Source organism: Lytechinus pictus, chromosome 14 (assembly GCF_037042905.1).
Source record: "Lytechinus pictus isolate F3 Inbred chromosome 14, Lp3.0, whole genome shotgun sequence".
In the NCBI taxonomy this organism is placed as follows: domain Eukaryota; kingdom Metazoa; phylum Echinodermata; class Echinoidea; order Temnopleuroida; family Toxopneustidae; genus Lytechinus; species Lytechinus pictus.
In genome coordinates this window covers 22,775,018-22,847,106 of record NC_087258.1, presented here as the reverse complement: position 1 = coordinate 22,847,106, position 72,089 = coordinate 22,775,018, and the positions used below count along the sequence as shown (strand labels likewise).

Genomic DNA, 72,089 nt, shown 5'->3' with positions numbered 1-72,089 from the left:
TGATCTGTGTAAGCTATAATATAAGAAATTAATACATTTATAATCGTGATGGTACAATAAATGTTAACCAGTAAACATTGATTTTAAAGCCTTCGACTTTAACATGTTTAATTTATTGTCCATTTAGCTTAACACTTTTATAGATCAATATGGTGATCGATGCGTAAACTAATGTATTATAAGCAGTTTCATATATAATCTATTTTCAACAACGATGGGGGAAAATGGTAAATTGCCAGTTTGTCTACTGCCAACTCATCCACTCACCACATGGTCTACATTCATTTAGTCTAATGCATTCCGCACATCAAAATTTCGTCTAACAACCATTTGGTCATATAACCACTTGGTCCAATCACCAGTTCGTCTCATTACCAGTTGGTCTAATATCCGTTTTATTTTCATTCATTTTGCCCAATTAGACCGAATGGTATATTGGACCAACTGTTTTTTAGACGACATGGCAATTAGACGATGTGGGAATTTGACGAACTGATGGTAGACCAAATGATAGTAGACGAGTTGGCAACTGGACGAATTGGCATTAGACCAAATAAAAATAAACCAAAAAATTATAGTATATGAAATCCTGCTTGTGGGTAATAATTGCATTCTTGCAATATACACATTGAGGAATAATGTATTCAGAGTTCTTATATTGAAATGAAATGAATATAAATATCTTAAATGTGCCATGTATAAAGGATGCAATCAGACTCATTGATCATTTTGTCGTATATATACGGGTAAATGTTTAGAACAATGCTACAATTTGGTGTATACACAGCAAAAACTATGGTGTTAACCGGTGTACATAGAGGACCACACCAGTTATTTTACACCGGTGTTAAATTGACAGTGTTAATTTAGCACCTATAGGTGTTATTACAACACCTTTGGTTGTTACATTTACACTCTTTGGTGTAATGTTCAATCCCTAGGGTGTAATTTAGGGTGGACCTCTATTTATATCAACTGGTGTCAGTTTTAACACCAGAGTATTTACAGTGTATTACCAGTGGCGTAATAAGCGCAAATTTTGGGGAAGCCAGATATGGCGTAACGGGCAAAATTTAGAAACAGTTGCGAGCAAAGCGAGCAAGCAAAACTTTCGATTTTTGTCATTACAAATCCAATTTTGTGATAGATTTTGACATAATATTCAGAAAATAGTACATGTATTTTTCACCCTTTTCTTTTTCTTTTTTTCTTGGTCGTTAGTTTTTTTTTTTTTTTTTTTTTTTTTTTTTTTTGGGGGGGGGGGGTCAAGCGCCCCCAAGCTCCCCATCTGTACGCCACCGCATATAGTAAGTGCATTAGCTTGATTGCATCTCGACAGGGGTATGATAATGGCGAAATCAATTGAAAGGGCTGAGACGAGTCGGTATTGCTGCCCCATCTGATGGTCCAGTGTAATGATGATAATTATTTTTATGTCCATTTATATAGCGCAGTTTATATGTACAAATACGCAACCGCGCTTTACCCCGACCGTAGCTGAGCAGCCATGTCGGCGCTAAAGCGTCAAAGAATAAATCCTGCCGGTCACCTCACCTGGGTCGAGTGCAGTACAATGTGGGTAAATGTCTTGCTCAAGGAAAACACGCCATGGCTGGGATTCGTACCCACGTCCCCCTGATTGAAAAACGAGAGTTGCAACCACTAGACCACGACGCCCCCATCAAAGTCAAAGTGTATTCATTGACGGGCACCTGTATTTAATTAGCAATAGGCCTTTAGCATTAACGTACACGCTGCTTCTATTTTGATCAACATAAATTAAGTTTAGATGTGTAAATAGTCAATATCCTCTCTCTTCCTTCACCATCTATATTTAAAATCAAAGCAGATTGTTAAAGGACAAGTCCACCCCATCAAAAAGTTGTTTTGAATAAAAAGAGAAAATCAAAGAAGCATAGCACTGAATATTTTTGTTTCAAAATCGGATATAGAATAAGAAAGTTGTGACATTTTAAAGTTTCGCTTAATTTTACAAAATAGTTATATTCACATCTAGATCGGTATGCAAATGAGGAGACTGATGCATGACATCATCCACTCACTACTTCTTTTGTATTTCATATATATGAAATATTCAAATTTCCTCTCATTGTCATGTGAAACAAACATGTGTATACATCATTGTTTTAACATTCTGTGGTTAAAAAAAAGAGGGTGCTTATTTTCAAATCTGTAAAAATTGAAATATTGTATAATTAAAACCATTTAAAAAAAAAGAAATAGTAAGTGAGGGAACGACCATCGACTCTCTCATTTGTATATCACGGAGTTGTGCATAATAACTGTTGTTGAAAAATAAGCGAAACTTTAAAATGTCATAACTTTCTTATTTTAAATCCGATTTTGATGAAATTTTCAATGTCATGTTTGTTTAGTTTTTCTCTTTTTATTTACTTTTTCTAAGGTAAACTTGACCGTAAGTATAATGTCCAGAGAGCAATGAATACATCCCATGCATCGAATGGCGCCTGGCTATATAAATTCTCGCTACATCACGAGTTTAAATGTGTACACAGTTTGGTATCATTTGGTATCTATTTTCCCCGCACAGAGTATATATAGGCTTATTTAACTCCTTTCGAGTATTTTCTCTTCTTGACTTTAATGATTTTAGCATTCGGATCTTTTTTATTCATCAAATCGGCACCCGATCAAAATAAATATCCATGTTAAATTGCAAGATTTATCTCATAAAACATATTTTATTTCTGCATCGTAACGCATTATAACTGAGTTATGAACGTAGTGCAGTGATGACTTGGAATGATGAATTGCACGTTTGGCATGTTTGAGGAGAATTGCCAAAACTTGGATTTATTGGGTGAGATGAAATAATACTGCCTACTTTAAAAAGTGAGGTGAAATAAAACGGAATTTATTTAGATTTGATCGTATATAGATATGTAGCTTTCACTGATAAGTATTTAATAAACAATTAGTGTATGCCAACATGAATAAAACAAGATTATAAGTGAACAAGTTCCGGAACATCGGTTGTTTACGCAAGTTGTCATTCAATACCAAATTGAATCAAATGTCATCCATGTTATGTCTAAGTCCACGGGCTTATGTTACACTCCAATAAAAACTATACTAGTTCTGTAGACATTTACGATGACACTCGTTCAGTAGTGAGATGATAGATTTTAATGAATATTTGAATCAAGTGTGCTCGCTCTTGCTGTTTATTAGACAAAGTCTAAAATGATTTCGGCGAAAAGAAGAGAGTTCACATTTTTTCTTCGTTCATATTTATCACATACAGATATAACGCATATGTCAGTGCCATTGCATGATGAGCCTAAAATTTGAGAGGCACAACAAAGCATAAAATTCATGAAAAGCCAAGAGTGAGAGAAAAATTATTATGAAAATATAATTAATTGATAGCTTGTGGCATCATTATATTTATTCATTCATATATTCATTTAATATGTTTTGGGCCTATACACTATTCGTTACCACTTTCACAACCTGTAATAGAGCAAAAATCGATTGGGGTCACTATTTCCCCGTACAATGGAAAGAGAATTCATTCGATATTAGATATCTGTTTCGGTGCTAAAATAAACAATATATGCGGTGGAAATTTTCCCCACCCTCAGAATTTGACTTCGCATTCTCGTTAATACCTCAGTCACATTTTCCCTATGGTGGTCATTCGGTGAGTCAAAAACAGTCGTTTTATTCATTTTATTCAAACCACTATTATGTAGCTGGTAGAAAAAATATGTTAAAACGGCTGTTTTCGACTCGCCGTGCGGCGCCGAAGGGGAATTGTGACTGAGGTATAATGAATAATTTATGTAGAATACATGAGCGATATAATAAATTATTGTTGCCACTGCTCGCTTGATTGTCCTTGAAAAGCCAAAAGGAGTGGTGGTATCGCTCATGAATAATTTCATATATCCCTACCAATTAAAAAAAACCAAGGCATTCCATATTGCGAATGAATGTAAAACTTCGAATTATTTAGAATATTTTTCCGAGGGAGATGCAATTTGATACACCTGTCCATTGGAGATCTTTTGTCATACAAAGTGATGATTGATTTTTATTGCAAAATTGGTCGTTTATTAACAAGTAGCCAATATCAAATTGCCAATCGTGGTCAAGTGGTACTACTCGTCTTTCAATCAGAGGGTCGTGGATTCGAATCCCAGCCATGGCGTGTGTTCCTTCAGCAAGAAATGTACCCACATTGTGCTGCAATCAAGCCAGGTGAGGTGAATGGGTACCCAGCAGGATTAATTCATTGACTAGCTGCACAATGAGTGCTAGAAATGGCAGCTCGAGCTAGAGCCGGAGTAATAGTAGTAAAAATAAGGCGTCTCGGAATTGGATGACGCTGTATAAATGCCTAGCCTATGTAAAACATATTCATGACACTCATGACCCAGTGATACATCAATATGACTTTTGGCGACACATACTATTTCTTTAGTCCGATATGAAGGTTAGATGTGTGGTTTATGAGATTATCCGATTATTTAGAAAATCTAGAATTGATCGGAATTGTCCACAGTGATCTCTTCATCTGAAAGTCATTTAAAAAAAATCATAACATGTTTATGGTAACACAGAATTCTACCTTGCACAAAATGACATTTTATATTTGGGACTTTCAAAATACCCTTAATACTAAAAGATTATTAATCAACTCTGCAGAACGCCCAACGAGGCGCAATAAAAAAAGAGAGAGAGGGGGGGGGGGGTATACATATGGAATGAGAAAGAAAATTAAGGAATGTCTATTAAGAGTAGTAAACATTGAATAGAACTGTTTAAAGGGGAAGGGGAATGATTAATAAATATGTATCGGAGTGTAGGTTTCCTTCTATATTTTTTGAACAGAGGCATATTTATTTTCTTTTACTTTTTCCATATTTTCTTTCTTTATATGGTCATTATCTTCTGTTCTTATTTTTGCATTTTTTTATTTATTTTTATTTTTATTTTTTTATTTATTTATTATTATCAGTATTATATATTTTTTTTGGGGGGGTGTATTTCTTTTTCTGATTTTGTTTTTCCTTGTGAAAGTTTTCCAATCGGGGTCTGATTTTCCTTTAACTGAATAGTAGTAAAATATCCCAGTGTCTACAATGAATGACAGGCATGAATGCTTTTTATCCCTGCATATTTTAATGTCTCGACACGGATTAAGAAATCAAATAACATGCCACAATGACAGTAGAAGAATCTTTGCTCACGAAAGGAATTTTCAAGAAATAAGCACATTTACTTTCTATAGCGTGAAATAAAAGGGTTTAGCCCATGTGTTGCTAGGGCCTCATTTCATAAAGAGTGGCTATGATAGCGACTCTTGTTGGAATGTCAACTTTCATTGGAAGAGCCAATCAAACAGCACAACTTCCCCTGTTGTCATGGTAGTTGACATTCCAGCAAGACTTGATATCATAACATTTACTTATGAAAAGGGGCCCTGATAAATGCTGCCGTACTTTGGCAAAAGGAAGCAAGTTACAAAATTATCATTTGTTGTAAATGAGCAATGTGTGTTCGTCAATTACATACATGTAGGCGTCAATGCAATTTAAGAGCATATTTTCTTCCATATCTTTCCATTGAACGATAATTTCTTCCCCAAATTTTGCCTGAACGTGCAAAATACAAAGGGTGTTTAAGAAACAATAACTCAAATTTGACAGATGTGTCACTTGCTTCCTTTTGCCAAAGTTGGGCAGAATAGGCCAATTGCTTGTATATAAAGTGAATGTAAACCTAGAAACTAATCACTTCACAACTAGCACAGAAAACGGAAGCAAAACACAAATAATAAGCAACAAAATTCCTTTGTTTTATTAAATGTTTCTTTGAGTCATAAATAACATAGCTACTGGTATACATAGATAATTAAACAATGTCACATACTTCTTGTTTACACTTGTATGATTAACGTCGTGATACTGCATGAACATGGAATGATGATGAATGCTCAGTTATGCGATGCAAAAACAGTTGCTCTTCCCATGTATTAACAGCACAATATTACCTCTTGGTAATTAATACCTTTTTGCCCTCAGCTCTCAGTGATGAAATAATCACCATAAAACATCTATAGAGACAGAAGGCAATATTAACCTATTAAATGGCTTTCAGAATCTGGATTTCCATTAGTCTCTGATGCTATAGAAGAATTAAATGGCAAATTTTAATAGAGCTACAGACTTTGATATCCAATTTGATCAATTTTAAATTCAATGAAATTTAATTTCATTTTATCATAACTGGGAAAAACATCCAGTAGATTTCTGACTATAAGCACAGGTGATTACACAAGGTATTCAAGCTTAAATTTATAAAAACCTTTACATAATCATTAATTCATTTTTGTTTCCAGAACAAAAGGGATGTAGAAAATATTGAAACAATAACGGAATTTGAATTTGAGTTCAAAATGGGAAAAAACACCATATATTAAACACAGTATAAGTGAATTACAGTGAAGAGTAGTGTCTGCAATATACTACAATTCACCACCACTCACCAATATATAATCATGTGTAAACAATGGCAGAAGGAATTGAAATAACACCATGAGTTTGACTCTCAAAAGACAAACATAAAAATGTGAATATTCATGTGTACTTATTTATTCAGATGTCAATTCATCAAAGAGCATTTTAGCATTTTTATGTTTATATTTGTATTTTTGTTTACATTGGAGTAGAAATAAATGATAGATGATTTGATAGAGCATTTTGAGGGCTGAAGATGATAATTTGGGGGAATCACCAGGGTTATATTAGAATAACGTTATCTTACAAATACCAACACTATGAGGGACATACCGGTACAACATTTTGACAAAACCTGAAGTATTAAGGTATTTTGGCACACAAACGTCATTGAATACAGAACAGGAAACTGTTGGCATCTCGGCTGCTAATGTTGTTATCAGGTTTCTGAGGATATCTTTTAACCCATTCACTGCCAGGTCCCACTAATTAAAATAAAGGGCAAACAGTTGACATTGCCAATGGGTTAACAAGAAATCGTCTTAAGTATGAAATTCCCCGATTTGGCTTCATAACAGGGCAGTGTATAGCACTGGCAAGGGCAGTTACGCAGTATTCAAGGGTTAAATGCTCGCAGTTAAAGATAAATACCAGTTTTGGTAACGATCTCAAAATGAGTTCAAACAGAATCCAAAAAAACTACCACCCAAGTGTTTGTACATGTATGAATGAAAAAGTATGTGCCAAGTGTCTCTGAAAGAAAATGCATAATTGCTGAGAAATAAGCAAAATAAGCACGGAATTCCATCAAATGTTGTTTGTTTTCTTTGAGCAATATTAATACACTGTCCGACATATGCTTTCCTGTGTTAGTGATGATCAGAATTATCAGTTTTCAGCTGAAATTTCATGATTTCACAAAGATAAGTTTATTTCAATGTACCAGATCTAGATCCACGATAATATTGTGGCAATTTACCTTGATTTTAAAGACTTTCTCATGAAATAATTGTTTTCTGCAACTACTGTCTTTTACCTCAACATTTAGTTTGAGTTCTGGTATAGAAATCAAATTTTGATAGGAAATGATTGGAAGCAATCCTAACATGTTTATCATATGCCAGAATGCTTATTTAGAACAAAGAAGTTTAATTAAATAATTCAGACTTGCTTGAAATTATCTTCATTTCATTACATGCTTTTTCTAGTATAGCTAACACAGAAAACAACATGTGGGATTACACTATAAACGAACGGGCAATTTACAGTATATTTTCTAATCTTCAATTGCTCATTTCTCTGTAATTATACATTTTCTTGAAAACTATAACTATTTCTCAGATAGCATTCATTCAGTTTTTATAATTCTGTGAACATTTCATTTTCTGTTCCTACCAGTTCCAAAGATTATTTTAACATTTCTCTGTTATGAGAAGATAAACAATATTTTACACATGAAACATGAGACAATATGCATAACATACATGTGAACAGCATGATAAAAACAATAAATCATCAATATCAATTATTTTCATCACTTTCTTCTGAAGTATTATTCGGTCAAGTTCAAGTTGTTTTATAATATCATGATACAATTGAATCGGAATATAATCTAGACTTCACATTATTTCAAAGCACCAATGGAAGCAGGGAGATATACATATATATCTATAAGCATTATGTTACACAGAAAACAATAAGTCATTCATTCTTGTATATTACACTTTGTACAATACTAGATATACATCAATATTTAATAAGACAAGGTACCGGTATATATTCTGAACACATACCTCTTAATGTTTCAGGCTGGTTTTCACAAGGACAAAGATAGTTAATAATGCTGTCTGTTGTTGACATCGGTCTTTGTGTTTTCTTTGTGAACACCAGCCTTTTCATAGCAAAAGTAAACTTTACCCATTCAAGCTGGAGAGCAGTAACAGTAAAGGTTTGCACTTTATACAAGGCAAAGCAAGGATCACATTTTCGTCGGCTTCCCGCAAGAAGGGACTTAGCGCGCACGTGCGCAAAACGTACATTTTCGAGACAATGCAAATTCTGTTTTGACCCTATTTTTGTGTTTGTAGCAGCTAGTGTATTATTTTCTGTCGTAATTCTCAAACTTTATGACAAAGTAAGATTTTTTCTTAATTGATATTTTGTGATTTTATTCAAAACATTCTAAACACTTTCTTATCTTAAGAAAGATTACCGTACGCCCTTTTACCAGGAAGAAAAATATGCAATCCACTGATCAAGTTCCCGGAAAAAAGTCGCTAACACAAATGCGCAATCCAGTTCCCAGAAAAAAGTCGCTAACGCAAATGCGCAATCCAGTTCCCGGAATAAGGTCGCTAGCGTGAATCAGTCTATGCACGTAAGCACGTTGACCGAAGAACTGTCTTTTTTCCGGGAATGACATGCGCGATCCAATTACCAGAAAAGGGACCCATATATGTGGGTAAAGCAAGTTGGAACATTTTTGCTTATTACGTCATAATGACGTCACAGTTAGGTTTGAGAATGGTACCAGAAGAAATTTCATGACATGCTTTTTCCATTTCAGCAATACAAATATTTTTTTAAAGAAAATGTTGATAATTCCCTTCTTGCGGGAAGCTGACAATGAATAAGGTTTGTAATCAAACAGAAAGATGGCATTGGCCAATCAAGACCATTGTTGCACGTGCGCACTGTTCAACATACAAACTATCAACCAATCAGATTCTTTGTCTAAAATATGCAATTGGTCAATCATCACAAGCAGAGCTGCTGACCCGTACACACACATTTCAGCATTTTAAAACCTGAAAATCAGTATTTTTTACGTAAGGAAATCAGTATTTTCAAAGAATCAGGGAGCATTCACAAACACTGAGATTGCCTGTAATTACAGAGTGCTATGGAAATGCAAGCCATGCCAGCATTTACTTCAGCCTAATCATATGCACTTCAAATAAGCGTAATTTCCTTGTTTATTTTTCTCTTCAATAAAGAACTTTAACAATATCATTATCTAGATGATCGACCAAGTCTTGAATATCCATTACATGTAGATGAAAGCAATCAATTACATAAATGATCTGCCAAACAGTGAAATTATTTCAGTCTCAAGCGTCCTTTTGCAGTCTCCACTTTGTAGAGTAAAACAATAATCTGATAAAAGATTTAAGCAAGTATGTATTTTTTTGCTGATTGCCATTTATCAAAAAATGAAACCAAATCTCACTCTCTAAATTGAGTGATTTAATTACTGATATCACTATTTTCAAGGCATTTTACCAAGGTGTAACTTCACATGCCCAAATGTAAGTACATGCCCTCTCAATATCATATAGACAATTGATTTTATTAAGTCTTTTAGTTTGAATAACCACAACATTTATAATGCACAAATAAGTTTTTTAAGCACGATGTTTTTCCTCAATGTGCTTATGAGCATACACATATAGACTGACAGCATCATATTAAAAAGATGAACTGTACGTATAGACATATCTTATTTGAACAGTACATAATGTCAAGTGTTTTGAAACCTCCCCAGGGGGCCGTTTCATAAAGCTGTTCGTAAGTTAAGAGCGACTTTAAGAACGACTGGTGATCCTTTATTGTGGTAAATGGTATATTCATTGACGATGGTTACGCGCGTAAGAAAGGTTCACCAGTCGTTCTTAAAGTCGCTCTTAACTTACAAACAGCTTTATGAAACACCCACCAGATGTCTTTCACACCATATAAATAACTTAAAACATACTAAAAGTAAAAGGCCCGTATTCTGAAGTCGGGTCTAATTTAAACTCTGTTTTTAAGTCGTGGTTTAACTATGGAAAGCATGTTGTTACATAAATCTATAACAGTAGAGGTTCAATGTATCAGCTCATTTGACTCCCAATACATTATCAATGGCCTTGGAAGGATAAGTATGACAATTGTCATATTAAAGAATTAGTAAAGAGCACGGTAAACATGAGAAGCAATCACTGTAAACAAAATTTTGAAACGTTTGGCTTTTCATAATTTTAGCACAGAGTTAGACCATGGTCTAAGTTAAACCCGACTTCAGAATACGGGCCATAATAAACTAATTGTCTGGTTTTTAAGCACAGTGCTTTTCCTTAATACATATATGCAGACAGCATCTTAACAAAGATGAACCGTAACATACATGTATAGACATATCATATTTGAACAGTACATAATGTCAAGTGTTTTGAACCCCACCCCCCCCCCCCCCCCCCGGATGTCATTTATACCACAAAAATAACTAAAGAGTGACACTTAATACATTGTTGGTTCTTCATAGAAGAAAAAAATAGAGGTAAGCTTTTCATTTTAGTATGCAGCTGGTCTGGTTTTACGTTGCATTCATACAAACAAAACTGACCCGAAACTCAATGCTGTTTGATTCGGATACACATGACAAGAAAAATAAATACCAGTAATTGTTTTATTCATTAAAACATCAATGAAAATCTTATTTTGTGTGTCAAATGATCACAGCTATAAACTCCCCTATAAGTACAGAGTATCTAGTTGTTGTTTTTTTTCTTCTGCTTTTCAGCTTGATTTTATTTTGTCTTCGGCTTTCTTGATTTATTGCCACTCGATACAATATCCATTCATGGATTTACCAATACTGTAGTCAAGACATGAAAGGAAAAGTCCATGAATAAACTGAGACTGGAATGGAATAGAAATATGCACAGAAAAGATCCTTCAATCCTGATCAAAATTAATACTTTTGGAATCTATCTTACCCCTCTTTCCATTTATTATTTTTTTTACAATGAGACTGCAGTAGAATATTTACTCACTGAAGAGATGAAGCAGTGGTGATGCTATTCTGGACATTCTCAACTGAGTAGCGGCAGAGCTGCCAAGTTGTATTTTGCATTTTCAGTATTCTTATCCCCCAAAATCAGTATTTTGACAAAAAAATCAGTATTTTTACCGTGTGAGATAAATATTTTGTATTTTTCCCCAAAAAAGTGTATTTCATAATATATGCTTGGCGCACTCGCCCATCACGGTGCTCAAGCTGCATGCAAGCTAAAATGCGCACTGCTCTTGCAGATGAAAAAAAAACCCATTGAAACTTGTGTATATCTCACCCTGGTTTTTACAAAATGATTTTAAAAAAACAAATTACCTGAAATTACATTGATCTAATAACCGTATTTGTGTACGTTTTATCAAATAGAGACATATAGAGATGATTTTTCTCAATAAATTACGATTTTGTAAAAAACGTATTTTTTAAAGAAAAAACGTACTGCCATATTTTGGTTGCAAAAACGTACTAAATACGGCTAAAACGTACTGGTTGGCAGGTATGTAGCGGTATGCATTCAGAATCCACCTCCCTTCGACAACAAATATCAGTGATTAGTGCAGCCAAATCCCCCAACTCCCCCCCCCCCACCTCCTTTAGAAATAATCATCTGGTTCTGCCCTTATCATGCAACAGAGGTATTAACCCGTTGCCTACGGGAACAGGGTGGGTCCTGTACGAAGTCTATGGTGATTTTTTAATTTTGTGGTGAACGGGTTAACAGTGCATATCAGAATAGATTATACAGCTAACTATGCTATATAAATACCTAATATTATGACGATTTTCATTATTATAATAAGCCCATGGCAGTACTGTTTTACTGTATGGAGAGTGCTGAAGTGACGGTAGTCTGGACGCTGTCTGCGGGCGAGTTGTTTCTTTGGATTGGAATATCTTCATGCTGTCTGTACTGATTATCTTCAATTGCACGTCGGATCTAACAAGGCAACGACAGAGATACAGATATTATTGTTAATTAGGGCCAGCATAAATAGCACACTAAAAGTCAGCAAAAGCACAATTGCAAATGTATTTAACTTAGATGAAATGATAAGCAAGCTTAAAGAGTTAGATTTACGAATCTGAGACATGTTCCTCAAATTCAAAAGCCAACTTCGTAGGCCTCAAACTGGTGAGCATATACATGTAATAAGGTTAATGTGGAGTCATCTTGCACTGCAAAGACCTACAATATGTCTTTCCAGTACGGTAACTGTATAAATGTGTGATATATTGAGGGGACCGGTACCTACAAATTTTTCTTACAGATGTGTGACACTATTCATCTGCCCTTCATCATTATTATCATTATCATCACCATCATCACCATTATCATCATCACCATCATAATCATCATCATCACCATCATCATCACCATCACCATCATCACCATCATCATTATCATCATCATCATCGTCACCATCACCACCACCACCAGACCACCACCACCACCATCATCACCATCATCATCATCACCATCACCATTATCATCATCACCATCATAATCATCATCATCATCATCACCATCACCATTATCATCATCACCATCATAATCATCATCATCACCATCATCATCACCATCACCATCATCACCATCATCATTATCATCATCATCATCATCACCATCACCACCACCACCAGACCACCACCACCACCATCATCACCATCATCATCATCACCATCATCATTATCATCATTATCATCATCATCACCATCACCACCACCACTACCACCACCACCACCATCATCACCATCATCATCATCACCATCATCACCATCATCATCACCATCATCATCACCATCATCATCATCACCATCATCACCATTATCATCATCACCATCATCACCATCATCATCACCATCATCATCATCACCATCATCACCATTATCATCATCACCATCATCACCATCATCATCACCATCATCATCATCACCATCATCACCATTATCATCATCACCATCATCACCATCATCATCACTATCATCATCACCATCATCATCACCATCATCATCATCACCATCATCACCATTGTCATCATCATCATCACATACTATCATCATTAAATTAAATGCTTGCAAGGAACTACAATGTACATTGGCCCCAAAAGTATGCATATGTGTGGATAAAATAACTATGATAATTTCCATTAACATTAACTAGGAGGAAAGGGTGCTTCTAATTTTGCACAACAACACTTCTTTATAGTGAGATATCATGGTACGACTTGCGATACGATCATAAAGAAAATTAAGAGCAATTCAAATAATTGAATGATTCCTAGACCTAAAAGAAGTATTCTGGACTGTCCTCTTACCTCTTTGAGGGCAACGACACCCATCAGTCTACCGAGGGTGGTGACATAGGCGTGGTTCAAACCAAGTAGGGAGAACAGTGAGTGTACCTGCAGGGTCAATAAACGATAGATGAATATTAAAGAGGTGTGTCTTAAGGCGATCGCATACCTTGCGATTTGTCTGCGACTCAATTTTGGAATAAAACGTAATAGAATTTGATGCTAATATTGAGACTTGGAATATCTTACTGTGTAACGTTCAAAATCATCGTACGAATCCCTATGTTCAAATCTGTGACTATGCTATCATCCTTCATAGATTAAAAGCAAGTTTAATATCTAGTCATAATGACGTAATAGCAGTCGTACGATTGGTTACGATTTGAAACTAATTTGGCCTTTACTCCAAAATAAAGGCTTACAATCTTACAAAATGGTTATATTAGTATTCTTTCATTTAATTTTAACCTCCAATGGAATGACATGTACCATTCACATTTTCAGAAAATGAGCAAAATGCTTCCAAAATCGGATGGCGAACAGTCGTAAGGTGTGCGGTGGCCTTTAGTGCCCATGCCCATCAGCATACTGAGGGTGGTTACACGTGCGTGGTGTAAACAAATTAGAGAGAACAGACAGTGTACCGGCAAGGTCAATAAAAATTAGATTATCATATAAGAACCAATCCGGTCTCCTTACATTACGTGTTATGTCAGGAGCATAAAATTTCTTAAAGAAACTCAAAAGCGAGGGAGCAAGGAGACCGAGCTTGTCATTGGTGAACTTTTCATTTTCTAAAGTGAAAGAATTTTGTGCACACTTTTGGTGAATTTTTAAAGATAATTTTTAGTTTAAAAATGTAAGATTTCAAACCTGCCCCCTCCCTCATTGCGTAAGGCCATGATTGACCCCCATTCCATGGCAAGATCTTAAAATATATAAGACATTTATATCCATACACAAATGGTTGCAGGGAGAAAAATCTATGCAAGGTCTTAAGTGATGACTATACCTTATGAAGTGACGTCCTCTCTACCAGGTGGAACGGAGCAGGGTCGATCTGACAATCTTTGAAGTCTAGTTCATCCCTTAGCTCTTGGTCCTCCCATTCATCTTTCTACATCACCAAAATAAGATTAATTGAATGATTTATTTTCAAAAAATACTGAAATAATAACGTCCACATCACAATATAGAAACATCAAAAAGATATAACAAAGGGACTGGGGAACGATTTTGAGAGGGGGGGTGGGGCTGAAAATGCATAAAATCACAATTTAATGTTCATTTTAACATTTTTAGTAGATGTTTACTGAAAAAAGTGGGAGAGTCAAAGCCCCCATCCCACCCCACCCTGGCTCCGCGGCCCCTGCAACATACATTATTATAACCAATTATTTCAAACTCAGTGCTATAACTTATTCTAAGATGAGTTGAAAATTATTCAAATATAAGGTGAAAGTAAGATTACCATTAAAACAATTATTATTATTTACTTCCATAGCAATGCACCCCAGGAGCTATATGTGAAATACAAGGTCACGCTATTACGGCCTACTTCTATTGATACACATGGTATCTCATGTCACTTATTCAAATAGAACCTGGGGTGCTTCACAAAGATTTTCCGGTAAGTTTGACTTTGAGTCGCGTGTAAATGCCGATGCGTATATGATATGCAAAGCGCAATCTTATTGATCAATACGCAGAAGTGCGCATCCTGTTGGCATGATCTGACCAATGCGGCCATGCCTTTCATACCGCACGCAACTACAGGCATTAAAGTGCGACTGTAAGTCGTGCTTAAATCTTTGTGAAACACCCCTATGGTTTGGGTATTGCATATCACTTACTAAGTACGATCTGGGTTAAGTTCTTAAAACTCTATATCATACATGTATTGTAGCACATATTTGTACAGCAATACAAAAGTGTTTAAAATACTGGATAAAATGAGAGATGTAATAATCCATAGGCAATGATTTTTTTTTAATATCCAATACCTTCTACATACAAGGATCACACAACTTGTCACACCTTCTTTGTTTGGTAATTACTAAATGGCCAACTCAACGAAACCTACTCAAAACCGATTGATGTATGTCAGTGGTAATGACATTATAGCTATGGTTGGTCCAGGGCCTGTCTTACAAAGAGTTGCGATTGATCTGATCAACCTTAACTGTATGGAAATCCATCAATGTCATAACTGTTTCTGGAGAAAATTTTTGCAATTTCTTTTGTAAACAAAGAGAACCACACTGACTTTTCAGGAAAACAATGAATTTACGAATATCTATCATATCTAGGAAATATTCTGAACAAACATGTATTTTAGACATTGGCATTGCTGGCTTTCCATAGTCGTGGTTGATCTGGGCCCTGTCTTACAAAGAGTTATGATTGATCCGATCAACCTCAACTATATGGAAATCCATCAATATCATCAATTTTTTTAAAGGAAATTTGCACAATGCTGAATTGTCAAGAAAATAGTGAATGTATGAATATACATCATATCTAGAATATATTTTGAACAAACATTATTTCAGATGCTGACATTGCTGGCTTTCCATAGTTGTGGTTGATTGGATCAATCATAGCTCTACATGACTTGTATGTAAGACGGGGCCCAGAATTGAGTAATTAATAGGTTAATACATACCTCCTCTTCTGTCATGTCCTCAAACGTCCCAATAGACTGTAGAGAGAGGGGAAAGGAGAGAGAGAGAGGAGGGGGTGAGATGGAGAGGGGGAGGGGGAGAAAATGGGGGAAAGATAGAGAGAGAGGGAGGGAAAGAGAAAGAGATAGAAAGTGTGTAATGATCCATATGGAAAGCAAAAAATGAAAAAACAAAATCAAACAGGAACAAAAGAATAAACAAACAACGCAAATAGAACACAAAAAGAAAAACAAATAAAAGAAAAAACCAAGAGGAAACAAAGAACAATTGAAAATATATCAGGACAAAGAAAATATATTTTTTTTAAAGAGAGGTGAATGGGGGGTAGAGAATGGGAGTGGGGAAATGATGAAGGCAGACAAAGGGTGAAAAAGAAAGCGAGAGAGATAAGGACAAAGGTAGAATCATGAAAGAGACACGTGATTAGACTCAGACAGACACAAGAGACGCGAAGGAAGGGGTGGATAACATGGGGGGCATTAGGATTAAGAGGGGGGCATGACGGGGAAAGGTACGGATAAACAGATAATTGAGAGGTGAGAAATAAAAAAACACAATATAATTAGAAATGTATCTTGAGCAACCTTCCTATGAACTTGACAATATTTCTATTTAGGGTTTGGGGATCACTAAGGGAAGCAAGATGGCTAAACAGGAAGTCCTAATTCTTGTCACTTGGGAACGGAATATTGAAATCAATACTTATAATGCCAACTACGCTACTCTTCATGACTTCAAGGATTGCTAATTTGGAAATAAATGCCTTAAACAATTAACACAGATGACAAAAACATGCAGTTATCTTTACAAGGGGATAACACATTGAATTCAATGCATTTAATGCTAACTATATCCGTTCCTTGTGAATTTTAGGATTGCTAATGTGGAAATAGATGCCTTAAACAATTACACAGACGACAAAACAAGTAGTCATCTTCACTAGGGAAAGGCACATTGAAATCAAAGCATTTGATGAATGTTAGGATTGCTAATGTGGAAATAGATGATTAAAACAATTAACTATGATAATTAAACATCATTTTTCAAAGTGTGCCATCGGGAAGGGGTGGGGGCAGAAAAGTGAGACTGGTAGTTGCCTTTAAAGGAGTATGTGTCTGATGAAAAAAATGTCTATAAGAAGTAGAAAAAAAAACTTGGAATCATTTCAGTGAAATTTTGATGAAAACCAGATGAGAAATCAAAAAGTTTTGAAGATTTCAAACACAACAATCCCTCATCGGAATACAAACAAATCAGCAATAATCTTCTAATGGTAATGAAACACTACAATGTTTAAATTAATTAAATAAAATAAATTTCTCATTGTTATGTTCTAAATTAATAAATAACAATTAATCATCGTTGTGCTTGAAATATACTGTCAAGCTTAAATTCATAAACATTGCCTGTACACAAAAAGTGATAATTAAATAAGTGCTACATCAGGGTGTTTTTTATAGAACGGCAAGTCAAAAGAAACTTGGAAAGTGCACACATTAGCATACAGTACAGTGCCTCAATATCATACATGCTTGGATTATAATACTGCCAATCCTAATTTTATTGTTAACTAATCCCCTTTTTCACTAAACTTTCATCAGTATTTCTAACATGTTTCTGCATTGATCAGTTGAAGTTAAACAAATTTAGGTCATTTTCCTCCTTTAAGGTTCATGGTAATGAGTTGCGTGCAGGGGGTGAATTTTTTTTTGGGGGGGTGCATTTCATGCAACATATACTCAGTGGTTTTCCACTGATTAATGATATAAGCTACTGAAATCCTTGCATCTCATTGGCTGAGAGCAAAAATCATTGACAAAACTTTTCATGAAAGACTCCCTGGGATTTTGACTTTGGTAGGAGATTGACCGAGAAGAGCGACTGTCGCAGGCAAATGTGTCATATACCCTTGAGCTTTAAGAGTTCAAATTGGGGTCAACCCGATGCTACCGTCTAATGACAAAAAGAAGCAACATTGTGTGATGAGCTTCTAACTACTCTAACGTGTGATTGTTTTAATTTAAGAGGAAATCTACCGATTTGCCCTTTTGGGGGATTTTATTTTCTTCCATCTCTCACAAAATGGAATGAGGATATCATGTGAAATGACTAACATGAATATGCAATGTGTACACAGTATAAACATTTGTTTTATAATGCATTTTTAGTATATTGTCTTTTTAATAACAGTAGTTGGTTAGCAAACTTTAATTTTTGAAATCTATTCTTCAATAAATCATAGCATGGTTGTTAAACATGGGGTATTATGTGGAATGACTTACATGAACATGCAATGTGCACAAAGTAAAAACACTTTTAAAAATTGTTACATAAATACAATGCTTTTTAGTACATGAACTTAACAGTAGTTATTTAGCAGAGTTTGATTTTTTATTTCTATTCTTCAATAAATTAAGCATGGTTGTTAAACTGTTAACTACTGTAAATTTCATGTCCTAACAGTGTTGAATAAAAGTTTAAACAGGATTTTTACTGTGTAATGAGGGAAATAACCAAATATGAGTTCATAAAATAAAATGAAGTTATATAAAATCTGTTTAAAACCGAAATAGCATGCATGCATATTGTTCAGTGAAATTAAGGCATACTCAAACATTTATGAAAGTAAATAAAATACAAACACATACAGTAATTAAAACAAAATGAAAGAAAATGAAACCATTTGAAAGAACATTGGCACAGGGTTGGGGGTAAAGAATTGAAGAGATATTAAGCAATATAATTATGCATAACAGAACATTGACTGTTAATTCATTTAATTCTGATGTGCAAAGTAAAAAAAAAACCTTCACTGTAAACCGATTTAGTATTCCAACAAACATACCCACGAGGAAATTACACAGTTGATAGCATTCACACAGAATCAGGAAAGTAGCTTAACTGAATAAATACATTTTGACAAATATGTCACAAAAGTATACCCCCCCTCCCCCGGTTATTATCATGGTTCCCCCTCTTCAAATCACTTTTATCTTCTTCTTCACTCAATTTCCCTGAATATGTTCTCCTCCTTCCTATATATTGTTATACTCAATTTCTCCATCTCTGCCTCTTTCTCTCCCTCTCTTCATCTTTCTCCCTTCCCTCTCTACTCCTACCTCTGTCCTTGGCCCCTTATACCCCCTTCCCATTGCCATTTTTCCTATCTCCTTCCTCCATCCAGTCTCCTTGTCCCTTTCTCTCTCTGTCTCTTTCTTTCTCTGTCTCTCTTTCCTTTTCTCTTGTTCCCACTCTCTATCACACCCTCTCTCTCCTTACAAGGCTTTCTTTAATAGACTATAGAAAATAATAGGACATAGAGAGTAATTAACTATAAGAAGTAAAAGAACAGCTCTTACTCATAATAAATGATAAGTTAAAGATTCCATTTATATTTCCAAAAAATCTCTCAACTGCCTAATTCCTATTACCTGGGTTGGCACATTTCTTGGCTAAATATATAACCCAGTCAGTATGGTTGGATATATCAATCTATCTCACAGACTTTCTACCTGGGGGGGGGGGGGCCACTTCCATTGACGAGTGGATACCATGCGCAACCATGGGGTCTCGAAAAGCACCCTTAACAAGTATTTTCCATATTCTGAAAATGCACCCCTTCACAAGTATTGGCGTGTGAAACCCTACGATACTCGTAGCAAGTATTCCCTGGATTGAACCCCTTAACAAGTACAGCAATATTTTAATTGTTATATGTCACGGACGTCGGTTTTACCTATACCTATAGTACATGTACATCATTGGGTTTAGTACGGCCCCAACTCCCACACCTCGCGCAAATCGGACTCTAAACACGTAGTGTTGACTGTTGAGGCAAAAATACATCGATCCTTTTAAAAAACATTTTAGTCTTTTATATACCCTTGCAAATTTTACCATAAACACGTAGCTTTACTAGCGAGATAGATACCCCTTTTTTCATTATTTTAGTGTTTTTGACACCTTTATTATGTTACGTACGTAACGTGCCCTTTCTTGAAAGAGAGATCCTTATTTTGGTCATGCATGGTATCCACTCATCAATGGAAGTGGCCCCCACCAGGTGTTCTACAATATCTCAAAAACATTTTGAGCAGTATCTTTGCAATGTGAATAAGTGGGGGTATTTACCAACTGTGCCTATGGCACAGAGTTGTGTAGGGTTATTAGTTGTGAAGCCTAAGCACAAGAGCTTGGATACTCGCTAGCAAATGCAATGAATCACAAGCCACCTGTTAGAGCTGTTACAACTGTTATCACATTCTCAATTAAACATGGTGTGATCCCGGTAATCCTAGAAATTAAAAAAAAAGTTGTGAACTTGAACGATGACCCAAATCATATCAATACATATTATTATTGTTTGCCTGCTATTCACAAGAAGAGAAGGATATTAATTTCACATTGTTATTTATCCTTGTCTTTCCTTCCCCTTTTCTCTTTCTGTACTTTTTTTCTTCTGATCATCTCCTCCTCTTCATACCCCTAGCCTTTCTCCCCTCCTCCTCCTCCTCCTCCTCCTCCTCCTCCTCCTCCTCCTCCTCCTCCTCCTCCTCCTCCTCCTCCTCCTCCTCCTCCTCCTCCTCCTCCTCCTCCTCCTCCTCCTCCTCCTCCTCCTCCTCCTCCTCCTCCTCCTCCTCCTCCTCCTCCTCCTCCTCCTCCTCCTCCTCCTCCTCCTCCTCCTCCTCCTCCTCTTCTTCTTCTTCTTCTTCTTCTTCTTCTTCTTCTTCTTCTTCTTCTTCTTCTTCTTCTTCTTCTTCTTCTTCTTCTTCTTCTTCTTCTTCTTCTTCTTCTTCTTCTTCTTCTTCTTCTTCTTCTTCTTCTTCTTCTTCTTCTTCTCCTCCTCCTTCTCCTTCTTTTTATTCTCCTCTTTCTCCTTCTTCTTCTACTTCTTCTCCTCCTTCTTCTTCTCCTCTTTCTTCTCCTCCTCCTCCTTCTTCTTCTTCTTCTTCTCCTTCTTCTTCTCCTCTTTCTTCCCCTCCTTCTCTGTCTCCTTCCCTTTCACTTTCTCCTCCCACTTCTCCTCTTCCGCCTTTATCCGTTTTTTTCTTTTAGTATCAAATAAACTATAATTTCACCTAAAATGTGATGATCAAGATAGCTCTATCTTTGACGTAAACTTACTCTAAGCCAATTTCTACTACTTCATGACATTAATCATGTTCATTTCATTTTCCTACATTCTATTTCATATGAAATGAATGAAAATAAAAAGGCGGAGAAAAAGGAGCAGAGCGTGAGGCACACTAAGATCAGATTCCCTTGTACGTGTTCAAACAGCTGAACTCAAAGAAATCCCTTGGCCTCTTACATATGCAGGGTCAAATTAATTGAAAGCTTGCCAAAATTACATGTACATGTTTTCCTCAAGATTTGAATTTGCCTAACTGTACAAATACTTTGACACACATACAAAACAAGTTTTATCTGTAAAGAACTCTCAATTCATAAAAACAAGTTTTTGCCTAACTTTAGAAATGGTGTGACACTTTTAATTAGTGATCATTTTCAATTCAAGCACAAATTTTAAAACAATTTTGCAGTGCACAAAGAAATTATTTTTTCTGGACACGACTTTTCACTCTTACATGTATGTGACTTCCCTAAACATATGTGCCCCACTGCCCCTATTACATAAACAATGCATTTCATGGAATAATGTAATACAAATTTTCAAATTGAAAACATAAAAATCAAGGATAATAATAATAATAATAGTCAGTTCTTGTATAGCACTTAAAACATGAATAACGTCTCTATGCGCTTCCAAAGGATGAGCATGGACCGATTAAACTAAAGGAGGGAGTTCATGAATTGTTATCAATTTAAATCATGATCAGCTTTGGGAGATAAATAAGGAGACAGATAAAGGTCATTCACAGTGCACAAGCAGATGCAGCAGATTTGTCATTATGACATCATTACACACAAACACAATGATGTATATGCAAGTCATTTTACTTAATGCAATAATGAATGTGTATCGCATGTAAACAGAGAGTAATAGAACACTTTAGTTACATATTCAGTTTTGTTCAGACAAAACATGGGTTGAATATGATGAATGTACCTTACATTTGACAAAGGTATGTCTGACTTTGCACCAAGTAGTTCTTTTGTCAATGGATTCCAAAAATAGCAGTTTAAATAGAATATCTCGTCACAAGTCCAAAGAAAACAAAGCATGAATAAAGTTTCAACGCCAGAGAGTTGTCTGATGTGTTTTATGAAATGTCACCCTCTGCGAGGAATGATGTCATACATGTATCTGCCTTTTCGATGCCCGCGCACTGTAAACTATGAGGTTTGCCCTTAAGTTGGCGCAATAAAGTTGTTATTACTGTAACTGGTTTCCCATCTTCAATATTACTTAATGTTGCAATGCCTGTAGTCCCGGGGGGGGGGGGGGCACTTCCATTGACGAGTGGATACCATGCGTGTCCAAAGAAACGCGTAAAAAGAATCTCTTTTTCATGTTTGGGCATATTACATACGTAACGTAATGAGGGTGTCAAAAACACTAAAATACTGAAAATGGGTATATATTTCGCTAGGAAAGCTACATGTTTACGGTCCAATTTGCGAGGGTATAAAAAGACAACAATGCTTTATAAAGGATGTACTTATTGCCCCAACACTACGTGTTTAGTGTCTGATTTGAGCGAGGAGTGGGAGGTTGGGTGGTACTATATAAACCCAATGTAAGTAAAGGTAAAGCCGACATCTGTGACATAACAATTAAAATATCGCTGTACATGTACATTGTTTAGGGGGTCAAATAAAGGGAATACTTGTAAAGTGCACCGTTTTGTTTCAAATACTTGTTACGGGTAGGGTTTCACACACCAATACTTGTCAAGGGGTGCATTTTCAGAACAAGGCAAATACTTGTTTAGGGTGCTTTTCGAAACCCCATGGACGGGCATGGTATCCATAATCCACTTGTCAATGGAAGTGGCCCCCCTGGGCCTTTTATAGTAAACCAATATTTTACCCAAGGGATATTTCATTCGAAAACAATCTTACATGCTCTTTCAAAAGCCTCTTTACTCACATCTAACATAGAGATAGAGCATAATATCATCCACTGACTGAGCAGCCCCCCTCTCTCTCTCTTTTCTCTCCTGATATTGAATTCATTTCTTTAACTTACATGTATATCCATTTGAAGTAACCAAGTCTAACTCACAGTCACACCCACACAAACACACCCACACCCACGATTCTAAGCATGACAAAAAATAACTTAAAAATATTTTTACAAAAATCATACCATATAAACAATAAGTAATAATTCATTAATAAGTAAACAGGTATTCCTCAAAATACAAATATTCTTCAAAATACAAAAAGGTAGCATTTGAAAAGAGCCCCCAAAATGCAAAAAGTAGCCCCCGAAAGGTAGAAATAGAGCCCCCGAAATTTTACAAAAAATCTAAAATGGAGCCCCCCCCCAAAAAATAATTTTTTCCCTGCCTGTTTTGCAATTTTCTTTATCTTTCTATCCCCCATCATTCATTCATAAATTTCCATCATCACTTCACCGATTACATTTCTTTTACTAGCTAAAGCTCATGCAGATAAACTTTTGAAAATAAATACATTTTGCAAAAGATGCAGAAAATCATAATGAATTCTGAAGCAACAATTTAAACCCAAAGAAATGTCAACACCACATACAGTATAAACCCATGCCAATGCCAATTTCCTTTGCACATAATTTATGGAAATATGTCATTCTTACCTCATACTACAATCAATGTGATTGGATAGGATGCATGATGGGTAGAAAAATGAAAGTGGGTAAAATGATGACGGTGATAACAAATGCAATCATCAATACTGAAAAAAATTCATTCAAATGGGTAAATCGATGACAAAGAGGCAATCATGATATATATTTCAAATGAGGTCATTAAATGAGGCAGCTCAGCTAAAGCCAGGGTAATAATAATAGCAGGGCCCGCTGGTAGAACAGTTTTTGAAACTGAAGTGGCTACCCTGGGTAAATATACCTATATTATTATTATATTATTATTATTAAATATTTTGCCGTTTACATGATATTAAAGGCAAGCTTATCTAGGTTGAATACTTGATACATCAGCATTCACAAAATGCATAGGAACAGGCACAAATCCTATTGGATCTTGATAAGTACATGATTGTATGACATTGTTAATTTGTAATAAGTTCAACATTGGTTAAAAAGATTAAAAATATTTGTCATAGCTGGTACACAATCACGCTGCTATTAATGAACCAATGGTTAATAACAATATTTAGATAAATCATGAAGTTTTTAAATACAAATGTTTCCACATTTAATTGAAGCAAGCACTCCAACAATAACATGCAGTCATGCACACCAAAACATATTATAAACCAATAGTTACATCTGTTAAATTTTGGGGAAACAAAATACAAGCAGAAATGTTTACGCGTTGAGTTAAGAAGTTCACAAACAATGAATGTTTCAATGAGATGGAACAACATTACTGATCATTAAATATTATGTAGGTTAAGAGTGTGTTCAATACACAAAGAGCTACCTTGTAAACAGGAATTCTTCATAAAGGTTCATGTATAAGAAATGGTAAATGGCAAATGAATGTGAATTTCATGAGTAATAAATCCCAGTACATATTTATATACATGTACATAGCCAATAAAATGAAATTCTTCATGGTGTCTATACATATTGGGTATTAATTCATAAAGTTATAATTTCTTGAAAAACAATATACCATACACACGAAAACAGATATATCTATGATGAAAATAAATTTGTTAGAGATCATATACAGAAACATACCTGCCAACCATTCTGAAATCCAAGAATAGGTTCAAAGAATTTATAAAAATTATGAAAATAAAGACCTTTTTAAAGTTCTCAATTTTTGCATAACAAATACCATCCCTATTCTTTCCCAAATATGGTCATCCTAAATAAATAGGTAAAATTAGCAGGTATGTCAAAAAAGCAAACTCAAATTTGACAAAATGCACATTTCATTAGGAAGCATGCAGGGTCAACGACTGAGTTTTTGGTATTTGCAATATTTTGTCAGAAAAAAAAATTGAGCAGCATTTCAATAACTGACTGATAAACACATTTGGTTAATAACCAAGTAGGTAATCAAGCATAGCAATGATATATACGTACACATAAGCAGGCCTGACATAAGGCAAACAGCTATGGAGATGAAATTACAAGGTTTGTGCATTCTAATCATGCACTGGCAATTGACCTTACATACATGTACATCATTCACTTGATCATCACATTGTGACGTCTGTATTTGTGCTTTATACCGATATATTACTATTCCATCATTCAAATTTAGAGGACACCATCAAACATAGGTTTGAGGCTTACTAAGGCAAAAACAGGAAAGTAAGTAAATTAAAAATAAAGATGTTAAGAACAGACATTTGCACATGTATGGCATATAGGTTCAACTTTTAGCACCCATGGTACATGTACTTATAAACAGACAAATTAACAAATATAAATCTTAATAATATTGTCAATGTTTACAGAGCATTTTTCATCCTTTTAACTATCTTCTTCCTTTGTTAAATTTTGCTTTCTGTTCATTCTTGCATTTTTCATGAGAAGAACAAGCTGAAAACTTCAGTTTGTCAATAATTTATAAAACAAAATAAAAAGAAATAATATATGAATGAAAAAAATCAACAAATGAATAGGATAATAAATAAAAGGAAAGAAAATTATAAAAGTAAATAAATCAACAAATGCATTTAAATTAATGACTGAAAGAAAAAATTAGGGAAACAGACAAAAAAATTAAAATAAATAAACAAATGAATAAAGAAATACAGAAAGAAATAACTAAACAAGAGTGACTCGTGATATTTTAGTACATACTGTATAGGGTGGGCAAGGTGAAGATTATTATTTAAAGGAGAATGAAACCCTTGAAACCAGCGGAATCCATATCAAAGAGAAAAATCAAAGAAACATATTGTTGAAAGTTTGAGGAAGATTGAATGAATAATAACAAAGTTATGAGCATTTGAATATTGAGATCACTAATGCCATGTAGATCCTCCCATTGGCAATGCGACCAAGATCTGTGATGTCACACACGTACAACTCCCTCATTACTTTAGTACTTATTTCACTTATATTCTATCACAAGTCTATCACAAGGTAAGGTGTTCTCTTTATGAGAGGACAAGTACAGAGGTTTCACAACATTATATCATTGATGAATCGTTTGTCATATGATTAGAATGAGCAAAAAGAGATGTTTTGGGGTATATTTTCAGTGTCCAAAAGGGGGGAGTTGTTCATCTGTGACATCATAGATCTTGGTCGCATTGCCAATAGGAGGATCTCCATAGCATTAGTGATCTCGACATTCAAATGCTCATAACTCTCCTATTGCTAGTCCTATTTTACTCAAACTTTTGTTGATCTTATTCTTTGATTTTTCTGCTTTCACAAAAGCTAACTTGCTCCAAGAGTTTCATTCTCCTTTAATTAATATTTTAAGCAAAACCTGGGTATAAAGGTGCTCACCGGTAAAGACAAGAAAAAGAGTGTTATTTTAGGCAGGTGACCATTATTGATATAGGTTTTATTTACATGCACCAGAGGTTAACCATAACCAAGGGTAATATAATAATGCAGCCTGTATATACTTGGTTATAGACAATAGGGTGACAGAGCTACTTACTTTCCGTGAATTCTAGTAGAACAGAAGATAGAGGGAGACATAGAATAGAAATTATAAACCAACATAGAAAGATGTAAAGGTAGAAGCAGAGCTTAAGTGATCTACTTGAACAGGCGCAGGGTTATTGAGTCGAGGCCGGCACTTCTGGATCACAAGGCCAGTGGAGAAAACCTTGGCTTCTCCCATAGACATAGTACACTCAATTCAGGCCAAGGCCAAGACCAAGGCCGGCAAAATGTGACCTCAAGGCGGGCCTTGACTACATCCCTGAATAGGCCTATACATGAACACAACCTCCGTGAAGAGAGAGAGAGAGATCATGTGACCCAGTCACACTGATCAGGTGACTGAGAGAAGAAGCCCAAGATTTGTACATGACCAAGGAATTAATCCTACCAGGAACCCATTCACCCCACCTGGGTTGAGTGAAGCACAGTGTGGATAAATTTATTGCTGAAGGAAATCACGCCATGGCCAGGATTTGTACCCACGACCCTCCGTTTGAAAGGCAAGAGTCAGAACCACTAGACCACGATGCACCCACATTCACTATCAGGTATTCAACTTAACTATGGTTTTGAAATGTTTTGTTCTAATTTTTGCTCCGTTAGAGAATATATCAAAATCTACATCAAAAACATATAAATTTGGATGTACATGTACCTCAGTGCAACTTAAAATATTCAAAGAGCACTTGAAATCATGAGAATTTCAATAGTGAAAGTGAAAACATAAGCAATAAATGCTTGAAAAGGATATGACAAAACCATAGAGGATAATCAGGCATTCTGAAAAGTAAAACTAGATCAAATGGTCAATGTAAGGTCCTAGGTAACTATTTTATTAAAGGTTAATTGCCTCTTTAATCGCATACTTCACTTTCACTTCATTTCTAATGAAGAATGATTTACGATGGTCTTGCTCGAGATCATGTGAGCATGGCTTTGCCTAAGATGTAATAAAACGTCGCTGGGCTGATTAAACCTCGTATCTCAAACTTCAAATATTTTGATGACATCTCAAAATAAGCTACATTTTAAAGTTAAGTGGGTAGCAACCTTCTTTTGCCTTGAAAGAGTTCTTCACAGGTTATCAGGAGACTGTTGTTCAGACAATATGAGGCTGCCACCGCTGCAGTATCTTTTAAATACAACCTTTCCGAGGCTGCCCTCCAAATTGTTAAATTTTGAGATACAAGGTTTTATCAGCCCAGCCACAATAAATAATGAAACTACCTGTACATGTAAATCATGTCTTAGTTTAATGAACAGCATGCTGTACGTGTACATTGTAGAAACCGTGATTTTTCCATAAAGAAATTTACATGTTTAATGAGGAAAGCAATGTTTTTGCACATTATTGAATTTGTGATTGCCTATCCCAACATGAGCATATTGTACAAAGAAACTGCAATGAAAAACTGCAAACCAATTTATGTGTTGTGCTAGTAGTAAGTTGTATATGACTTGTCCCATGCAAGAACTTGCAAGACTTTGAAAGTATGTAGCTTGAATTTAACAGGTTACCTGGCGCGGCCTGGAAAAAATTGCTACCATTTTGTGAGATGTTGAATTCACTTCCGAACACAACTTGCAAAAAGCACAAAAAAACCTCTAAAGAATAACAGCTTGTACAGGAGTTGGTACATTGTAATGAGAACGATATATTATACAAGAATGTGAATATCATAAAATCTCACTACCTCATCTCAAATACAATTTTATAATGTTAATTGTTATATGATTATCAAGACATTCTCCAAATTTCTGGTAAAAATAATATTTATACAGGGTTGACTACATTAGAACATGATGATAATGATGATAATGATGATGATGATGATGATGATGATGATGATGATGATGACAATGACAATAATGGCGGCGATGACAATGATGATGGCGATGACGATGATGACGACAACTACAAGAATAATGATAATACTAAATCAAAATGATGATCAAGATGGTAACAATAACCATTGATAACAAAAAATATGATAATGATAGTGATGATAATGGTGATGATGATGATGTTGATGATGATGATGATGATGATGATATCATAAAGATGGCGATGACAATGTTCAGGAATTTTTTTGTTATATGTTTATTAGTTCTCCACATAGGAGCTGGTTAACCCTCTTCGGTCAAAGTGGCTGTTCTTCTGAGGGGCCCAGGATGATAATAGAGTTGAAATTGGTGATGTTAAGGAGAATTGTGATGATAATATTGATTAAATATCATTTAAACAATTCTGATGACAACAACACTGTAGTAGTTTTTTTTATGAAAATGAAAATCATGAAAATATGACGCATAATGACAAGCAGGATAAGGTAGCATGCATCACAAAACTCACCAATCTAATTTGCTTTCCAAACACTGAAGCACGTTTAAAGTCTAAAGTTGCAGAGGGGGAACTATTTGAAGATGCACCCTAAACAAAAAAGAACCAAGATCCGCCAAACAACATGCACGTGAAACACACAATTTGACAACTAATACAAGACACTTAAGGCCATATCCTTGTATGACATGAGTGAGTTGAATCGATAGAGTAGAAAATTAAACAAGTAAAAATTCAAACGGAATGCAAATGGCAGTGTTTTTTGGGGCAAGATATTTATCTGTGACAGCTGCAGTTGACCCAGCTGAGGTAAATGAGAACCTGGCAGAAAGTTATTCCTTGAAAGACTTAAGCACCTTCTGTGCTAAAGTTGGGAAGTCATTCTGGAGCCCCAAGATTATCATAGCGAAAAGGCGTGAGTGCTATACAAACTTAAATCATTATCATTTAATTATTATTATCAGAATCATTTTGATGGCATGCTCTGCGCATTCTTACGAAACAGCTCGCAGAACACTTGTTACAGGTCAGTCCACCCCAACAAAAACTTGATTTGAATAAATATAGAAAATTTTAAAAAGCATGAAGTTGAAACGAAAAACCAGCTCGGATGTCGAATAAGAAATTTATGACATTATACTTTATATCTGATATCAATGAAATTTTCAGTGCTGTGCTTGTTTCATTTTTCTCTTTATATTTAAAACAACTTTTTGTTGGGGTAGACTTGCCGTTTCGATTCAACTCTACTGATTCAACTCGACTCATATTTTGTGAACACTTTTCAAAGAATAATCATGCACTGAACTAATAAAGCGACAAGATTAACAAAATTAACAATACTGGTGAAATCTTTAACATAGCTCAATCTTGTGATGGAGGGAGGGGCATAGCACGGATTCCGCTCGAACTTCAAACTACAGCTAATCTGTAAACTAGTTCTCTTTATACTACAGGTAATGAACATCTAAAGCAATCTTCATAGGGAAAATGGCATTTGACCATTGCCAAATAATAAATCACAAAGTGACAAAAATATAGACATTTTAGTATGTTCACTTATGCACAATACTAATTATACAGACAATTTAGAGGGGGAGGGGGGAGAATAAGGTACATGTACATGTAGGTTACATACACTTCATCGTTATTTACATTGAAGAAAGCAATCTTATTATTTAACAAAATATCAGTCGTACACAGTGAGTTATAACACAACAATTTATTCTAATCATAAGGAATGCGGAACTTGCTATAAAATCAAAAGTTCCCTCCAAGAATTAATACAGACACGTTTTTTGCTTAAATATACTCAAAGTGGAGGTAATCAGTGTAACAATATTAGGTGAGCTCCTAATAACTGCAATTCTGAACACTAGTGCGGGGGAAAAAAGGTCACCACACATCAGTGATATTAAGGACCAAAATATCTTTGTACCTTTCTTGGACTGTTTGATAGCGACCGAACAAATTTCTGTGAAAAATGAGCGGGTCAAGTTTTATTGGCTGAAGGAAGTTTAATTTGTGGACTCAGGAAACAGGGAAGTGGCGATCAATCGCAAAAGTTGTGATAAGCTAGATCATTGTGATGAAAAACTTAATAGTAACCAATCAGACTTGTTCTTTCAATTCGGTGAATTCACAATACGGTGCGCCATCTATCGGTTGCAGCGGACAGGCCTAAATTCGCAATGCCTCATGGGAAAAGTCAACATCTGCTGAGAGCGCTAGAGCATAATGCATGCGATGTTGCACTGACTGACGCGGCTCGGTCGGTTTGCATAAATTTATGCTGTTTACCAGGGAGAGAAATTTGCTGCAGATTTCTTTGAGAAATTAAGACCGTTTTCGGTGAATTCTTCCTCTGCTTATCAAATGGTTTTCATTTTTTTATGCATCTTTACACCAGCACTATGCGCTGGCTGCGCCTAGCCTGCGCGTGATGTCGACCCATACATTATAAATTGGCCTGTCCACTGCCAATCAATAGATGGCGCACCCTATTGTGAATCCACCAAATTGTACGCTTGAATTTCATGATTAATTGTACATTGTAGTAAATGCAATCAATCGTAAATAAATGTTCTATGATGACTGCTATACCTTGTGTTACAGGCAGCAGTTGTGACTATTCAAACAAACATAAAATTCTTCTAACATTCCAAACAGAATGTTTCAATAGTCATAGAACATGTATCCCCATTATCTCTCCTCCACGTAAAGATATATCACATTTCATTACGATTTGTTTAAATGCTCTACTGGAATTAACACAATATGCAAAAGCAAAGAAATTGTGGATCCATTTTTATGACAAACGTAACAGAACATTTAATAAGTATTAGCTTTGCAATGTGACTCTATAATAGGCATCTTTACACAAAACAAGATGCACTTGACAAGTCGATAGACACAAGTAAATGAAATGAGAAAACTTACCTCAAATCCTTTAGATGTTTCAGGTTTATCTGTATTAATTGAGAATAAAAACATAAGTAAAAAAATTATCAGACTGTCTTGCTAATATCGCTTTTCAAAGACAATTTATGACACCTTATAATGATCAGATTCTTTTTAATTTATGGAATAAGACTCACTTTATAAAAGAAAACCTATAGATTTAAAAAAAAAGTTTATTATTACTTTAAAAAAATATTGTAGAAATATTCATTGAATTTTGCGCATCAGTAGTATAAAACATTCCATTCAAATAAGATTATCAACAATAGTACTGACTAATACACCAAAATAAATGGTAAGGAAATGTGCAACTTAATGAAAATATCAAATTCATGTTTTTCTTTTTATATTTTTTAAATGGAATATATATTGTAATGAGCAAAATACACCTACTTTTAACAATCCTGTATTTATGTACTTTTGCGAAAAATGATTCTGCATTATTCATGTTGAAAACTTTTTTTCAAAAGGAAGAAAATAAATGTTTATTTGAATGAATGAATTTACCTTCAGTAACAGGCGAAAGGTTTATGCTAACAGCTCTCTCATTTGATGAAGGCTAAATGAAAAACAGAGAAACACAAATGAAAATAATAATTTATACTTTATCATATCACAAGGTATTTATAATTGTAAGACATGTCACTTGCCTTCTTTTTCCAAGATTTGCTCATTCTCCTGAGGAGCAAGAACATACTTGCCAAAGCATTAGAGTTTCGGTGGTCCTTTTCAAGACCAATCATATCCCCAAAAAAAGGGAAACACTAAATTCCATCCCCAAAAATAAACACTGATTCACTCTTCCCAATGGAAACCTTAAACAAGTGGAATGCCTCTGGCAGTCTCGCCTGCATTACGCAATTTGATATAGCAGCAATGCTGACTTTGTAAACAGGTACTGAATAATTATTCACAAAGGAAAACATTCATATGATAATAAAATATTATGTCCATCGACCCAACATTACCTTTGACTATGATCATGTGACCTATTAAAGATGTGTGCAAAACAATCATTTATACTTGATTACCCTTATGTCAATGTTTCATGAACTATATAGATCCATAAACTTTCTAAGTTACATGTATGATGCCAATTCAACAAATACCCCCAACATGGCCAGAGTTCATTGACCTAAATGACCTTTGATCTTGGTCATGTGACCTAAAACTTGCACATGATGTTAAGGGATACTTGATTGCTCTGATATCCAAGCTTCATGAACTAGATCCATAAAATTTCAGTTATGATGACAATTCCACAAGTACCCCAAACATGGCCAAAGTTTTTTTTATCCTAAATGACCTTTGAACTTAGTCATGTGACCTGAAACTCACACAGGATATTCAGGAATACATGGTTGCTCTTATGTCCAAGTTTCATGAACTAGATCTATAAACTTTCTAAGTAATAATGACATTTCAAAAACTTAACTTTGGTTAAGATTTTGATATTGATTCCCCCAACATGGTCTAAGTTCATTGACCCTAAATGACCTCTGACCTTAGTCATGTGACCTGAAACTCAGGCAGGATGTTCAGTAATACTTGATTACCCTTATTTCTAAGTTTCATGAACTAGGTCCATATACTTTCTAAGTTATAATGACATTTCAAAAACTTAACCTTGGTTAAGATTTCAATGTTGACGACACCGCCGTCGCCGTCGGAAAAGCGGCGCCTATAGTCTCGCTCTGCTATACAAGCGAGACAAACATTACTACACTTCATAACAAGCCACTTTTATCATCATTATTTCCATTATCTTAATGTAGTAGTGTAAAACATTGTATTGCTACCTTTTTATGAAACTCCACCACAGGAGCGTTTTCTTCTCCCGAAGCCTCCGCATTCCCGTCAAGCCCTTGTTCCCTCCGTCTCCGGCTGGTAGCGACCAGGATCCGCCGGGCTCGGCCAATCTTCTTCTCCAGCATGAATGCTAGTTCTGTTCTTTGAACGGAGCCGATGAGGACCATAGATTCTGTATGGAGAAGGTGGAGAAGAGATTTAAGAGTCAATTAACGATTCAATTAATATTAATGTATTTGTCTTTGTACATAATGAATAGGTAAAAGACAGATAGCATAACTTCGTGGTGTCTCTGACAATGTGTCATTGCTTACAGCAAATCAGATTCTAATGTCTCTTCTGATAGTTATTCAGTACGAGCAGAACTTAAGGAAAATACATGAGGGTGACATGACGATTTCACTCTGATCATTGCCCTATTATAAAAGCAGCCCCTGAAATTCCCTGAGCTGCTCCAAGTTCTACCACAAACAATATTTAGAAAATTGATATTTTACATATAGCAGAATGATGTTCACTTTTACAGCACAATTGCTCATTGCATAATAAGGAGCCCTTGAAATAAAAGAAATAACAAAACAAAAAAAACCACAAAATACATCAGCAATCACCCCGATGTGAAAATATATTTAAAAGAATTAGTTCTGCTAAGCGAATATTGATATTAAAGTTCTTTGGAATATGTATCAAATAGAACGTACATGTATGCAACGAAAATTTGGAAGACTTTTCTTTATATTAAACGTTGAAACTTTAACTTGGTTAAACAGTTTTATTGCTCGTAGCAAGCACAATCAGTATTCATAACCAGTTATAACAATCACAGACATCACCGCATCAACACTATGACTATCATAAATACACCACCACATCATCACCAAAATAATAACCAATCACAATTATCACAACCAACACCAACATTATCATCAGTACTACCACCACCACCACTATCACAATCATCATCATCACAAACACCACAAATACCACCACCACCACTACTTCCACCATCCTCACTACTACCAACACAATCACCACCTCTCTCCATAATTGAATGATATCCTACCTGGGGGCCGTTTCATAAAGCTGTTCGTAAGTTAAGAGCGACTTTAAGAACGACTGGTGATCCTTTCTTATGCGCTAAACCATTCGCCAATGAACATTTTGGTATATACCATTTACCACAAGATCACCAGTCATTCTTAAAGTCGCTCTTAACTTAGTTACGAACAGCTTTATGAAACACCCACCTGGTGCATCTACTAAAGGGAATGATGTTAACGATGAGTTGTTCAGAAGATCCTGAAGCTCTTTATAGGTCGACAGCCAGGAGATGAATTTCAGATTGCGTACCATGATGTCTTCTACAAAAATATTATAAGTCCTGCAGAAAAAATATGAAGATACAGACCAAGGAAAAGATTAATTTAAAAAAAACAGCAAATATTTGCTATATTGTATTATGGTTTAAATTGGACCCTCTGGGAATTTCCATGGCTGTTTTATAGGCTTTTCAGGGGTAAAGTCGCCCCAAGCCCTGCATAATTGCTTTCCCTGATAAAGGCATCTTGACAACAAACTCTTTCACTTGCCAAAACCTATAAAAAGATTTTAGATACTTTTTGACATCATAATACAGATCAGTTTGCAAAGTTGACTTCTTCAGAAACTCAGAAATGGCATATACCCTCCTTTCGGCATGTGGGGAGAACAAACCATGAATAAACAAAATGATGCACCAAAATCTATGTAGAAAATGACTTCTCAACAGGGACAAAATTAACTGGATTTTTTTTCCTGGGGCTTCTTTAGCTCACTAAATCAAAGTTTTCTACATTATCTTACAGTTTATATCAGACCCTATGGAAATTTCAGGGGGCTGTTTTTAGTTTTCCAGGGCTCTTTGGTAGACATTTCCAGGGCGAATTAACCCAGAGTTCCCTACATCTACAGTTGAGGTCAAAAGTTTACATACACCCATGAAATTCACTGAAATTTGTTTGTTTGCCAAACATCGTCAAATTTACTACATATATCTTCAGAAATATAAATACTACCATGACGAATTGGTGTCAATGAAAGAGCGTATTAAGCTCTTTCACATGATTGGGATGCCCTTGGGAAAGTATATTTCAGGTGGAATTTTCTTTGAAAAAAAAAATAATATTCGTGCCAAATGTATCCTGTTTGTTACTATATTTTCAAACATAGTTTCATAGAAATATATAAATGTCAAATCTATGATTTATATTACATTTTCTTTCATGATATGTCACCACTGAACAAAAAGATTAATCTTGAAATGTTTGTGTTGAGGAGTAACTAGCAGAAATATGAAATATTTTTGTCAAGTTTTTATTTTTAATTTGTCTAAAGTATGAAGATTTGGGGGGGAAAAATGACATCTAAATAGTAATCAGCTCCTGATGACAAAGCAATGTGATGAAGGGGCATGACATACTCATTTGTTTGATATCAATTTCATCATGATAGCACAAATATTTTATACGATACAGTAAATTTTATGATGTATGGCAAGTGTCAACTTTTCTTTGAATTTCCTGGGTGTATGTAGACTTCTGGCCTCAACTGTGTATATATATTTTTTTTTTTTGCTTCTCAATAATCTTCGATTCAGTTGACCATTTCATGAATAACAAGTGTTGAAATTTACTGATATCATAAACGATTTTCTTATACAAATCACATAGGTAAAAATTATCAATATTTCATGTGATAAGCTCTGACTATACAACTATGTCAGACAATTTTGAACTTACTTAGATCCAGCATGGCTGATATCTGGCAAGTATGGCAGTTTTTTAATGCGTATGATGCTATCATAGATTGACGGTTGAAGTAACTGAGCTATGGCATTAGCTATCAACACAGCAATCTGCAAAGAGCAGGAAAAAAATAAGGATTTACTACAAAGAGAAGAAGCAAATTAAAAAAGGAATAAAAGGAATTCTTCTAGAAATATCACATGGATGAATATGTATGAAGCTAACAGAACTACATAAAATAAAAATGTATTTTCTATTATCAATTAAGGAGGCCTATTTCGAATTATAGTGTCCACTTTACTTAACTATATTCTGATCGTTTTTCTACCTACCTTTAAATCTCGACTTTATCATTTACGATCTACCATTCTAGAACACTGAACTTCTTTTCTGAAATTCAGTGAAATATTAAATCATTAACTAATTCTTATGCAAATCCTGCATTTTTAACATAATGAATGAACAGATTATTCTGATGCAGATGAATGGACGGATGGATGAATGAATGAATAATTAATTAATTAATTAATTAAACAAAGAAACATTCCCATACATATAAATATAAGAACAAAATGTGCGATTACGAACAATAATGATTTTTATAGGAAACATGCCAAAGTTCCTTCCGACCCACTACAAAAGAACCGTTTACTAGTTGGGCCCCATCGGGTTGATAGAATGTAAGAATTCTCACTCACCATGACAGGTAAGATATGTGTTATTTGTCCAGTGAGTTCAAACACTATAACAGATGTTGAGATGGTGTGGGTTACACTGCCTGATAACGCTGCAGCACCTGGAAGACAAAACAAATTTTAATTGTTAGTGTAACTTTCGAGCGGTCAACAAGATGTTGATTATCTTATCATCTCATCACACAAACAGTACTTTGTAAATTAAAAGTCAACCACTGCATTTTATATCATACAAATAATGAACGATGTGTGAGAAGAGCCAATGGATATACCACACTGAGGTCTGCAGGACAGAGTGCGGTGTATCCATTTGGCAAGTCGAGCACATAGTTCATTATTTAGGTCCTCTATGCACAAGAATGCGTGCATTGTTTGTTTTATACAACCCCCCTCCCCCTCCTCCATGTTACTGAGCTGCCCCGAATGCTATATTTGATCTTCATTCTAGATAATTCTAGAAAATTCCAGACCTTGCACTATCCTGCACTCTAACGACCTCGCACTCTGACGTCAGAGTGCAGGATAGTGCATTTGGTATGACGTCAGAGTGCAGGATAGTACATTTGGTATGATGTCAGAGTGCAGGATAGTACATTTGGTATGACGTCAGAGTGCAGGATAGTAGATTTGGTATGACGTCAGAGTGCAGGATAGTAGATTTGGTATGATGTCAGAGTGCAGGATAGTACATTTGGTATGATGTCAGAGTGCAGGATAGTACATTTGGTATGACGTCAGAGTGCAGGATAGTAGATTTGGTATGACGTCAGAGTGCAGGATAGTAGATTTGGTATGACGTCAGAGTGCAGGATAGTAGATTTGGTATGACGTCAGAGTGCAGGATAGTGCATTTTGGATGCCACAGTGCAATTCGCTGAATATCACATGATCCGATTTGGACCAATCAGATTACAGAACATTCTTGGGAGTTGTATAATGACACATAGCTAACTTCTAGATAGTTCCTGGTATTACAAAGAATTGTGATTGATTTCAAATAGAAAAGAACAATTCGTATTGCCCCTGGAAAGGGTTGTGATAAAAATAAACGCAGATTGTGGGCTCCCAGTGGGAAAACTTACCTACGACAGCATAGCCACCAGGGACCACCTTGTTGAGGGCATCACCGTTGGGGATACCTTCTGGGAACCAGACTGCCATGGCCTCACCAACAAGACGGCCAAACGCCGCACCGATGGTGAACACCGGGATGAATACTCCGCTGGGCACAGGCAGGGTCACGGCTATAGCCGACATCCAGAACTGTGAGAGGACAAACGTGATTGAGGTTAAGAAGCAAGTCATGAATGATAGATTTATCACTTCAGCATTTGGTAGGGACCCGGTGGGTGTTTCATAAAGCTATTCTTAAAGTTATGCATGACTTTACGCATGACTGGAGCATGTTCTCAGGAGCTGTAATAGGGATATATTAGTTGACATAGGAATGGGTCAACTGTCGAGAGTAAAGTCAACCGTATCTTATGAACAGCTTTATGAAACACCCACCAGGTTGCTGCATTTCTATGGCATTGGTCATGATTTACTGAAAAAATATTTAACAGCCAGAAGCTCCATTGCAGAAATATTTACAAAATGTTCAAGAGTACAAACATGATAATCAACAACATCATTGAATATTTTTACTAAAATTTAAAATGTTTTTTCCTTAAAACAGAGTCCTATGAGAATCTGACACACTTCTATAAAATATATACATGTAGACAGTTTACCATATAAATCAGATTATCTTTATTGAAATCATATGCCATTACATATAAAGTAGACAATTTTCATTTAAAGCATACATCATTTTTAAGAAACAAAGCAATGAAACAAGATAATGAAAGTGCTAGAAGAAAAGGACTTAGTTGATACAAACCCTCCTTCTGTTTCCAGAAAACATGTAGCCTCCAGTGATACCAATCTCATGTGACAGTTTGATGTATAAATCCACATATAGTTTGATAATAACAAGTTTTAGCTTGAAGATTTTTTGAGGGGTTGTTAGACAAGGAACACAACCACATCACACCAATCCTCAAAGAACTTCACTGGCTACCCATCAAATCACGAATTGGCTTCAAAGTCCTTCTAATAACATTTAATGCTGTCCATGGTCTTGTCCCTCAATATATTTCTGAACTTGTTTCTCCATACACCCCCTCAAGGACACTTAGATCATCAACTCAACAACTCCTTCAAGTACCCAGACTAAGAACTAAGACGCATGGTGAAAGGTCCTTCTCCTCCAGTGCCCAACCCTTTGGAATTCCCTCCCCAGTACTCTACGATCACAAAAGAATCCTGGACTTTTCAAATCCCAACTTAAAACATTTATCTTTAATGAAGCATTCAAATAGACCTTTCCCAATACTTATGCCATACATGTATGTAACTAATTAATGTTGATGTTGTTTAAGTGTTATTCTTAGTAATTCCTTATGTTGTATAATTTTATTTCTGTAAAGTGCATTGAGAGTCCTTTCAGGTCTGAAATGCGCTATATAAGAACTGCATTATTATCATTATTATTAATGTGAGAATTAAAATATCTACTAGAAAACCAAGTGAACGACATACCTCCATTATAATAAAAACTACTAAGGTGACAAAGACGTTTGGCCGATGCCAGGGTTTGTAGATGTTTTCCTCTTCGATGTCTTCAGGGTCGTTGCCAAGGGTTGTATTGCTAAAGAGCTCATTGATCTGTTGTTTCTGGGTCAGCTGAAGGTTGAAAGTTAAAAGAGAGGAAAGATATGTGAATATCAATGATTTTGGAAGTCACAAATGTTTTTTTTTTATTACTGCATAAAACTAGTCATTTATATTGTACCATCTATCTATAGATTATCTATTCCAGGGCACACCATTATTATTACCCCAGCTTTAGCTTGAGATGCCTTCCAGTGGAATTAATCCTGCTGGGAACCCATTCACCTCTCCTGGGTTGAGTGCAGCATAATGTGGGTAAATTTCTTGCTGAAGGAAAACTCCCCATGTTTTGGATTCAAACCCACGCCCCTCTCGATTGAGAGACGATACTCATTGCCACTAGACCACGACACCCCTGCTTAAACCCTCAATTAGATAGGGACCACTTTCATCCCCCTCCCCCATCAAAATTTTTAATAACTCTAAAATCACAACAGATATGAAGATATTGTTTTATGGCTCTTTTCTTTAAAGTATTGTGCATCGTTGGGAACAAGTTTAAGAAAATCTGAGGGGTTGCAAGGTTACAACTCATTTTGGATGCATTACTTTACCTCTAGCGCATTAAAACTGATACATGTCCTTTAAAAGAGAAGGCTATGGAAAGGATTTAGATGCACTTACTTAGTTGCCCATCACACAGGCTATGCTTGTGATGTCATAAAAGTGTTATGTGATGATAAGGCATATCTCACATATTCAATAATATATCAATACATAATCAATACTAAATCAATACTTCTAAAGGAAGTAGAACAGAAAACTGTATGTTTACCAATTCCAACTTTATAAAGATAGTATTACTCATTCTTCTTCTTGCGAAACTTCTGATGCACACACATTTCATGGGTTTCTTATTCACTTCATTCCTCCTCACTAAACAGGTTCACTCCCCCAATTCAGAGTAGAATTATGACATACACTTGTTATGGTCAACTACTCGAAGTTGAATCACAGCTGTTTGGCTGGAGAGAGTCTACGCTGGATTATTATAAAAGGGGTTCGCTTCTGAACCCAAGTCAGATTACAGATTGGTTTCAAACCTGGTTTTAGAGCTACAGAAGAGTTTACAATTTATCTTTACCTTCAGAGTACAATTACCATCAGACTTACTCATGTTCCTGTATTATTTGTCATCATCAACTTATTTATAATCTTCAATAAATGTATATATAAACTGTACATCTTTGTACTGCTTTGTCTTCATTTAAGACTGGTTGAAAGTAAAGTGCAATAGATCCGACAGTTACATAACAAAAGGGAGATGTGGCCTCCATGACTGTGCGATCCATGAATATTTGGATGGGTTTTTAAACAAAATTCTTACAACAAATTCATACATATTTTTTTTATAATAAACAATACACAGTATAAAATTTGTGTGATTAGTGGTGATACAGGCACCTTTTGTATTCACAATTTTATGCAAACACACCTGATATATGCACCTTATGCTTGTTGCACATTGTAAAAACACTGGAGAGTACTGCATTGCCTCTTACACATTTCAAACTGTGCCTTATTTGTTTTATAACATACCTCGCCTGCCATGAATTGCCCAAGACCAAGAGGAAACGTGATGGATGAGATTACAAACGCTACCAAGGTGGGATAGATCAAACGGCTGCAAAAAATGAAATAAACATCAAATTAAATCCTCATAATTGCTTATGCATCTGAATTAATCTCTAAAACATACAACAAATTACATTTTTTTCTAAATTCATTCAGTTGAACTGAAGAAAACTATTTCTATATTTAGTAATCATTTTCAGAAAGTTTGGCAATGATTTGAATGCTTAAAATGTAATTAAAATTGATCATCTAGTTATTGAGATTTTTTTTCTGCATTTGGCGACCCATAGTGAAACCAAAGATTTAGACCATAGTTTGAACTATACCCCAGGAACCAATCGGAATCATTCTTCAAGCATAGTTAATCAATATCAACTATAAGGTAGAAAACAGAAATCTTCCAGCTGAGAAATTGAGAATGACTTACTTTTTCTGTAGGAAGTGATTGACGGTCTTTTGACTTCTCACAAAGTCGACTATCTTTCGGTGTAGATAAACAAAGAGAGCTCCTCCAAATCCACTTACGACTCTGATAGATAGAAGAGAGCAAAATTAAATTGATTATTTCGGTTCCATTATTCGTTTCTCAGACAAACATACATAAAGCATTGTGGCCGGTGAATAAGTCTTCTGACTTTGAAACAGAGGGTCATGGGTCATTTACTTCAGCAAGAAATTGATCTACATTGTGCTTAACTCAACCCAGATGAGGTAAATAAAAGGGTACCTGGTAAGAATTCATTCTTGAAATGCTGTGCCGTCACATCACAATAGTTGCCGATAAGAGAAGAGAGACTGGGATGTGCGGACGTGCAGATTGCATGATCTGAGACATCATGGCACAGATCAGCTTATCAACAAATTTTGTTCACTGGCATCTTGATTTCAACATCATTCACATCATATCTCCATTACGTTCGGTCACATGATACTATTTTAATAATAATAATAATGATATTCCGCATTTATATAGCGCTTAATACATCGGAACGACGTCTCTCAGCGCTTTACAGACATATTATTACCCCGGTCATCGGATCCTTGCATGGCCGCATACAATGTATGCACCTTCTCCACTCTCTGGGGAGCATTCCAACAAGAGTTCCAAGACTCAATTGCTAAGCATACTACATATAGGCTTTCACATCCTACCGGGTACCCATTTAACACCTGGGTGGAGTGGCAAAGTGTGGATTAACGCCTTGCCAAAGGACGCTAGGCCATGGTGGGATTCGAACACACAACCCTCAGATTACAAGGCAAGAGTCAGAACCGCTACACCACGACGCTTCCACTTTTGGCAAATCATTAAACAGAATTTGGTTCATGTATTATATACAAGAAGTTTTGACTCACCCAATGAATGCAAATGCCACAAGTTCTTGGACATCGAAGGGGAAATCCAATCGGAAGTTGGTTTTGAACAACGCGGTGATGGTTTCTGAAAGGAAATCAATATTCATTTTGTGTACTTTACATCACTGTATGGGAATGTGACCAAAACAATTCATTTATATGTCTTTCCATCTCTCCAAAAGCATTTGAATATATCAGAAAGATTTCAAAGAAGTGATCACTGAAAAAAAATGAGCCATTAAGTCCTAGTTCTTACTATCAAATGAAGTCCTGAAGTCCTACAGAATAGTATGGTATCAGGTGGATAATAATAATAACCCGCTTTTATATAGCGCTTAATACATCGAAACGACGTGTCTAAGCGCTTTACAGATATATTATTACCCCAGTCATCGGATTCAATCAGTCATTCCCGCACACAATGTGTGCATATCCTCCACTCCCTGGGGAGTATTCCAGTCAGTCGCCGATGAGGCGCACACAGTACTGGACAAGCTACAATGACTTTCACATCCTACTGGGTACCCATTTAGCACCTGGGTCGAGAATGGCAAAGAGTGGCTTAACGCCTTGCCAAAGGACGCCAGACCGCAGTGGGATTCGACCCTCTGTTTACAAGGCGAGAGTCAGAACCACTTCACCACGGCTCCTCCATGATTCATCCTTATGAATTCACAATGATATTTTACACATCAATTAACAAGTTTCAATTATTTTCCTACCTTCGTCTTTATTCCACACTGCCAGCAGCCTGAAAACAAACGCTCCGCACACAGCCCCAAAGAACCCTCGCCAGTAGTTCCGCACGGCGAAATAGACGGATGTTACCTCTATACTGAAGAGGACGCCCCCTATAGGTGCCGCAAAGTTGCACGAAACGCCCACAGCACAGGCCGCAGCAAGCATCTCGCAATTTCTGGATTCATTCTGTATGTACAGTTAATATTAAAAATACCAGGTGTGATTTCAATAAGATGACATAGAAACCAAGGGATGGGACTAATGCTTCAAATACATCTAGGAAATTAGGCACAAATCTGTATTTTTTTTCTACTGATGAGAATGTAGGCCTCTTAGATCAAATATTTATGTGCTTTATTTAAAACATTCAACTTGAGCTACTAAAATTAATTCATCCTTGCATCACATCCTCAATTAATTGTATTCTGAATCCAAAACAGTGATATACCTGAATAGATTCACCAAGTGCACAACTAAAATTCATTTTCAGAAATGGAACTTATATATTATAATACAAAAGGACAAAGAATATAACATCATCAGAATTAATATCTATAAGTAAATGTACAAGTGACATATAATAAGTTACTATCATATTTGATACTGAAGGCAGGAATATGATTCTTTTTAATTGAATGATTGGAAAACAAAGAGTGGAATGTCACAAATCCAGGACCGTCTTTCTCAAAAGTTGTCATTAAGGACAGGTGGTGTGGAATGACCGGCCAATCAAATCCATGGATTTTAATGTTACTGGGGATTTTCGTTATTGAATAAACTATTAGTCAGTGAAAAGAACTATCATGAATCTGAGCCCAGAAGTACATGGGCAAGGGTAATATAACATTCCAAAGGGAAATATAATGTACCATTGCCCTTTTGTTTGTGAAATATACATACCTCATAGATTCCCTTGAATGAGACGATCAGTTTACTGAGCATGGTAGACACAATACTAGCAATGTGAACAAACGGACCCTGTATAATTGTAAAAAGGATACACAAAGGGAAGAATGTTTACACGGCTAGTTTATTTTTTTATCTGGCATACACATTCAGTAATGTACAATACTTATGACATGAACATTGACATTTTTTTGCAATCATTCATTCTTTAAGGAAATAATAGAACATGCACACTGTCACCCCTACATTGTTAATGTATAAAATGTACATGTATTTGAAGTTTGTCTATTTGTTGTACAGAAATATTCAATTTCACTAAATAGGCAGGGAATGTATTTCAATGTTATGTGAATCAATAACACAGTATATTTAATAGGATCCTTGGAGAAGGAAATAACAACAAAGTGCAATTCTGTTTACACTATATCATGGCAAAATGAATTGCCCAATAGAGTAAAACAATGTTAAATAAAGTCTTATTTGAGATTAGTATTAAGTTTTTTCGAAAGTTGGACTTTATTAATTAAATATACAAAATTTAGTACTCAAAATTTTAAAAGCCATACAAACTTTTAACAGCTTTAAAAACTTAGGTGCCTGTCATACATTCTTGTGTTGTGTGGATATGATAGCACTTTTAGTTGTATATAATACTGATCAATGTTGACAAGTTACATATTTTTCTAAAATATTCAAGATTAAGGACTGCTTTTTCAAACAGTCTGATATCCTAAAAATATATATAATACATTAAAAGTGTCAGGGAATAACTTTGCTTTATAAATTTGAATAGCATTTTTGGTCATAAGAGAAAAGCTCTCAACTAAGTAATGTACTGTCCTATGTAAAAATATGCTATACAAAAGACTTAATGCATAGCAGTCTTTCAAAAATGTGGAGGAAATTGTGATGCGATACCAGGAAAATTATTCCCTGAGTGTATTTTGAACTTAAGTGATCACAAATGATTAATAAAGCTGAATAGACCTAGACCTTGCAAAACTGCACAAGACCTTTTAATTATTGACTGAAATTCCCTCAGTTTTTCTACCTACCTCTTTTCCCAGGGGCATACCACTACCCACTGCCGTGGCAAGACCAACCACTTTAGATAGGAATGCACGGAGCGAGAGATATTCTTCCAGGACAACACCCCTTAAAATGGTCTTCATTTCAGGAATACCAGAACCTAAATGGATACAAAATGGAACAAAAAAAATTATTAGATCTTATAACGGCTGTTTAGATTAGAGTTGGGATCTCCTAACAGTACTGAAATGGAGTCCTCGCTCAAAGATTTAAGCCTAAATCAACAAGGGCAAGTTGAAAATTTATTATTTGCAATATGGGAATCAATGAATTTGTTATTGCTGAACAAATGCTAAAATGAAAACAAACATTATAGAAAAAGATCCCCTGCTGAGAACATATTTTAAATCTTCATAACTGCATTCAATCAAGACCAGAAAAAAAAGTTGTCTTAAAAAGCTTTTTTCGATTCATTTGTGATTGTTACATTCTTTTGCATTAGACTATTATTCTTTCAATGTTAAAGAATCATTCAATTTTTGTATGATAAATTTAGGAAAATAAATTTAAATAAAAATAATTATTTTTTCAATCTTCTGAAATCCTGAAATTTGATGACCATGAAAACGAAATCGTCATATATCTGTTGACAAACAATAACATTTCCTTTTACTAATGAAACTGGTTTCTGCAGCATCAAAAGAGAATAACAAAGTTATGGCATTTTAAAGTTTTGCATTATTTTGGTAAAACCGTTCTCTGCACGTCCTCATGAATATATAATGAGCAAGCTGATCATACATGTATCATATCCCCACATATTCTTTTGTACTTTATTATACATTTAATCAAAATTTGCCCTCCAAGTATTAAAAAAAAGGATGACTCATGATTTATTTTGTGCTATAATCACAACTACAAATTATTTTGTAATATGTACATGTATGAAATACAAAATATTTATGATTTCATGTAACAAAGCAAAATGTGATTTATTTAAAAAACCATGTAGTATCGGATCGTATAGAGTGTGCTGACCTTTAGTTTAAAGAAAACACACCCTAGACTCGCTGAAAGAGTCCAAAACATCCTATCAAATATTGGTCTTACCTATAGCATGAGGTGACACCAGATGGACGAATCCAGCAGAGAAAACGATGAGGATGACAGGGAAACCAACCCAAGCCAGGTACTGAAGAAATGCATTCCCCTCAATCATGTAGAAGAGATGAACTTGAGCTGCAAGGATTGGGAAAAAAATCAAGAAATGTACCTTCCTACCAATATCATACAAGTCACTTGGTTTAAGTTACCATAGTCATCTATATAAAATATTAATTTGCTTGTTGGAAATGAGAAAAAATAAAAACTGAAACTGAAAAATTCTTCCTTCCCTCTTGCTCACCCCCTTCCCTTCCCAAAAGTAAAATAATAAAAACTCTTTTTTCCTAATATTGCAAATAATATTAATGAGTAAAATAATATAATTAAATCAATAAATTAATAAGAATTATTGAATAAAGAAATTCGAAAATGATAAATAAATAAATTATTTTTAAAGAAAATTGTATGAAAAGCAAATAGAGAAACTACGGACTGTAAATGATTACAATGATTGACTTTCCATAATCATTCAATTTCCATAGTTGTTTTGTCTGAACCTCTATGATTCTAGATAATATGACCCCATCCCTCTCCTTTTCTCTCTCCCGTTTTACATACATGTACCTATAGAATAACAATTTCAGTTGGTAAGGAAAAAAGTTTAATTCAGAGTGAAAATTACCTGTTTGAAACTTCTGAATGGTGTAGTCCAGTGCGAATGAGAGCAATGCCATTATGACTCCAAGCAATGCCAGAAATATCCAATCCTCTCCTATCTTTGAGAATACCCAGTTCCTGAACTGTATCAAAGATGCTGTTGAAATAGAGTGAGGGGAAGAAAGTTAATTGTAGGTTCAAATATGTTGTATAATTGTAACACTTGTTTCTATCAGATACAACACTCATGGCGATCCATGATTATCTGCAATAACTATAGGTTAAGTATAATTTACAGTATGTAGCATTGTATTATTTTTAGAAAAACACTAGCCTTATAGCCTACAACATAAGTAACAAATATATGCAAATTCTTCAGAAATACTTAAGGCAGGAGCAAATGTTGGAGGAGGAAGTGATCACTTTGAGTAATACACTCATCCACTGAAAGAACTGGAATAAAAGTCTTGTCATGTATAAGGACTTCTATGTACCTTAATAGCAAAATAGGTTGCAGGCTAAAATACATAGGCCTACATGTATGTATATAAAGACATGAATGCATAATACTTGATGTTGACTATTATCTTAAAGATTTTTGTTTCCCTTCAATTTAATTGAAATTTGGGCACAATCTCTAACTCGCAATGTGCCTGCCCCCCCCCCCTTCCATCCCTCAAGGTGGAATTCCTATTTTCTGAATTTATACAAAATTATAGAGTCTACTGTACTTAATTGTGATCAATCTGCTGCTACAAAATAAGCAACCTGCATGATCTTATCGGGCAAAAACCTAAAAACAAACTTTAAAATTTACAGTGGTCTGATTTTAGAGCGGAAACAAAAGAATTTGAGCTAAGGATTTACAGAACTTCAAAAGTCTTCAATCAAATACATTTCTATTTGGCTGACTGGAATACTCCTCAGGGATTGGAGGATGTGCATACATTGTGTGCGGGAATAACTGATTGAATCCGATGACCTGGGAAATAATATATCTGTAAAGCGCTTAGACACATCGTTCTGATGTATTAAAGGGATTAAAGGAAGCTATGTGGGGAAGTTACAAATTGATGCAGAGGTTCGAGGTTCGAGCCCTGGTCACGTCTTTCGGATGGTGACGTTAAAGGTCTGTCCCAGACGTAAATAATCATATCTGATTGAAACACGTCTGACAAAACTCAAATACACACACTAACACTATTGTGATGTCTGAAAATTTTGCCTTTTCAATATTCACCTTTACATCTGAGGCATCGACTCTCGGTGGTATAGCGAAGGAATTCATCTTCAACCTTCCTCTGTCTCTCTTTCTCCTCTCGTAACTTTGCTGCTTTGGCCTTCGCAAACTGACCCAAGTCACGCGAATATTGGCCATGCATCTACAGGGTAATATAACGGAAAAGGTTAGTACGAGGTACATGTAGAATACTATTAAAACGATAATGCTGTACAGCATTTGTATGCAAATCTCTTTACAAATTTATCATCATCATCATCATTACCCCATTATTACCATAATTATCATAATCATCATTGACATCAATTCTTCATTATTTATCTTGATCATCACCACCATCACCATCAAGATCATTAAGTCATTTATAATTTATCATTATCATCATCACCACCGCCATCATTGTCATCGTCATCATTACCACCATCAACATCATCATCACCGTTATCATCATCATAATCATCAACATTATCATATTCACTCTTCATAATCATCATTTTCAACATCATTATCATCACCATCAACACCAACATCACCAGCACCTCAACAATAACTATTCGCTCAAATGTATCATTCATCCTTTTTTGCCTTAAATGTCTTAAATCAAAATTTAGGTAAAGATGATCTTTTCTATTTTATATGATCAACCTGGGCTGGCTTGCCTTCGTCTGAATGAAAATAGGAAAAGGGGATAATAAGTTGTAAAAAACAGAGAAAATAAAACATTCAACATAGAGTTGGATTTGGAATGATGTTATTCTCGTTTTTAAATTTTATGTTGGATGTTATTTCTACTATATCAAGATGGATGATAACAGAATAAAGCCACATTTTGGTATGTATCCAACTTTTCTTTCCTAAATCTCTTAAATATACAGTGAGATAATTTTTGATAAACCTTCTCCATATTTTTTTTTTTTCAATTTTATTTTAGTGGAGGGGACATTGTGGATATTGGAAGTCTTGCCCAAATCTTATTTCTCATGTTCTGTGTGTAGATCTACCATGTCTACATTAGTCTAGGTTATGTCCAGTTTTGTATCTCCCAAATATTTAAACCATGGGAGATAAAAAGAATAAGAGAAAACCTTTCAAAAGTATAACAAACAGTTTGAGTTTTCAATCAATTTTCGCCGTCTCGCGCTTGTTTACCTTGCTAATACATGTGCCCACGTATTGAACTACGTGTCAGGTTTTCAATAATTCTCAAATATGAATCAGGAAGCCAATCAATTTCCCCTCTAAAACAACGTCATTGCATACAAAATCTTCCCCTAAAACATACATTCACGATCTTGTTATAAAAGGCAACCTATTTTTACAACAATTTATTGAAAAAATCTGTAAAAATATGAAATAATGCTCACCAAAGTTTGCTCATATTCCATCTGTCGTTTATCCGGTTGGAGCGCCATCTTGAATTTTAAAAGGTCTTGTTGATCTTTTGCCATCTCGGCGCAAATAGATTGACGTGCAAGACGACTAGCTGCCATCGCGTAGTCTGCACCTGTTTTGGACGGATCCACGGAAGGAAAACCGGGAGGAAAACTGGGTAGATGATTTCAAAATGAGATCAAATTGCATTTTATCTTTTCATTTAGTATAAAGTATCATTTCATTACATATCGTTAACTAATTCTTTTCATCAAATTAATTTGGGAACCCTCAATATCATCATCCTGATAGCCATTGGATATATACGTCTTGGGATACGTCTCGTACTTTGTTGAAGTTTACTAAAAGGGGCGTTACCCCCAAACTTTCACTATTTTTTTTAAACAAGTGCAGGGGCCGCGGAACGATTTTCAAAGTGGGGGGGGGGGGGCTGAGCCAAAAGTGGGGGGGCTGACCATGCTAAAAATCACAATCATATGGTAATTTTTACGTTTTTGTACACGGTTCCGCGGCCCCTGAAGTGCACACCTAGTTACCAATAATGCATATAGCATTTCCATTTATTTGAAAGAAGGCTAAAAGAGCATTGTAGATTAAATAAATGCCTTGTTCACGGGCATAGGTGCCGCGGCCGGGATCGAACCCCGGACTTTCCATGTATTGCCAGGCGCCTTAGACCACTCGGTCATGGTCATGATGGTAGCCTCACTTGATGAAGCGATTCGATCTTTTTTTCATCACTTTGATAGAAAGTTTAAGAACAGTTCATATCGCGAAGTGTAGGCCTAAATGTAGAAATGCGTGTCTGAAAAAGTCATGTTTTTCGAAGAACACATGACGAGGCCTATTTTAACCCACAAAGAGAATTTTTCAACAATTGATTATATACACCTTGATATTGCTGCAAATAAGAAATACATGCATGTAGATGATAATGATAACTATTTTTTTTGCAGGATTTTCTGCATTTATTCATATACAAAATAAATTTACAATGCGTGAGACATAATCATGATATAGCATAAAGTATATAACCCAGTGACAATCTTATATATAGTGACTGGAGAAAGACACAAATACAATATTTAAAAAAATTAATGAGTGAAATGCAGAGGCAAACTATATAAGCAAAATATTATGCTTGAAGCATAGCAGCCAAAAAGGGAAGGGCTTCATGGAAACCTATGAAATTACTTGTGTCTGTAAGAAAAAAAATTAATGTCACGAATCATCAAAGAACGGGAACAAAAAGTAGAAATTGAAAAATGAAGTGTGTGCTAGTGGGTGCAAGTGCAGGTGAGAGATTTATGAATATCTGGATAAAAGGTATTTTTTCAATGAAGCTTTAAAAGAAAAGACAGATGCAGTGAGTTTAATATGATTGGGTATGTCGTTCCATATATCTGGGTCGTGGTGTCTAATTGTTTTATGTGCTAAAATTATTTTCGGGTTTGTCAAATGAAAGTCTGGTGAGTGACGTGTAGGATATGAATGAATGTCCCTATTGTAAGTAAAAATGTTTTGAAAGGTGCTAAATAAATGGTAACAATTATCAATATGATGATGTATGATGATGATGCCGATGATGATGATGATGATATAGTGATGATGATGATGATGATCACCACGTGGCGGATCTATAGGAACCGGCATGTGCCCCCCCCCCCTCTTTGAGAGCCATAATCAAAATTTGTAATGTAAATATACCGCTTTTCCCAAGTCCTCCCCCCCCCCCCCTTAAAAGTGGGGACCTTTTTTTTTTCTTGCTTTCAAAATTTCCGCGGACGAAATGACCTACGATTCAGTAGGTGAAGACCTTTTTTTTTCTTGTAAAATTTTCATCAGAAAAATATTCCCCCCCCCCCTTTCGAAAATCCTGGATCCGCCCCGGATGATGATGATGATCACTGGTGTCGATCCGTGACGTCATACTATTCATGGGTGGGAGGCAAAACAATAGATCACCCCCCCCCCCCCCTTGAACAATAGATTCACAACACAAATCGACACCCATGATGATGATGATGATGATGATAATGATAATGATGACGACGATGATGAACTTGACGATGAAGATGATGACAGTGGTGATGACGATGGTGAAAACGTTTATAACTGGTACGAGAGACAGTCAACATGGTCAAGCACTGCTATATAGGGCACGTGAATGGAAGACTGGTAAATGGCTTGATGGGGAAAGGGGCGTGGCGGGGAGAAGGGATTGACCCGGTGGGAGAAAAGGGTAGGGCAGTGAGATAGCATGGGATGTCGTTTGTTTTACCGGTCCACTTTGTTGAACCGTGATAATTCCCCCCCACCCCCCCCCCCCCCCTTATGTAGGCTCATCACGGCTTGCACTCAAACGTAAGCTTCAAACTGCATCATTTACTCGCTGCCTGATAATTTTTCAAATCGTCAATCAATCAATCTGCAATTTCTCATTCTATGAACAAAAAATACTGATACCCTCATGAATCATATGCTTATTACTAGTATATCATGTATATAATAATGTAACACTATTACTATCATTCTCGTTGATTATTAAACGTCCATTTCAAAGACAAAAATATTTTTCTTACCTAAATCGAACAAATCACTGAAAGTAACCAGTTGATATAGAAGTGGAAGAATATGTCCTCAAATATACAATCCAATATGAACGTCGTTCGTAACAAAAAAATCCAAGCAAATGACTTAATTTCGCCAGAATTACAAATGAAATGTAAATACACTAAATTCAATGGTTTGGTCGCATTAATATGTAAATTCATAATTTATTTCGAACCATGGCTGCCAATTGCATTTAGCGTCGCGCACATCACGCCATTGATGCCAAATGAACAATAATTGAATTATTACTATTCGAAGCGCGGAAAATATATCTGGCCTGACAGTTGCAGGCTAGGCTGTCACCCGTACACGTCACGAACTGTCATTGGTATCACCAATGTTCAAAGCGGGGTTCAAAGACGCATTTCACACTCACAAAATAAATGGGATGCAAGTCTTTCGAGCTTATATCGTTTCCATAGTGAAAAGCATCCCTATTGTCATGATATTTCAATATCGCTATTAATGTAATGTTTGAAATTATTTAGTGTTCTATTAATATCAACATTTAAAGTCTGGATATTTTCAATACACTGGCGGATCTTAGGGGCGAGGGGGTGGCACATCCGCCCCTCCCCCTTGAGAGGCATAATCAAAATTTTGAATTTAAATTTGTCGTTCTAAGACATATGTGCCCCCCTCCCTTTTGAAAGTGAGGACCCTTTTTCTTTTCTTTTTTTATTTTGCTTGTCAAATTTTCCTCGGGAAAATGTGACCCCGTTTTGGAAAATCCCGGATCCGCCACTATTTCAATGTTTATCTAAGTCACCCCCCCCCCCCAGAAAAAGGGGATCATAAATGCAGTGTATCTTACATGATAAGCAGGCGCAGATGCAGGGGGGCACAGGGGTACGTGCCCCCTCTTTTGAGAAGCAAAATTAAAAATTTGTAATGTAAAAATGCCATATAAACAGAAGTGTGCCACCTCTTTTTAAATTAGAGACTTTTTTTCTTGTCATTTTTTTTTTCGGGTACGAAATACCCTTAATTTGTGGTTGAAAACCTTTTTTTTGCTTGTCCAATTTTTCCTCCGAAAAATTTGCCCCCCCCCTTTTTTTAAAATCCTGGATCCGCCCCTGATGATAAGCTAGGCATATATAACTTCAAATATGATAAAATATTTTGTGAATTATGTTAACCAACAACAGAGGCTCTTCTTTTCTATGGGTTTAAAAAAAAAGTTTAAAAAATTGAAAATAAAAAATTTAAAGTTGGCATCCGGGAGCGAATATATTTCAATGAGATTTTAATCACGCTTATTTGATGAATGTGAATTGGCCGGGCCATCCTCGATGTGTCTAGACGGTATATGCCTTATCTCTGGTAATGACAATGATTAGTCTTGCTGTGAACAAATATTAGATTATCTGGACAGTGCAACCATAAAGGACACGAGAACTAAATTTAGTTTTAAATATTAAAGCTCAGGTACGGATCCAGGGGACGAGCGGCAGTGGCGTATAAAATCAGACAAAAATTTAAGGGGGTCATGCAGATATGGCAGTAGGCCTACGGGGCAAGATTTCTGTTTCGAGAAAGCGAAGCGAGCAAAAATTTGCACCTTTTTCAATACAACAATTTAAGATATAAGTAAAAAAAATAAAATTAAAAAAACACGATCGACTGATACAATTAGAAATAGCATCCGTGGGTCTGTAGGTTATTATTATTATTATAGCAATCTTTTTTTAAAGACTCTTCAAAGAAGGTCTGTAGACTATTATTAGGACCAATAATAACCTTTAAATGTTTTTCAAAGAAGCAGAGAAAGGTTCTAAACAGTCCTTTAGATCCGTTTTTTGTTCTACTTTTTACAAGCTGCGTATATGGGGCTCTTGATGACGTTTTTCCCATGTGTTTATTGAATCAACATAATAACAAAACATAAACAAAAAAACTATCAATGATTTTAACAATAATAATAATAATAATGAACAACAACAAAAATAAAACATGACATTAACGTAATGCATACAAAAAAGCAGCTTATATCCTTGTAAAGATATACGAATATTACAACCTAATATGATGACAGTCATCTTGAACTCTTCTATACTTCTATAACTCTTCTATACGCTAAAAACGTAACATGACATTGTTCTACAGACCATGACAAACACAAAGTATAATGAACATGATTTAAATTCCCATTTTCTTAGGGCATTAATTTTTAACAATACTGTAATCCAGGTTATTATTATAGGCAATGGGGGCTCTTGATAACTTGACTCGGTCACTCGGGTACTAAGTACATACCGTATGAGAGATTGGGAGAATATCTCAAGTTAACTATTTCATGTGAACATCACTGATTGAGTCATATCAATGTGTTTGGGAATCTGGATAAGACCGGACACTAACGTGTTGGTATTCTGAGCAATATCACCAGAATATGACATCAGCTGCTTCCGGGGAAGCTTCCCATCGCAAAAACACTGTATTGAAATACCCAAGAAAAGTACCAAGAGTATACGCCATGTTTAGGGACTGATCCAAAATTTACCAAAAGAGGCCCAGGGCGGACAGTTTTATAGGCCTACAGAAAATGACAAGCCCCCCCCCCCCCCCCCCCATGAAGAGGGTTAAGTTATGGCACGAAAAATCTGACAAGAAAAAAATAATAAAATTAACAAAAAATCTTCACTTAGGTGTGTCCGAAACTTTGTGCTATACATTTTTTGCTCTCAAGGAGGGGGGGGGGGGGGCAAGCACGGACCGGATCCCCCCCATCACGAGATCCGCCACTGGCCAATTTCTCTTTGTGAATGATGATGTTGAAAGGGTATAGCACACAAGCCCCCTCCTCCCTCCTTTTCTCTATTCTACTTGATCAATTGTGTTTTTTTAATTACTGTCATATCTAAGAAAACCATTTGTTTGGGGATTTATTCATTTCCAACAGAAAAAAATATGATACCAAGGAGCTTGGAAGCTCCTTGATGATACCAAATATCGGAAATGAAAACAAAGGAAAAGGGTTAAATTTCATCGGTAAGCAACCATATATATTTTTTTCCTGACAACTAGGGTGGGGGCATTGTGTCTACTTCAGAAAACACAATAGGTGCAAATATAATTAAAGCACAACAAAAAGCAAACATACTCAACAAACTCTCATTAGAGCAGGCCGACACTGAGAAAAGGGAAACTGCATAGTGTTTCTTATGCTTCTTTTTTAAATCAACAATCGGATAACCCATTGCAATCCGCGCAAATGCTGTATCATTTACAAATTTGAAAGAACTTTTCAATTGACACGCATAAGACTAACTTGACATTTAGAAATTACCTCACTTAAAAAGACAAAATTATCAAATCTTTAAAAACAAAATGAGCAATTAAGCATAAATAACAAAAAAAAAACTTACCAATAATTAAATCAAGGAGAGTGCAAGCTTCTGGCTGGAGTACACGTATATTCACATTATATACCAGTCAGGTAGAAATGAATTAGCGTGAATAAAAGAGCAATACAAGGTACAGTCCAAACATACCGAAACTGCCCTTCCGATTTTGTTGTCTCTCTCTCTCTCCAAAATGGTCAATCTTTCAATATACTGCTCAATTCAACACCCTTGTTATCTCTATTTGGCTCTCTCTACAGTATATTGCGGTAGATCATGGATGTACGTGTATTTCCAAAAAACTTTTTTTATTGAAAAAAGGGAATATGATCACTAACACCGGTAGGCCTACCTATTCTATTGGAAGTAAAAATCCCGCAAGTGACCTGGCGCAAACATTCGAAATTTATCCAAACATATTTTCTTCAATAATAATGGGGAAGGGGGACGTGCTATAACCTTTTAATGAATATCCACTGGTCAGTGTCTGATATTGAGAGAGCAAATATTTGCTCCTCAAATTGTAAGAAGACTCCTTTTTTGGAAGAAGATTAGCTTTCAATTTTTCATTAGTTGCTGTCCTATATCCCATAACAAGAATATGTCGTGTTAAATATGAAAAACATAACATTGCATATTTCTATAATTTACTTTGCTACCACTATGATATAGCCGCCCCTCCCCTGCACACACACCCATAAACATTTATACATCACATAATCTATTATTTGACAAGAATAGCACCATACGATGTTTTCCAATTAATATAAAACTTCACAAAGTCTTGCCTGTGGGAGTTTATATAAGGAGGAGCATCCAGGTAGTATAACACCTGGAGGGGGGGGGGGGACGTCGAATTTATGCCCCACTCCAAGCCTTCCTGACTGCATACAAATCTGCAATATGGTAAGGGTGTGATGTGTTGAAGTGTGGAAATTGAATTTATTTTTTCCCTGTAAAACACAATTTTGGAGCATTTTACGAACGAAAATAATGCCAAACCATAATAAAAGACAATACATCATTTGATAAAAAATAATATACAGGCTAATCTCGTTTATATATTTTTTTTGTTAAAAAAAAAAGAAGAAAGATATAATGGCCAGTCAGTTATAGGTTTGTGGCACAGTGTTCGCCTTTCGTGTTTTTCTTTGTGTATAAATAAGTGGTCACCCCCATTCTTTTTTTTTTGGGGGGGGATCGAACTAAACCTTAAATGGAACATTTCAAATAAGGTCATAATAACAAGTTTAACAACAATTTTAAAATAATGGTGTTGTCGGTCTTTTGTTATGTTTTTTTTTTCAAAAAAAAAAGTTGGCATTGTTTCACGAGTCTTCCTAAATCTTATTTTATTTATTTATTTATTTTTTTGACATTTTTTTCAGGGGTGGGGGCAAGGTAGTAGTCGGATCCAGCCAGGTCGAATTTAATTTTCTCAATTCTCTGGGCATCTTTGGTCTTACTTTCAATTCATTTTCTGTGATGTTATCAGTTTTCAACTTGTGTGTTTCAAGATTATTTTTTTTCGAGAAAAGAAACGCTCAACAAGAGAGTCCTTGGTTCGGCATTTTGAGCGATGGAGTCGTACGCCATCTAGTGCCAAAATCCGCAACATGCTCCTCCCAGGCCCAGTATACCGTTCATAGTATACACAATGCATGGTGCAAAACTCCATAGGCTTAACGTTAGAAAGGCTTTATTGTAACGGTTTGGTGGTTTTAAACTGGAGCTGAAGCCGACAACCATGGCTGATGTTTTTAGGTCAGATGGCGGCGAAATGGCCAACAACGATTCTTTGACAAGTGGTATGTATTGTTAGATATATTTCTGATGTATTCAATGGTAGATTATCAAAATGTTATTTTAATTTAGCTTGGTATTTGATATTCTTGTTGTGTGATGTGGTTGGTGTGAGTCAGCGGCCGGCCCCCGTAATTTCTCCCGGAAGCTCTGGCCTGGACATTGATCACGTACCGTACTGCAATTTGTATCACGTCTGCTGCTCCCACTAGTCCCAGTCTTACCGTCACGATCCATAAATCTGGATCTGGATGTATTCGTCGATGCAGGGCCCTCCTGGGCATAAACGCATCAGGTACTTGACCTGGATTTAAAAGATTGAGATGTAAATACAATATTATTGTAGTTACGTTGAATTAGTGAAAGAGTGAGAGTACACCACTCATCCTACGAACGAGGTTTAAGTTATAATACACTAGTTGTCTAGTATTATTTCACTTTGCATGCCTTGTACTACTAGTACTACTAGTACTAGTACTAGTACTACTAGTATACTAATACTAACCTCGCAATACGTGTGAGTGACTACTAGCCTACCCCGAACGATGTTGTGCAGGCTCCACTCCATTTCACTACCGCTACATGTACACTGCGCTCCACCTACCCGAACTTCAAGCCCGTGAACTCGATCTGATATTCCAAGTGACAAAGTCAAAGGTGGGATTTTATGGGGGTAAAATATAAAATTCATGCAACATCATGACTTTAAAAACAATTAAAACTAATATTCTTACTTTACACAAGGTTTCACTTTTGACTTTTCCATGTTTCTATCAGTCTCAAAATTGGTGATTTAGAGCCAAAATGAAGTTCCTCACACGTATAAATAATTCGCTGCCGATTTCAAAACATCGCATGCGCGAGGGGCGTAGTGTAGCGGTAGTGAAGTGGAGTGGAGCCTGCACGAACATCGCTCGAGGTACCTCGGGCGAAGTTTGTGCAGGCTTCACTCCACTTCACTACCGCTACACTACGCTCCACCTACCCGAACTTCGGGACCGTGAACCATTTCGGATATATACCGAGTGACAAAGGTGGGATGAAATTATGGTTTATTGTAAAATTACAGAAAAAAATATAACGAGAAAGATAAATAGCTTAATATCTTACTCTACACCCGTATTTCACTCCGTGTCCATCCTCCGGTTATCCTAAAAATTTGTGATTTTGGGCCAGTATGGAGATTGATATATAGGATGAAGGGTCAGAGAATTTTATTTGACATGGGTCCTTTAGTCAATGTGTTGCAGAATAAGTTATGTTTAAATACAAAAATGTATAATTTATAAAATGCGATGAGATTTAGAAAATCAAGTGCAAGTCCTAAATGAAATTACAGGCATTGAGGGCCTACATGATACATCCGATTTGATGAAAATAAAGTTTGACTTGGCGCTTTACACTTTTGCATCTCCCGACGAAATGTTGCAGTTTGGCTACAACAACAGCTACATGTACAATGTACAGCACAGCGTAACTAGCATTAACCAGGCTAGCCGTAGGGAAGTTTGTGATTTATTTTGTTGGGCACGGAAATGTGAGAGCACGCTAGTGCCTTTGATGTTTAGAAATCATGTTATGTTAATTTTTTTATCAGACCCCCAGATGAATAAAGGAAGAGAGATTGATGGAGAATAATTTTAAAATGTGTGAGTGAAAACATTGATGGTTAGGAAATGATTGAATTGCCAATGAAGGAATTTCAGTGATTTATATTTTGTGTTCACTAATTGAATGAAAGGTACCTCATACTAAATGCAATAATGAAAAAAGAAATAACAAATGTGGTTAAGAGTATGAATGAGTTAAATAAAAGTAGTCATCTTCATAGTTTTCTGTTTGTGAAATTCTAATTCTGTTTTCTTCAGTGTTATATAACATTAACATCAAATTCTGTGTTGTTCTATGACATGTTATAGTGCAAATCTTAAAAAAAGGCAAGTTTCCAATGCCATTACATGTACATGTACATGCACATCGATAATCATATTCTTTTTACTTTTTACAGAAGCCTTGGACACACTTTTAGTTTATTATATAAAAAATACAACTAAAACCAAATTACTTTAGCATTCTCTAGCTGTGTTCCACGAATAATCACAACATGAGAGAAAGAAAGATCATGTTCATAAATTTCCACATTTTTGTGGAAAGATTAATAATCAAAAGATTATTAGTTCATTTGCTTTACATGTAGCTCTTGCTAGATAACTCTAAACATTTGTTAAAATTGATTAAGTCCCCACGATGTGAAGTGTACATTGAATTGAATTAATTTATTTTCCATTATAAAAAAAACATGCAAATTCAAGAATATATACAAACATAACATTAACAAAGTATAAAAATGAGACATTATACAAATGATGCATCATACTTTAACAATAAATGCAAAATAGTTTGTTTTATATACATATATTAGGAATATCGGATGCCCATGGAAGCAGTATGCTTGTCAGGTTGGGTCACCCAGAAAATATATCAACGTTTTTTTCTTTTCATAGTGAGATTTCATGCTATACATCATGTACATGTACTTGTAATTTATAGTAAACAAACAAGGTTCATGTACATATGTTTGGTGGGAGGATCTTAGAAATGACTTGTTGGAAATGATTCTCACACAACTTGGATACAACTGTGTATGTATGTTATTGTGCAAAATATACATTTGAATCTTGATCCCCTTTTCCAAAATCTTTTTTTGTTTTGTTTTTCTGATCTGTTCTAAACTGAATCTTATTCTTAGTAGTTAGTAATAAATATTTGTCATATAAATGAGCATTATAAACATACATTTTTTAGACAGTCCTGTGGAAAGCATTCCTATACCCATGACATAAAGTTATTTATTACAGGTAGCAAAATAGAAAGTGTTGAGCCTGACATTTCAGCATAATGCTGAGGTCGCACCTGTCTGTCTCGAACCAAACATAGAACGCTCCTGTATTAGTCCTCAGCCGGACGAGATGAAAGTCTTCGACTGTGAGGAAATTGTTAATTTGGAAGAGATTGGCATGCTCACTCATCCACTCTTCCTGAAAAAGAAGGGAGTGCGAGAGAAGGAGAGAGAGAAGAGGGGGGATTAGTATGAAAAATAGTTGATGAAGAGGTACATACAGTACATGTAGGACTGTCTAAAATTTACAGTTTAATCAGTCTATGGTCCATCTTACTTCCACGAATATAATTCATGGAGTCAAATATTTGTAATTATTCCTGCTATTTTTTGTTTTATTTTTTATATGTAGGTATTCCTTTGGAATTATCAATAATGGTTGCATATTTGATTCTTTCCTTTTCTGGTAACTTGTTTAGCTATTGACAATGAACTGGAGTTTATTACTCCATTTAGATTTGACAGTCGGGTTATAGTGTGTGAGCACAATAGCTACTGACATAATTTGCATGTAGGCCTCTGGTGCATGAAGTATTGAAATGATATTTGATTTAAAAAATAAAAAAAATAGTATAATCATGACTTTCATTACTTTATAGTTGTGGGAGGGAGTTGCTCTCACAATTTGCAGCTGTACTGCGTCCCCCAGCTTGAAACAGGAAACTATTAGCTGTGTATGTCAATCACTTAATAGTCCTGTGTATAGTTTATGAGAGATCTTTTAATCTCTGTGATCAAACAAGGTATAAATACTAGAGGTCATGTCAGACGTTAATAGCTCAGCTAATAAAGTCGATAGAATTGACGTTAGAAGCATTTTAAGGTCTAATTTTCTTCAAAGCTGTGTTCCTTCTTTATTGTTAAAAAGAAATGGTTGATGGTGGGAATTACAGTGTATCTCAAATCATGATTAAAATGTAAGAAATATTACCAGATTAAAAAAATGTATTTTAAATAGGACAAAGGTCTTTATAACTATTGGGAGGGGAGGGGTGGTTTAACCTTTTGAATTGAAAATGGCATTGGTAATCTAATAAGTGATAATCAACATCATTAAAATATAGATATTAAAGCTACATGTAGGCCTACAACGTGTACAAAAAAGAGAATATTTCACAAATAAAAAGTAAATTTGCTATTATTTAGGTATGATTTATTTTTAGGAATCTTGAGAATTATCTTGTTTGTTTACATGTATGTACATTAATAGAATTTGGAGGAGAATCCCTTTTCTTATAATTACATACTTAATAACTTCTTACTGTGTATACAGTGTACGTGTATGCCCTGGACAAGTAGTTTGCTGTACACACATCTCCATGTACATGTATCAGTGTTTATCATTAGGTATCATAATAACAGCTGGAATATGGCTTAAACTTCACCTTCAAGTGTGATTTCAATCAAACTATTCATTTTCCTCAAGCACAAGTTGTAATAAAGATTGTATCATGTAATAGACCACCAGGAGATATGCTTGTTCCGTATGGGCAATATTGAATAGTAATACCACATGTTGGTTGACCATAGGGTTAGCAGATGGATAAACTGAAAAAGATATACTTGCATGACTATTGTACATACATGTATATGTAGGGATAAAATGCTCAGGACTACATGCATGTGTTATACGTGTATGTAGTTGTAATGTACGTCTAAGTTAGGCCAACATTTACTCAACCAAATGAATGTCTTCATGATGTTTGTTATGCAATGAATGTATCTGTTATTCTGCAAGCATTGGAAAGCTATGACAATGTATGCAGTTTCTCACAATGTTGAGTATTATTTACATCTACATGTATGCCTAAAATCTTCTAGTAAAAATAGAATATTGTATTTTTAAATGAATTTTCAAACATGGAATTTCTTATTAAACAAGGGAGATTCTGTATGGGTTTATTTCATCTCAGGAATATATGAAGAAGCCCTGAAGTACAGTAGTAATACAAATATTGTGTTCTTTTGTACCATCATAATGTAGCCTGCACTATTGTGTAAAGATATTTGTAAATCATGTTGGATAATGTTAATAGAAAAGAGGCTTTGTAAGAAAAAATATTTGTATAAATCATTACAAAATCAATTGAAACTGAAACTTTCAATGAAAATTAAGTGAAACAATATGATTACAAACAACATTTCTTAGATTAAGATTGATATCTTTTGATAAAATGTCTCCAAGTTCAGGGCGCATCGTATCTACATGTACATGGATTCAATTACTGTATAGATTGGTGGCCAGGCATCGACATGTAGGGCATGTTTATGGAGAACAAGTTGAACTTGAAAGCCCCATGCTGGGCAGAGGAAATTAGTTTACCAGTAATTTAGAACAGCAAGTGCCCCTGCATGGTGTTAATGAACGATTGATTCTAAGCCGCCCGCAGCGCCCAACACTGGCACTGGTCCGACGGTCCCCAGTCCGGTAAAAATTGCTGTCGGGCCAGTAACTTTTCGGAAATAGCCAGATTTACTGGTCCTACATGACCAGTAAAAAACATATCAAACTGATACAAATGATATTTTCTCCTCTTGTAAATTATGATAATGGCTCTGGTGTCTTTAAAAAAAATGACTCTCTAAAATTGAGAAATGGCTCTCATGAATTGTGTTCTGTGTGTGGGTGTACTGTTTGTTTATGTTTTTTTTTTCGGGGGGGGGGGTAAAACCAATAAAAGACAGCAAAATGATCTGAAGTCTTTTTTCACATTTTTTCTTTATTTTGGGGGACCAGTAAATTTTAGGTTTGGACCAGTAAAAAATGGAAAAACTGGGTATTACTGGTCCGACATGAACAGGTTGGACCAGTAGAAAAATAAGATTTAGTGTGGAGCACTGTTGTATAATGTGACCAGTCACCCCAAAATCACCAAATAAGTTGCCAGGGAAGGTTCTGTGTAACTTGCCAAAATAGAAATTTGATCTTTAAAAAGAATAAATTAGAAAATTTGCTTATTTTGGAAGAGTAATCCTCCTTCTTCATACTGTCCAAATTTGAAGTTTTCAATTTTATATAAACATGTTAAATTGGAATTACAGTAGTAGTTTCCATGATGTATTTTTTTCTGGAATACTTTTTTCCCCTCTCAAGCTTGCTCTGAATTTCTACTGTAGTACTACTGAAGTACTTGAATGGGTTTATTATTGTTGGATCAATTTCAACGTTTGCTAAATTGATTTTCGAAGTGCCTGTAAATCATTCAAAAAATTATTTATGCAATGCCTTTATATATATATCTTTTATGAGAGGAGGTAGTAATCGTTGGAGAGAATCAGTTATGGGAGTTATTATGTACATGTACATGTATGAAGTAATTTCTGTATACTTATTGCAAGGTCATTTCATTTGCAAGGATACGTGTGGGAACTAATGAAAAGTGCTTTTATGGCAGTTTAGTAGTAATCAAATATTGATAGAGCACCCAAGCAAAATAGTAAACAAACACTGGTATTATTATTATTGTTATTATGATGGAAAATAGTTTTCTGTTCGTTCATACAATTGTGAACAAAGCAGTGATCAAACGGTCCATGGTTGTATTACATTTAATTTTTACATATTTTGTAAAAAAAAGCAGTTTCATGCTTCTTTGTACTCGTATGTCGAAGGAATTGCTAGTGTTCCCTGCACAGTAAAAACACTTTAATTTTTTTTTATTTTATTCAACATTGTTTGCTTGATGAACCTTACAATAGTTGTTTTAATAACAGTTTAAACAAGTGTTTGAAATGTTTAACAACCTACAGGTACAGTAGTTTGATTTTTAATATTCATTTCTCAATAAATTTAGCATGGTTGTTTGCCCTGGAGGAGACTGCTACAGTGTATGTCTCCGGGGAATGTCCCCCCGTAGTTTTATTCCCCATTTTGTCGGCTGCCAGCTGGTTTTAATTCTTGTTTGAACATTTTTCCCCTCCATACCCCAGGGCCCCATTACGCAAAGGTTAGTTATTGATCTTACGCTTGATTTTCAAGATTATTTACACACTGTAATCAACCCAATCAATCGTAAAAAAATGTTGACAATGATTTCTAAGTTTTGTGTTTATGGTTCCCAGGTTTTACATAACATAACATGTAGGTCACAGTTCTATACAACAACACCTGTACAGGAAAAAATTAAATAAAAAGGGTTACACAACATATCCCTGAGTCTACTCTCAACTTCCTGATTAGAGCAAGTTTGTTTTATATGCAACACTGTTGAATAAATTCTATGTTATGCACCATACAGAACAGGTGTTTGAGCACATTCATGCAGGCAGAGCGGGGGTTATTGACCTTGGCAGAGCATCTGTTCTCATTGCCCACACCCAACAGTTATGTGTGGTGTGAATGACACATCCCTGTGTAGGGATAAGCCCAGATGAGACACACTATTTAAATACTACCATTATGCAAAGTGTTTTAAAGGGATGTTCACACAAGAACTTCCGACATGTAGGCCTATGTATTAAAGGGATGGTCCGGGCTGAAAATATTTATATCGTAATACATAGAGTAGAATTCACTGAGCAAAATGCCGAAAATTTCATCAAAATCGGATATTAAACAAATAATAAAGTTACTGAAGTTTAAAGTTAAGAAAAATTTTGTGAAAACAGTCATGAATATTCATTAGGTGGGCTGATGATGTCACATCCCCACTTTCCGTTTTCGTACGTTATTGCATAAAACCATAATTTTTTCATTATTTCATACTTGTGTGAATAATATGTCTCCCTTATAATGAAATGAGTTGCAGCAATAAATATTTAATGCACTAAATCAGTTGTCAATCCAATTTTTCTAGTTCTTGGAGGAAAAAATTTGAATAAACCTAATTTCATATAGTAAAATACAAAAGAACAAGTGGGGATGTGACATCAGCCCACCTAATGAATATTCATGACGACTGTTTTCACAAAAAAATATTGCTAAACTAAGTTTAAAATTCAATGACTTTGTTCTTTGTTATCTGATTTTGATGAAATTTTTTTGGCATTTTCCTCAGAGAATTCTACTCTATTTATTTAGCTATAAATACTTTCAGCCCGGACCATCCCTTTAACTTTAAAGTTTGTATATAAAGGCTACCCATCCTACCAGTAATCCAAAGATTAGACAGTACTTGTCTACATGTAGTTATTTCTCAAATCTCAACAGATTCAAATTGCACTAAAAAATTAAATCTGATTCAACCATTGGCATCAGTCGGTCACTGATGGACCTTGCTATAATAATTCATCGAAGATAACTTTCTTATTTTACATCCATCCGATTTTGATGAAGTTTTCAGCATGATACTTGTTTGATTTTTCTCTATTGATTACAATCGACATATTTCTGGGGTGGACTTGACCTTTAAGTACGAAAAAAAGCTTTCTTGCTTAAGATTTAAAGTGATTTAACAACCACTTTAATGTTCAAATAATATTAGCATTGTAATTTGCATATTAAACAGCGTTTTTACTGTGTGCAAGAAATATTCTTTGAATTCAGTGATAAACAATTTGTTTTTCTTCTTTCACTTTCACTCTCTCTTTATATAATATAGATTTTAGCTATTGATTTTATAAGCCTTCATACCCTGGTAAGTCCAGCTTGTTTTGGGTTGGTTTTCTGAAAAGCCTGGAGGCCCTTTTTTTATTATTTACAGGTTGGAGAACCCTATTCAATATGCAGGGAAAGAATTTCTTCAATAAATCAGCATGTGTCAGCGTTGCTAAACAGAATAAGTCAATCAATTTCTGATTAAAACTTTCTTATTCTTTTCTTCACACCTTCTGTTATACTTATTTTTTCTTTCAAAGTTGTCTATTAAAGATCATTTGAATCATTGTCAGTTTGGGGTCAAATTGTGAATTTTTTGCAGAATATCAAAGTGGAAGTCCTAGTCTCTGCCATATGTGGCAAAAAACGTGTTTTTATTATTTTTAGTCTTTGAGAAATGGATAGATTTTCAATGCTTGGACACTTACATGTAAATCGTGTTCAAAATGTGCTTTTTCCAGTGAAAACGTACATGAACTGAAGCAGAGCCCTACATGTATGACTGCATGCATTAAATATTAAAATGACAATTTTAAAGACTTTCTCTTGAAATTAAAGTTTATATTTTAGTTTATTTATTGACTTACATGTACATTACTGCAGCAAAGGTTGACCTGTATTTTCATTTTCCAGGAGTACACAAACATTTGCACATGTATTAAAGATAAATAGACAGAATTTACAAAACATATGAAGAAATATAGAGGCCTATACTTGTCACAGAGGAATTAAAAAGTGAATGAGACTAATTTCATCAATTACAAAAGTTTGAAGACATCAACAATAATTTTGTTAGATATCAACAACAGTTCAGTGCGACGAAGAAGAATTGGCTTTTATCTTTTCCGTTCCTTACAGTCATGGGTGAGTGATTTATTACGTTTTTCTTTTCTAATCCCTGCTAAAGCTTTGATCAATATTCCAGCATGTAGTGAAGATAATGAAGACCCAACTGTATTACACTGTACATTACAGGATACATGCTTTGGCCCGGGGGGGGGGGGGGGCAGTCAAATATATTGCTGTACACATGCGTGACCCCCAAAAACACGGTTAAAGGGGTGTTTTTCAGTTTTGGACACGGGCCGCGTGTGCACTCGTTAAGGGTATCAAAAGCACTGATTTTCAATAAAAAAGGGTGGTTTTGAAAGACTGGTAAATGGTCAATCGCGGGGTCAAACGTATATATAGGGTATTTTTTTAAAGACTAGATTCAATAGCCAAGCTTTTTCCCCGGGGTCATATTCTGGCGACAACTTGTTAAGGGACCAAAATGTGTAAATAAAGCTTGCGAAAAACTTATTTAGATGGTTATTTTGTACTCAGAGAAAAACTCGTTTGGGGATGATTGGAAATAATTTGGTCACGCATGTGTACAGCAATACATTTGACTGCCCCCTCCCCCCCGGGCTTTGGCAAATTGTTCTATTCTATATCTCAAAGACAGATTTTTCCACTCTTCATGCATGTTTATGACTGCCTTGTGTGTTGACAGCCTATTCAGAGTGGATTTGAATGGAGATAAATCCCAAATCTCAAATTTCCGCTTGGGATTTCATTTCGAGAGGATTTACCTCTCTTGTTGTAAACAAAACATGATTCTATCTGATCAAATAGCGGAAATCTGGTGGTTATATTGCTTGGATTGTTATATTAATTGACCATAACGCTTATAATGTTTGGGTAGGTCTATTATTAAAGTATTAGAATAAATTAACCATGAAATATTGCTATAAAGTAATTAAATGTAAAAATTAGTTTTTCATTAAAATAAGGAAAAGAAAACATCACATTGAGATTCTTCTGCTAGGGAATTTTACATGTAAATGAAACTTAAAGGACAAGTCCACCCTGGGGCAACAAAAAGTTGATTCAAATAAAAAGAGAACAATCCAACAAGCGTAACACTGAAGATTTCATGAAAATCGGATGTAAAATAAGAAAGTTATGACATTTTAAAGTTTCGCTTATGTTCACAAAATAGTTATATTCACATCCTTGTCGGTATGCAAATGAGGAGACTGATGACATCACTCACTCACTATTTCTTTTGTATTTTATTATGTGAAATATGAATTATTCCAATTTTCTCTGTTGTCGTGTGAAACAACGATTAATTCCTCCCTGAACATGTGCAATTAGCATTGTTTAATATACATGTACTATATGATTCAGTCAAGTTGGTACTCATTGTCAAATCTGTAAAAAATGAAATATTGTATAATTCAAACAATAAAAAACAAAAGAAATAGTGAGTGAGGGATGTCATCGACTGTCTCATTTGCATGTCGCTGAGTTGTGCATATCACTGTTTTGTGAAAAATAAGCAATGTCATAACTTTCTTATTTTACATCCGATTTTGATGAAATTTTCAGTGTTACGCTTGTTGGATTTTTCTCTTTTTATTCGAATCAACTTTTTGTTGGGGTGGACTTGTCCTTTAATGCCTTTCTGTTGTAAAGCTGGAACATTTTGTAGAGGTTCAATGATGAAATGACTCACCTAACATTCCAATCATACGTGATTGTCCCTTTTCATCCATCAATTCTTTGTGAAAAATTATTATATTTTTTATATCCCAGTCAGTACAGATCAAGAAAAAACGAGTGTTTAATATTTTTATAATTACAGTTTTTTTTTCTTTATGATAAACTTTTAAAAATGTACAGATGGTTATTTAATGTGAAAATACATTGGAGTGAATAATATTTTAGTTTGAATATTCCACAAATACATGTAGATTTTCTTATTTGGTTGAAAAAAAGAAAGCTTTTTGCAAGGATACGCATACTGTAAGTTTAGAATTAAGGAGTTGTCGTATGCAGATATTATTCCTTTCCATTCTAATTTAGTTTTCATTCTTGAAATGACTTATTTCGGAAGAGGTAAACTTCTTTATACTTGCAGGACCTGATGGGATTTAGATTTAAAGCTCTGGATCTGAGTCAATTCCTTCCTGTTTTTGTTTTGAAGTTTCTGTCGGGGATTAGCGGAACAAGCTTTGTTTATTATCCGTCTGAGCTCTTTGGATTCCCTCAGGACTTCAGTCCACATCTGTTCAGACTTTTTCAGATTCATAAGGGTGTTTAAGTTTGAGGCATACGAGATAGCACCTTTTTACACGTACATACCTCCAATGCTGGCAAAAAATATTATTATTGTGCCCAATTCACCAGTAGACTTGATGAAAGTGTCATAAAACAAAAATATAATTTTTGAACTTCTGAGTTCAGAAATTTCTATTGATTCTAGGGGTATTCAAACTTATTAGTGTAGGCCTACATGTGTACATGTACTTGTGAATTCTTATCATAAAACACAAAGAGAATTATAGTGTGTGCATTGTATGCTTTTCTGTATGTGGAATAGTGCTTTGTCATGTGGCAGAGATATGCAAGGATTTGCATCTATTTGTGTCTCAGCCCTGTAAGAGATGAAAAATAATCCACTCAGACTTTAAATAAGCTCCCGAGGGTTGTTCACAGTCCTATGAAATATAGTTTTGAAATCATCATTTTAACAATGGTCAAAGATTATTGTTTGTAGAACTCAAGATGTAGTCGGGTTTATCAGTTATTCTTTATTTCTACAAAAGGCTATGTGAAGGTACCTGTCATCAGGCGGTGCTGCACCATCCCGAGTTTGCTCAATCTCGAGATTTTAGCCCGATCGGCCCCCTTCGCGATTAATCTCGAGATTCAAGAAAACCCGTCTCCACCATCGCAAGAAGAGCGATTCCTGCTCGAGCGAGGCATCGATGCATTATGGTCTGACGCCGGGAATAAATAATCCCGAGTGCGTCTGCACCTACGAATAAGCACGATAATTCGTAAAATAGCGCGCTATTTTGCAAATAATCCCAAGTTGACTTGGGATTGCAATCTCGAGATTAATCCTACGAACTAGCGCGATAATTGCGTTCCATTGCAAATAATCTTGTGATTGTTCAGATCGGGATAATTTATCGGATCAGAAATAGCGCGCTAATTTGAAAACTCGGGATGGTGCAGACGACCCTATTGTTAACTGTTTGTTGTTGTGTAACAGAAAAGAAGATTACGTGGATAAAGACTATCCAATCAGTGTAGTGAACTTTAGTGATGAAGAAAAACAACATGCCAAACATTTTGAAAGGATTCGCAAAAGGCAGATGCCTATTTCAAAAAGTTTCTTTAAAAAAAAATTCAAGAAAAACTAAAAAAGGAACACAAATATGATAGTCATAAATTATGGTCAATATGATGGAGAGAAAATCAGTTTATACATGCACTGTATGTTGAGATTTAAAAAAAATACGGGTACGTATATTCTAAAACTTTAATTTCTCAAATATCAATTGGGGCTACATGTCGGCTATGTGTAAAATGAAGCTTGCTTTGAAAGTGACCATGACTGCTTACATTTCGACTTGTTTTATTCAGAAACTTTATTTCTCAAATGTAGATATATCTTGTGTGTGAATGGACCCTTGCTTTGGCTTTGACCATGACGCGACTGTCTCGTCCGTCCGACCGGGGAAGACTCCAAGTCATCTTCAACCTTCACGTTGGTGCCGCTCTAAAGTCCATGCCTAACCCCAATCTCCCGTCTCTCAGACCATGACACATGCCAACCTTCCAGCCAATTGAAACCGATACATTCCAAACGAGGCAATTCACTCATTATTAATTCTATTGTCTGCGATTGATTGTCCTATTGTTTGGGGTAGATTTGCACATTAGGTGACAGGAAAGAGTCCTTAGATTCCCATTTCCTGCAGTAGTTGCTTCGAATTGCTTGTTTTTAAAGTGAGGGAATTAAGGACCCGTCTTGGAGACCATGAGTTAGTAGGGTGAGGTGATGAGTAGTGTTGTCTTGTGATCTGAAGGGAGATCAGTAGGATCATCTATTTTTGCATTTCTTGGAACCAAGGATAAACATTCTATTCAAGCTCTCTTTGCAGGCTCCTGTAACTATTCAGTCTCATCTGCACTCTGCGGTTTACTTGTAGATCATCGGAAATCAATTGGCATCATGGAAGATTGGGAAGGTTTAATACAATTGGCAGATCCAGGGGTATTGAGATAGCCCTGATCTCCTCTTGCAGACCAATGTGATTCAGGTGCTGTTTATGATAGACACCGTTCTCACTACCGTTGTAAAACTAGTTTATTGGAAACTAGTTTAACGTGTAATGAGAACGGTCGAAGCGGTCTTGGAAGCGATCTTCCAAACCGGTTCAGAAAACCACCTCGGGATGAAGTTTTGAAGATTGCTTTGCCTTGTTAAACTGGTTTTAGCGTAAGTGAAGACACGACCGTTCTTCGGGAAGCGATCTTTTTCACATTTCGAGCGCGCTACTCCACACACTGTATGTGGAATGCCTACGATGCGGTTTCGAATTTCGCGCGAAACGTCACCCCACTGAGAGTGTTCCAATACCAACAAGACCGCTTTCGTGAAGTTGTTTTTGAAAACCACTTTCGGGTGATCTAATGGGAACGCTAGCAAAGCGATTTTCCAAACTGGTTTCCTGAAACCGATTTCCAGTAAACTAGTTTTAGAAAGTATAATGAGAATGGTGTTGTAATTTCTAACTGGGGACTTCAAGTATACAGAACAAAAGATAATTTATGCACTGACTTAACTTTACAAAACATATGACCCATTGCAATGCATACTCCATTGAAAGTACTTCATTATGACCACCATGTCTAAGTTCCAATTACTTTTCAGAAGTTTGATTCATCTATTGACAGAGCTTTCCCAACTTAATTTTGCTCCCCTTTTTGAAAAAAAATAATCTTGATCTGCTATCATGGTATGGTTTATCATCAAAATGAACTTGGAAGTTAATATTAAAAAGTAGAGAGATAGAAAGAGAGTGTGGGTTGGTGGGGGAGGGGGATGGAGTATTTTGTGAGTTCACTTGGTAGACTTCAGGTGCAACCTTCTATAAAAACTTCCTGATGTAATAATGATGAAGCTAAACTCATGTTGTAACAGTGCTAATGTATGGCTTTTGTTGCAACTAATAGTTTCATGTGTTGAACCATGGAGGTATTATTTGGATGGTTGA

General features: G+C 35.4%; 3 protein-coding genes across 3 annotated transcripts in view; 1 reads left to right on the top strand and 2 right to left on the bottom strand.

Moving 5' to 3' along the window:
* The window catches only part of LOC129276930 (beta-1,3-galactosyltransferase 1-like), a 3,903-nt gene extending 2,754 nt beyond the window's left edge, over positions 1-1,149 (top strand). Inside the window, exon 1 of the mRNA XM_054913321.2 lies at positions 1-1,149. This exon is cut by the window's left edge and continues 2,754 nt beyond it. The gene's annotated coding sequence lies outside the window, so the exon portion shown is untranslated.
* A 9,907-nt stretch (positions 1,150-11,056) lies between these two features.
* LOC129276459 (chloride channel protein 2-like) lies at positions 11,057-17,627 on the bottom strand. The gene is made up of 4 exons (XM_054912838.2): positions 16,300-17,627; positions 14,647-14,751; positions 13,656-13,742; positions 11,057-12,277 (listed from the first exon to the last, which is right to left on the bottom strand). The coding sequence occupies exons 1-4, from the start codon at positions 16,312-16,314 to the stop codon at positions 12,158-12,160; spliced, it is 327 nt and encodes a 108-aa protein (XP_054768813.1). The 5' UTR covers positions 16,315-17,627; the 3' UTR covers positions 11,057-12,157.
* Positions 17,628-26,846: 9,219 nt separating this feature from the next.
* Positions 26,847-56,175, bottom strand: LOC129276460 (chloride channel protein 2-like). The gene is made up of 21 exons (XM_064109485.1): positions 55,817-56,175; positions 49,808-49,988; positions 48,444-48,585; positions 47,229-47,360; positions 46,553-46,681; positions 45,469-45,602; positions 44,408-44,485; positions 43,489-43,693; positions 42,767-42,851; positions 41,838-41,939; positions 41,375-41,459; positions 39,704-39,847; positions 38,203-38,383; positions 37,124-37,221; positions 36,420-36,535; positions 34,890-35,023; positions 33,633-33,814; positions 32,341-32,392; positions 31,813-31,841; positions 29,386-29,463; positions 26,847-27,036 (listed from the first exon to the last, which is right to left on the bottom strand). Exons 2-21 carry the CDS (start codon positions 49,931-49,933, stop codon positions 26,926-26,928), a joined length of 2,343 nt encoding a protein of 780 aa, XP_063965555.1. The 5' UTR covers positions 49,934-49,988; positions 55,817-56,175; the 3' UTR covers positions 26,847-26,925.
* Positions 56,176-72,089: the final 15,914 nt, after the last annotated feature.

Bases quoted from the DNA above. Each gene is read 5' to 3' on its own strand.
- LOC129276459 (XM_054912838.2), bottom strand. The intron at 13,743-14,646 runs GTATAGTCATCA...TTGACCCTGCAG, and splicing joins AGAGGACGTCACTTCATAAG to GTACACTCACTGTTCTCCCT. The intron at 12,278-13,655 runs GTAAGAGGACAG...TTGCCTTGTTAG, and splicing joins GTGTCGTTGCCCTCAAAGAG to ATCCGACGTGCAATTGAAGA.
- LOC129276460 (XM_064109485.1), bottom strand. From the start codon at position 49,933: ATGGCAGCTAGTCGTCTTGCACGTCAATCTATTTGCGCCGAGATGGCA. The intron at 42,852-43,488 runs GTAGGAAAATAA...ATTTCCTTTCAG, and splicing joins AGTGTGGAATAAAGACGAAG to AAACCATCACCGCGTTGTTC. The intron at 33,815-34,889 runs GTGGGTGTTTCA...TTCTCCATACAG, and splicing joins CCCTTTAGTAGATGCACCAG to AATCTATGGTCCTCATCGGC.